The sequence below is a fragment of the Molossus molossus genome, unplaced genomic scaffold, assembly GCF_014108415.1.
Source record: "Molossus molossus isolate mMolMol1 unplaced genomic scaffold, mMolMol1.p scaffold_m16_p_4, whole genome shotgun sequence".
NCBI lineage: Eukaryota > Metazoa > Chordata > Mammalia > Chiroptera > Molossidae > Molossus > Molossus molossus.
The window spans coordinates 78,860,359-78,931,254 of record NW_023425377.1 but is presented as its reverse complement, the minus strand read 5'-3'; the positions used below and the strand labels follow the sequence as shown (position 1 = coordinate 78,931,254).

At 47.7% G+C, this 70,896-nt stretch overlaps 2 protein-coding genes and 1 pseudogene across 2 annotated transcripts; 2 read left to right on the top strand and 1 right to left on the bottom strand.

Moving 5' to 3' along the window:
• Positions 1-16,120: 16,120 nt before the first annotated feature.
• On the bottom strand, positions 16,121-20,195 carry LOC118643897 (annotated as a pseudogene).
• A 5,342-nt stretch (positions 20,196-25,537) lies between these two features.
• On the top strand, positions 25,538-62,518 carry ATCAY (ATCAY kinesin light chain interacting caytaxin). The gene is made up of 13 exons (XM_036241993.1): positions 25,538-25,842; positions 28,807-28,928; positions 43,319-43,377; positions 43,739-43,960; positions 45,271-45,456; positions 45,764-45,866; positions 46,877-47,008; positions 47,584-47,670; positions 52,977-53,075; positions 53,729-53,764; positions 55,894-55,965; positions 58,373-58,405; positions 60,137-62,518. The coding sequence occupies exons 2-13, from the start codon at positions 28,852-28,854 to the stop codon at positions 60,144-60,146; spliced, it is 1,116 nt and encodes a 371-aa protein (XP_036097886.1). The 5' UTR covers positions 25,538-25,842; positions 28,807-28,851; the 3' UTR covers positions 60,147-62,518.
• A 2,432-nt stretch (positions 62,519-64,950) lies between these two features.
• On the top strand, positions 64,951-69,818 carry NMRK2 (nicotinamide riboside kinase 2). The gene is made up of 7 exons (XM_036240712.1): positions 64,951-65,053; positions 67,269-67,359; positions 67,967-68,015; positions 68,101-68,257; positions 68,679-68,750; positions 69,121-69,227; positions 69,502-69,818. The coding sequence occupies exons 1-7, from the start codon at positions 65,028-65,030 to the stop codon at positions 69,585-69,587; spliced, it is 588 nt and encodes a 195-aa protein (XP_036096605.1). The 5' UTR covers positions 64,951-65,027; the 3' UTR covers positions 69,588-69,818.
• The last annotated feature ends 1,078 nt before the right edge of the window (positions 69,819-70,896 follow it).

Genomic DNA, 70,896 nt, shown 5'->3' with positions numbered 1-70,896 from the left:
AGCTGGCTCTCCGCAATCTGGGGCTTTGCATAGCTGTCAAGTGTGGTGAATGTTTGATGACAGTGATCAACGTGGTGGTTGTGACCTAAAAAGGGAACGCTTGGCCTGGCTGGTGTGGCTCAGTGGTTAAGCATTGACCCATGCGCTAAGAGGTTGCCAGTTTGATTCCCGGTCAGGGCACATGCCCAGGTTGTGGGCCCAATCCCCAGTGTGGGGCATGCAAGAGGCAGCCAATCGATGTTCTCTTTCATCGATGTTTCTATCTCTCTCTCCCTCTCCCTTCCTCTGTCTCTAATATATCATAAAGAAAAAAAATATGAAAGGGAATGCTTGACCCACCTTATTTATTTATTTTTTTATCCTCACCCGAGGACATTTTTCCATTTTTGTTCAGGTAGAGTGGGAGGGAGAGAGAGAGAGAGAGAGAGAGAGAAACATCGATTTGAAAGGGACACATCGTGTGGCTGCCTCCCGCATGACCCCAACTGGAGCTGGGGACAAACTGCAACCGAGGTACATGCCCTTATCGGGAACTGAACCCTGGTCTCTCTGGACCGCAGGCCGACGCTCCAACTGCTGAGCCAAACCAGCCAGGGTGACCCACCTTATTCTAATTGCTCATAACCCCATAAAGCCACCCACACACCTCACTTTTATTTAGCTAAGCAAGCTCTCCCAGAAAGTGGGATGTGAAGTGTCCCTGGAACTCGGGCAGTGCATGTACTGTGGGTCTCACGCCCATTCTCAGGACAGAGCTTGGCATGAAGGAGCCCAGATGAAAGGATAAAGGGAGAAATGGTTTTAAAACATGGTTCTGCAAACTATGGCCACTTAGTCTTCTCTAGCTGTGTCCTTGCCTGGCTGAAGGGGCAAAGGAGCTCTCTAGGGTCTCTAAGGGCACTAATCCCATAATGGGGCCCCACCCTCATGACCTAATTACCTCCCAAGTTTCCACCTCTTAATACCATTGCGTTGGGATTAGGTTTCAACATGTGCATTTGGGGGGGGGGCACAAACCTTCAGTCTATAGCAGCATCTCTTCCACTGCAGTCTATTGGCCAAGGCAAGGTACAGGGTCAGTTCAAGGGCCAGAGAAACTGATGTCATTTTTCAATGGGAAGAGCTGCACGGTCTCAGTGGAAAGGGTATGGAAATAAGGAGTGAAGGACAGAGACATCTGAAAACCAATCTACCACATCCTGGTTTTAGGAGTTGAATTAGCCAAAACGTGGCTCATGGGAAAGACTTTCCATAGGCATCGCCCATACAGTTGTCAAAACCTAGATAATCTAGAGTGGGGGTTCTCATCAGGGGTGGTTCTGCCCCCCAGGGGACACTGGGCAGTGTCTGGAAACATCTATGGTTGTCACAATGGGGGAGGGGTATTCCTAGCATTGAGTGGGTGGGGCCAGGAGTGCTGCTCAGCACCTCATGGTGCCCAGAAAGGGTGTACTCCAGATAGTGATCCAGCCCCGATGTCAGCAGTGCTGCTGCTGAGAAACTCAGGTCTACAAGGGCATGTTCGGGATCCCTGGGGCTAGAGTCTAGCGTATGGGGGGAAATAGCCAAATGGGCAGCAGAGGTTACTGCTCCCACCCAGGCTGCCTGCTCCCCCGCTCACCTGCACCTCACACCCTTTCTCAGGCTCCCTGTGGTAGGAGGTCACTGTCACCTTGCCTTCTCTCAACTTCTAATAGCCTTTTTGAGTCCTATTAAGAATCAGATGAGCCCTGGCCGGTTTGGCTCAGCGGTTAGAGCGTCCGCCTGCGGTCCGGAGAGACCCGGGTTCGGTTCCTGCTAAGGGCACGTACCTCGGTTGCAGTTTGTCCCCGGCCCTGGTTGGTCGTGCGGGTGGCAGCCACGCGATGTGTCTCTTTCACATCGATGTTTCCCTCTCTCTCTCTTCCTCTCTCTCCCTCCCATTCTGTCTGTACAAAAAATGGAAAAATGTCCTCGGATGAGGATAAAAAAAAAAAAAAGAATCAGATGAGCCCAGTTTGGCTCAGCGGTAGAGCATTGGCCTGTGGTCCAGAGAGACCCGGGTTTGGTTCCCGCTAAGGGCATGTACCTCGGTTGCAGTTTGTCCCCGGCCCTGGTTGGGTCGTGTAGGTGGCAGCCACTCGATGTGTCCCTTTCATGTCGATGTTTCTCTCTCTCTCCCTCCCTACTCTATCTGAACAAAAATGGAGGGAAGTCCTCGGATGAGAATAAAAAAAACAAAAGAATCAGATGAAATCTGTGACTCCCTGACCTTTGATTCCTACAGACAGTTTTGCCTGTAATCACCTGGGGCTTCAGAGGTCCCCGGTTAAGAATCCCTGCTGGGCCCTGGCTGGTTTGGCTCAGCGGTTAGAGCATCGGCCTGCGGTCTGGAGAGACCCGGGTTCAGTTCCTGCTAAGGGCACGTACTTCGGTTGCAGTTTGTCCCCGGCCCTGGTTGGTCGTGCGGGTGGCAGCCACTCGATGTGTTCCTTCACGTCGATGTTTCTGTCTGTCTCTCCCTTCCTCTCTCTCCCTCCCACTCTATCTGTACAAAAAATGGAAAAATATCCTCGGGTGAGAATAAAAAAAAAAAATTAAAAAAAAAAAAAGAATCCCTGCTGGGATGGAGGATCAAAAATAATCACTGAAGTTAAATGGCAATGGCCTAGCCTCGCATGGTGAGGCATATCCTCTTCTCTCAGGAAACGTAATAAATTCTTTCAATGGCATTGACTTCTCTGTGTCTTCACTTAGGCACCTCTACAGATTAAAATCTCGTGGGCACAAATGAGTCTTTCCCTTAGAGCAAGATGAAGAAAAGTTGAGGATGTGTTCTGCACCGGGGCAGACTTAGAGTTCACAGAGGTCTGAAGCTTAGGAACTGACTGGAGAGCTGCAGCCCAGTGGGATGCGCACAGGGTCCAGTCAGACCCCCTGGCTTCCAATCCTGGCTCTGCTCACTGTGGGGCCTTGGGTGAGTCACTTACTCTTTCCTAGCCTCAGTTTACTCATTAGTAAAATGGGAACACCTACCTCTTGGGATGGCGTGCTAACTAAACAAGAACTGATGTGTTACAGTGCCTTGCACATAGTAGGAGCTTATAATGCAGTCCAGGGTTGCCAGGTCTCCCGATTTTGAGCAATGCTAAAAATTAGGGTTGCCCTGGTCAGCTAGCTCAGTGGGTTAGAGCATTGTCACAATACGCCAAAGTTGTGGGTTTGATCCCTGGTCAGGGCACATACAAGCATCAACTAATGAATGCATAAGTAAGTGGAACAAATTGATGTTTCTCTCTCTCTCTCTCTCCATTCCTCTCTCTATCTCTCCCTTCTTGTCTCTCTAAAACCAATCAATAAATATATTTTTAATTAAGGTTTTGTAAAGTCTCTCAATTTTAAAAAATATGTTTTTATTGATTTTTTTAGAGAGAGAAGGAAGAGAGATATAGAAACATTGATGTAAGAGAGAAACATCCATCGGCTGCCTCCTGCACGCCCCCTACTAGGGATCGAGCCTGCAACCCAAGCATGTGCCCTGACTGGGAATTGAGCCAGGACCTCTCAGTCCATGGGATGACTCTCAACCCACTGAGCCACACCAACTGGGCAAGTCTCCCAGTTTTTAAATGCTTGCAACTAATTCAAATAAAGCAATAATAAAAATTTAAAAACAACTGCACAGGCCAAAGAAAGCCAGTGTGGGAAGTAAACATGGTCTGCAGGCTGCCCATTTCAACCTGTGACTGAGACCAAGCACTTGAGAGTAATGAGCGAGGAGGAGACATCAAGTCAGAGATTTACTTCTTTTTTTAAAAACTTATCTTTATTGTTGAATGTATTACAAATGCCCACCCTTTTCCCCCATTGATCCCCTCCTCCCCAATTCCACCCCCCTCCTGCCTTCCCCATCTTACTGTTTGTGTCCATTGGTTGTGGATATATGCAAAGAAATTCTTTGGTTTATCTTTTCCTGCTCTCCCTCCTCCCTTCCCTTTGAGGTTTATCAGTCTAACAACCAATTTGTACTTCTTAATTCCTTCATCTTCTTCACTCATTCCCCTAGACCCCACCCATCTACCAAGCAACAAAAAGTTCTCAGTATCTATAAGTCTGTTTCTGTTCTGCTTGCTCATTTTGTTTGTAGATTCAATTGTTAATAGATATGTATTTATTGCCATTTTATTGTTCATATTTTTGTTCTTCTTCTCCTTCAAGAAGACCCTTCAACATTTCATATAATACTGGTTTGGTGGTGATGAACTCCTTTAGCTTTTTCTTGTCTGGAAAACCCTTTATATGACCATCAATTCTAAATGATAGCTTTGCAGGATAGAGTAATCTTGGTTGTAGGTCATTGTTTTTCATCACTTTGAATATCTCTTGCCACTCCTTTTTGGCCTGCAAAGTGTTTTTTTTTTTTTTGAGAAATCAGCTAAGTGTTTTTTGAGAAGTCTTATGGGAGCTCCTTTGTAGGTAACTAACTGCTTTTCTCTTGCTGCTTTAAGATACCCTCTTTGTCTTTAACCTTGGCATCTTGATGATGATGTATCTTGGTATGGACCTCTTTGAGTTCATCACGTTTGGGATTCTCTGTGCTTCCAGGACTTGTATGTCTGTTTCCTTCACCAAGTTAGGAAAGTTTTCTGTCATTATTTTTTCAAATAGGTTTTCAATTTCTTGCTTTCTCTCTTCTCCTTCTGGCACCCCCATGATGCGAATGTTGGTGCGCTTGAAGTTGTCCCAGAGGCTCCTTACACTGTCCTAATTTTTTTGGATTCTTTTTTCTTTTTGCTGTTTTGATTGGGTGTTTTTTGCTTCCTTATATTCCAAATCGATGATTTGCTTCTTGGCTTCACGTACTGTACTACTGATTCCCTGTAAATTATTCATTTCAGTTAGTGCATCCTTCATTTCTGACTGGTCCTTTTTTATATTGTTGATGTTCTCACTAGGTTCCTTGGAGTTCTCCTTAAGTTCCTTGAAGGTCTCACTAAGTTCATTGAGCATCCTTATAACCAGTGTTTTGAACTCTGCATCTGATTGGTTATTTATCTCCATTTTTGTTTAGTTCTTTTCCTAGAATTTTGTTCTATTCTTTCACTTGGGACATGTTTCTTTGTCTCCTCATTTTGGCTACTTCCCTGTGTTTGTTTCTATGTATTAGGTAGAGTTGCTATGTCTCCTAGGCTTCATAGGGTGGCCTGTAATTGTAGGTGTCCTGTAGGGTCCAGTGGCACAGCCTCCCTGATCACTCCAGATGGTCCCTCGAGGTGCACCCCTTGTGTGGACTGTACACTTTTCTGTTGTAATTGAGTCTTAATTGCTGTTGGCATGTCAGTGGAAGAGATTTACTCAGGCTGATCAACTGCAAGAACCAACTGTGCCCACTGACCACTGGCCTCTGACTCGCTTGGAGAATCAGCAGTGTAGGGACCCAACACAGAGTGACTTACTTTAGCGGGGCTCTGGTACCCACTGAGTTCACTCATTGAGGAGGTGGTTGGGTGGTGGTGCTTTGATGTGGTCTGAAGCTGTCCACTGGGTGTGCTGGCTCTGGGACAAGGTCAGCTTCTGCCTGTGTTCTACCCGGGGCCACCCGTCATAAGCTACAAAGTGATCTGAAGATGGCTGCTTCTTGTGCTAGACTTGGAGGTGCTCAGGAAAAGCCAAGTTGTGAACCAAGGCTGGCTGCTTCTAGTGCCAGGCCTGGGGCCACTTAACAAGAGGTATGGGGCTCGCTGAGACCAGATACTGCTTATTTGAGAGATTTTAGGAAAATCTGAAGCAGGATCCAAGATAGGCCAATCCTATGGTAAAGCCACTGAAAACAGCTTGGGTGGGCCTGATGGTTGGGTGGGGCAGGGCCTCAGGGATCACCAGGGTGGGGCAAACAGTGTGAGCCAGGTTGCTAGAGTCCCAGATATGGCTGCCATCTGCTGCCACAGGGAAAGGCTCAGCTAAGGAACAAAGGCCTCTGATAGCAAGTTTGTCCCGGAGAAAGCCCCCTCTCCAGCCCTTGCTCCAATGCAGAACAATTCAGTTCTTCCCCATATGTCTCTGGTGCCTTTCAAGCTGCCTCCCCCAATGCTGGAGCCCAGAAGGAGTGAGTACAAGTGAGTCCGTGTGTGGGCCCTTTAAGAGGAGCTACCTGGGGCTCCAGAAACCTCAGCCTCCCTCAGCCTCAGTTCCCACTGGTTTTACAGCCAGAAGTGATGAGGACTTTTCTTCCTGGCACTGGAACCTGAGATGGGAGCCTGGTGTGGGATGGGGACCCCTCAGTCCTCAGGGAGGACCTTCCCAGCCAAGGTGCCCCTCCTGATTTTTATCTGCCACACGTGGGTGTGGGACCAACCTTTCAGCACCTCCGCCCCTCCTACCAGTCTCCATGTGGCTGCTTCTTTAATTTCGTAGTTGTAGGACTTCCATTCAGCTCGATATCAGGTGGTTCTGAATGATGGTTGTTCTGTAGTTTAGTTGTCATTTTGATGTGGTTGTGGGAGGAGGCAACACCACGTTTACCTACACCACCTACTTGACCGGAAGTCCCAGAGATTTACTTTTAATTTATTTATTTTTTATTTTATTTTATTTTTTATCCTCACCCGAGGAAATTTTTCCATTTTTTGTACAGATAGAGTGGGCGGGAGAGAGAGGAAGGGAGAGAGAGAGAGAAACATCGATGTGAAGGGACACATCGAGTGGCTGCCACCCGCATGACCAACCAGGGCCGGGGACAAACTGCAACCGAAGTACGTGCCCTTAGCGGGAACCGAACCCGGGTCTCTCCGAACCGCAGGCCGACGCTCTAACCGCTGAGCCAAACTGGCCAGGGCCAGAGATTTACTTTTAATAAAGCCTCCCCAGAAGCACTGAGCTCTTCACCTACTTGTCACTTCTCTCTCTCTCTCTCTTTTTTTAATCCTCACCCGAGGACATTTTTTCATTTTTTTTGTTCAGATAGAGTGGGAGGGAGAAAGGGAAACATCGACTTGAAAGGTACACATTGAGTGGCTGCCACCCACACGACCCAACCAGGGCCGGGGACAAACTGCCACCGAAATACGTGCCCTTAGCGGGAACTGAACCCGGGTCTCTCTGGACCGCAGGCTGACACTCTAACCGCTGAGCCAAACCGGCCAGGGCTGTCACTTCTCCTCTTAACACTCCCCCAGGTGGTATGTAAACTAAGTCAGACTGAGATCAAATCTGAGTGCCAAGCAGTTAAAAATCTCCTCCACACCAAGCATCAGCTACCCTGCCGTGCTAAGCGAAAAGCTCCGCTCCAGCATCCTGACCTGAGCTCCGTTGTCCAGGAACGTCTGTGACTACTCACAGGGTGAAGCAACGTTCCTAGCTGGGATGGTGCCTTGTGAAGTGCGACACCCACTGCTAAATATGGTCACTAAAAACATTCACCGGGGAGGATGTTTCCAAATCTATTTTATCAGCAGTAAGATCATATTTAATTACTTTATGTGTACACACACACACACACATACATACCCAGCAATTATTTCATTTTACACTGTGGTTCACAAGGGTTTTATGTTCAAACGTTTATATATTATACATTCAGACCCATAACAATTCTGATTTTTTGCAGAATTTTATTTTCAACCATGAAAGCCCGTGTGTATTCTCCATGTGAAATGCCCATTTCAGATCCAGAGAACCCAGAAAACACTCCAACATACGGGAAAGGGGTTTGCTGAACTAAATCCTTGGGCTCTTGGGAGGACGACAGGATTTCATTCCCCTCTGCACCCAAATCAGGGTCTCCTGGCTCCTCGAGACAGAGCCATTAGACTGTTTGGCATTCCCAACACAGGGATTCCAGAGACTGGTGACAGGATTTTTCTGAGCCTTGAGGGTGAGCCAGATTCTGTTTGGCAGGGAAACTCCTGGAATTCTCTCCCATCTTTCTGAACAGAAATATGGTCCCCACATGGAAGGTGGCTACACGGTTAGCCCCGCTGGTCAGGTGCTTAATAACTCCGTCTTGGTGATATTATGCTGAGTAAACTAGAGAGAAAGCCTGTACACGCCTTCCTAGAAGCAGTGAAAGAATTTCCAACCAGGAACAACATGGCCATGACTTCTTACTGCTGTGAACCTGGTAACTGATGAAAGGCCAACCTTTCAGAACAGCAAGGGGGCATCTGCTGTTCCAGCCCCTCTCCAGCTGCTTTAAGGAGCAAAAAAAAACTTCTACAGCCACGTCTACATTGGCCTAACGTGTGCCTCTCTGGTGTCAAGAGGTGGGACTAGACAACCGGTCTGAGGTTCTCATGAGCAAGTACAGCAGACATGGAACCACCAACCATGGATTCAACCAATGACATTCAAAAGTAAAGAGAAGCCACTGGCTTTTTAACAACAATCATTCCAAGGGTCTTCGATGTTCTAGCTCATTCTGCTCCCAGAGAGCAAACCTCATCAAAGAGTAAACCTCAGTCAACGGAACTGACTTCTTGAAATACAAAACACTACAGAGTCAAATTGAAGCAATTCTCAATTTTTAGTTAACACTGTCAAATGAGGAACTTGGAATATAGTAATTAATTTATCTTTGGGGGTGGGGGATGCATTAATTTAAAAAGGCAAATGGACAAGTGATGTGCCACAAATGCAAGTTACCTTTAGGGGAAAAAAACTGTCAAAGCAAAATATCTACCAAAAAAAGAAATCCAGTTCCCCAAAATATTTATAAATTAAGTTTCCAGCTAAAAGAAACATGGCAACCTTAAAATTAACATATAACACAAGTATAATAAAAAGAATAGGCAGAGCCCTGGCCAGTTTGGCTTAGCGGTTAGAGCGTTGGCCTGCGGTCCAGAGAGACCCGGGTTCAGTTCCTGCTGGGGGCATGTACCTCGGTTGCAATTTGTCCCTGGCCCTGGTTGGGTCATGCGGGTGGCAGCCACTGGATGTGTCCCTTTCACATTGATGTTTCTCTCTCTCTCTCCCTCCCTCCCACTATCTGAACAAAAAATAGAAAAATGTCCTCAGGTGAGGATAAAAAAAAAAGAATAGGCAGAGAATTTCTGGCAGATACCTTGTGATAAGAGACAGAACAAGAAAACAATTACTGCCCGGCCAGTGTTGCTCAGTGGTTGAGCATCGACCCATGTACCAAGAGGTCACCGGTTCAATTCCTGGTCAGGGCACATGCCCAGGTTGTGGGCCAGATTCCCATTGTGGGGCATGCAGGAGGCATGTTCTCTCTCATCGATGTTTCTATGTCTCTCTCCCTCTCCCTTCCTCTCTCTCAAAAAAAATCAATAAAGAAAAAAAAGAAAGAAAGAAAACAATTACGTACCAATTAGACATTGAATGGATTGGATGGTACCAAAACCTCTTCCTACCAAGATTCTAAATACACTATGAATAAACAGCACACTTCAAGTTTAAGGCATTATAGACAAAGAAAAAGACATGCAAAAAAAAGACTCCCTGTGATTTGTCAGTTTCCTGATCTTGTTCTGAATTAGGCAGCATTACTTGGCTTTGATGACAAAGTTGTTTCAGTGATGAAAACAAAAACTGGTATTAACACAATAAAAACCACCAGAACCATCTTAATTGACTAAAACCAGTTAAAATGTAGAGCTGCTCCAACTAGCTGGGATATGTACTATAGCTTTTAATTATCAAATGTATCTATAATACCTTCTGCAGTATCCTTTCATGATTAAACTTTTTTTTTTTTTATCCTCACCAGAGGACATTTTTCTATTTTTTGTACAGATAGAGTGGGAGGGAGAGAGAGGAAGAGAGAGAGAGAGAAACATCCATGTGAAAGGGACACATCGAGTGGCTGCCACCCACACGACCAACCAGGGCCGGGGACAAACTGCAACCCGAGGTACGTGCCCTTAGCGGGAACTGAACCAGGGTCTCTCCGAACCGCAGGCCAACGCTCTAACCGCTGAGCCAAACTGGCCAGGGCTCATGATTAAACTTTTAAACACATAAAGCAGAGATCATAAAGTGGAGGCAGGCATCATTTGACCCTGCCTGAATTTGGTGCTGGTATTTAAAACTTGGAGACTCTCACATAGAAAGGGGACTGTGCATTCTCTGGGGAAAGGGGAAGACTTTCAACAGGTGGGCTGTGTGTGGGGTTGAGGGGTACAAGCTCTGTCTTGGTCCTGCCACCCCCATACACTCTCTACCATTTTAGACTCGCACTTATGTACAGGTCTGGCCCTTACAGGGCCACCTGCAATCCTTGATCTGAAGTTTCACAAATTTCAATTTACTAATATAAGATAAAAGAGAATTAATACAGGTTTACAAATGCCCTTTCTATAAGTTTTTCTTATTTTTCTAGGAATACTCAATTATTTATCCAGATCAGTGGTCTTTGTCCCCTTACCACTATAACCACACAAAGGAATTCCAATTACACTCATGTAAAAAAATAATTTCAAAACACATTTGAAAATGCTTTTAAATTTGATATATTTGTTCTGATCATTCTAAATGTACACATTAGTGGACAAAATATAACAAAACTATTAAAAATGCAGAAACAGAATATGTTTAAGGGGGGAAAAAATCCCTATTAGGAATTTCTTACCCTCCAAAGTTGATGAGTTGAGTTTTGGTTCTGAAACAGAAAAAATAAAAATTTAAAATGCACACTTCAGATATGTGAACTGTACCAAATGTACTTTTGATAGGATCTAAGATACCATAGTTCTGTTATCTGAAAGGTTTTCCTTCAAATACACTTAAGACTGCCTTGGCCGGTTTGGCTCAGCGGTTAGAGCGTCGGCCTGTGGTCCAGAGAGACCCGGGTTCGGTTCCCGCTAAGGGCACGTACTTGGTTGCAGTTTGTCCCCGGCCCTGGTTGGGTCGTGCAGGTGGCAACCACTTGATGTCCCTTTCACATCGATGTTTCTCTCTCTCTCCCTCCCACTCTATCTGAACAAAAAATGGAAAAAATGTCCTCAGGGGAGGATAAAAAAAAAATACACTTAAGACATGTTTTTATTGGCAGTCCAAAACTGCCAAGAAATTCCCTCAATCAAGCCCTAACATGTTCCTTTAGCCTTTCTGAGATAGGTCTTTAAAAAAACAACTCCAGCCTTGGCCAGTGTATCTCAATGGTTAGAGCACTGGCCCGCACACTGAAGGGTTGCAAGTTTGATTCTCAGTCAAGGGCATGTATCTGGGTTGCAGGTTCCATCCCCACCCCTGTTGGGGTCCTGTAGGAGGCAACCAATCGATTGTCTCTCACATCAATGTTTCTCTCTCTCTCTCTCTCTTCCCCTCCCTCCCTCCCTCCCTCCCTTCCACTCTCTCTAAAAATCAATGGAAAAAATATCATGTGACAATGAACAACAAAAACAAAAACTACACAAAACAAAGCAAAACAAAAACCCTGCAACCACATTCTAACAGAAGACTTATGTGCCTTTCTATTCCAGTGTCAACTTCCTGTCAGCCCGACCTGGGAATAAATGGGAGGTGCTGCTTACTTATCAGGACTGCTTTAAACTCAGCTTGAGGTTCCCACAAGCCCAACTTTCCTGGATGTCTAATGTAACACTGGTTTGGGGTGAGGTGATACGAGTCCGTTTAGAGGTGTGCACCGTAGCCTCCAAGACAGGGACACTTCTTCCCAGCAGCTTGTGCTCCTTAAACCCAAGCTCAGGGGACAGATGGGCCTTGGCAGGTAAGGTTCACTGTGGAAGGGGCTGGAGACCTGGGGGGAAGAGCGGGCAATAGAGGCTGGCCCAGGTACACCAGGCCTGTTCTGAATCTGGTTGCAGCCATACCTGACAGAGCAGGAGGCTCCCAATCAGCGGTGTTACGAGGCAATCTTCAGTCTGCCAGCATTCTCCATGGTTGGCTGGTGTGAGTTTCCTTTCTCAAGTTATCCATTGCCTCTGGGAGAGGTTTTGATTTATGGATAATGATGTAAGGAACATTCCTATTCAGAGTATGGTTATCAATTTAGAAAACAAAATTTTTCTTTATTGATTTTAGAGAGACAGGAAGAGGAGAGGAAGGGACAGGGAGAGAGAGATAAAAACATCGATGAGCACTGGCCGGTTTGGTTCAGCGGTTACAGCGTCGGCCTGCAGTCTGCAGAGGCCTGGGTTCAGTTCCTGCTAAGGGCACATACCTCGGTTGCAGTTTGTCCCCGGCCCTGGTTGGGTTGTGTGGGTGGCAACCACTTGATGTGTTCCTTTCACGTTGATGTTTCTCTCTCTCTCTCTCCCCCTCCCACTCTACCTGAACAAAATATCAAAAAATGTCTTTGGATGAGGATCAAAAAAAAAAAAAAAAGAAAGAAACATCAATGAAAGAGGACATTGATTGGCTGCCTTCTGCAAGCCCCCCACTGGGGATTGGGCCCACAACCTGGGCATGTGCCCTGACCGGGAATCAAACCAGCGACCTCTTGGTGCGTGGGTCAACACTCAACCACTGAGCCACACCTGCCGGGCTGGTTATCAATTTAAAAAGCCAAGAATACTTACTCAAAAGTCCTCTAAGACAAATTTGTCTTCACTTTGGCAATTCATGAAATGAGCTTTGTAAATACTGTTGTCCAAATACTACCATAAAGTTGGTACTCAAAACTCTGTTATCTAACCAGTTTTTCCACGGCACACTATATGAGAAATGTGTACTATAAAAGCAACTGAAGGTTCCAAGCAAAAGTCATTTCCCCCAAAAGAGAATGTCTAGTTAACTTAAAATCATTCAGATAATGCACGTTTTAGTTTTAGTTGAATCTACTCTTGTCTCAAAGAATAACACGTGTTCTCCAGGACAATTCTAAAGACACAAACTAATTTGACATTCAGTGAATGGTAGTTTCACATACTTACTTAGTTCCATGTGTGTATACTATATCACCTAAATTATCAGAATAGACAATAGCTGCACTACATGTGTAAATGCAGTAAGTCAAATAAATAACAAAAACATCTACTGAAGCCCAGCAATTAAAGGCATGATTTGTGCCCTGTCCAGTTTGGCTCAGCAGTTAGAGCGTCAGTCTGTAAACTGAAAGGGTCTCGGGTTCGATTCCCAGTGAAGGGCACTTACCTGGGTTGTAAGTTTGATCCCCAGCCCCAGTCCAGGTCATGTGGGAGGCAACCAATTGAAATGTCTCTCTCACGTCAATGTATCCCTCTCTCTCTCTCTCTCTCTCTCTTTCTCTCCCCTCCTTCTCTCCCTTCCATTTTGTCTGAAAATCGATGGAAAAATATCCTCAGATGAAGATTAAAAAAAAAAATTTAAAAATTGCCTGGCCGGTGTGGCTCAGTGGATTGAGCGTCATCCATGGACTGAGAGCTCCAGTTCAATTCCCGGTCAGAGCACGTGCCCGAGTTGTGGGCTTGATCCCCAGTAGGGGGCGTACAGGAGGCAGCCAATGGATGTTTCTCTCTCACATTGATGTTTCTATCTTTCTCTCCCTTTCTCTCTCTCTCTCAAAATCAGTAAAAATGTATTTTTAAAAAATTTAAAGGCATACCTTGTTTTTATTGCTTATTTTTTGTTTGTTTGTTTTTGTTTTGTTAATCCTCAGTCAATAATATTTTTTCCATTGACTTTTAGAGAGTGGAAGGGAGGGAAAGAGGAAGAGAGAGAGAGAAACATGGATGTGAGAAAGGCACATCTATTGGTTGCCTCCTGAACGACCTCGACTGGGGCTGGGGATCAAACCTGCAACTCAGGCACATGCCCTTGACCAGGAATCAAACCCATGACCCTTTGGTGTTCACTGAGCACACCAGCCAGGGCAACATACCTGGTTTTTATTGTGCTTCCTAGATATCGCATTTTACAAACTAAAGGTTGGTGGAAATCCTGCATCAAGCAAGTCTATCAGTGCCATTTTAGCATTTTTTAGCAATAAAGTATTTTAAATTAAAACATGTACATTGTTTTTATTTTTGTTTTATTTTTTAAAACACAGTTTTATTGATTTCAGAGAGAGGAAAGGAGGGAGACAGATAGAAACACCAATGAGAGACATCCATGAGCTGCCTCCTGCACGCTCCCTACTGGGGATCGAGCCCACAACCCAGGCATGTGCTCTGACCGGGAATCAAACTGGTGACCTCTTGGTGCATGAGATGATGCTCAACCAACTGAGCTACAGCAGCCAGGCAAGATATATACATCGTTTTTAGACACAATGTTACTGCACACTTAATAGATTACAATATAGTATAAACATAACTTTTATATGCACTGGGAAAGCAAACAATTCATGTGACTCACTTTATTGCAGCAGTGTGGAACCAAACCCACAATATCTCCGAGGTATGTATGTACCTATTTTAACAGTGTAACTGCTCAATATCTCCTCTGAAAGGTAATCTTAATAGAAAGCATAACATTAAAGTGATTTCCCAGTTCTGACTGAAAAATGCACTGGAGAAAGAGAAAAGAGGAAGAAAAGCTAGCAAGCAGGCAGAAGGGGAGAGTTTCCAAAAGTGCGCAGTCTCAGAGCCTAGAAGACTGGCGAATTCATGCGCCTTTAAGCACTGGTAATCAGAATACCACTGAGGATAATAGAAATAAGGCTGGATAAAATAAAAACCTAACCCTCTGTTCCAGGAAACAGCAGGCTATACACTCTGTCCCTGATAGAAAATCCATTACTAGGCAAATGCTACACCTTAGAGACTACACTGAGTGCAGAAAACACTGGGAGCACACCTAATGTCCACAACCCTGTTTCCAAGCCCTGGTCTGTTCCCATAAGAAAGAACATGGCAGCCCTGGCTCAGTTGGTTGAAGCGTCATCCTGTGCACTGAAGGGTCTTCGATTCTGTACCTGGTCAGGGCACATACCCAGGTTGCCGGTTCGATCTCTGGTCGGGGCGTGTATGTGTGTGTGAGGCAACCAAACTATGTTTCTCTCTCTCTCTCTCTCTCTCTTTTCCTCTCCCTTCCTCACTCTAGAATCAATTGAAAACATATCCTTAGGTGAGGATTAAAAAACAAAAAGAAGAACATGGCAGTATCACCAGTGTGTTGAGGGGTTGGCACTAATTTTCCACTAGCCTCATCTATTTGTAATGTGTTGGAATAGAGTATGAACAACACATGCAGCAAAGGCCCCTAGTGCAGCAGACTCTTATCTCTCAGATGCCTAAGGGGTTGTTGGTACTCATGGTTGGCTCCTAGGGTGTCTGTGAGTAACTGAACCGAGAGGTTCTCCCAGACTACCAGCTGGAAATTGACACAAGGGTGATAAATGAAAATGATGGGGAGGGGGACTTCCTCCCAGGGATGCCAACCCTGCACCACTGCCTGAGACTTGGTCTTGACTAAAGGAGTGAGACAACAGAGATGCTCCAAGTAGAATGTGTGTGTGTGTATGTGTGTGTGTGTGTGGGGGGGGGTACATTTGAGATATAAGATACCCATCTGTCTCTCCGCATAGAACCCTCCGTCCCCTGCCTGCCTGCCACCCTCCCCCATCTCTTCTCTAGGCTCCTTTCCTTCCCTCCCCTCCCAACACGCCTGGGCCCCTGCCCTTTACTAGAGCTTAAGTATCCAAACACTTACTGCATTAAGTTTCAAAGTCCCAAGACCCTCTACTCCTCCTGTCCCAGCTGGACCTCTCCAAACTGTTCCTCCTCCCCGGGAAGGCCCAGGTGCCACTCTCCTGTTGGATCTCAGAATTTCCTCTCGGTCAAGTCGACTACCCCCTCCCAAAGTCTCTGCCTCTCCCTCCGGCAGCCTCTCAGGTCTCTGTGCTCTCTCAAGCCCTCCACCGCGACCTTCGGGGCTCAGTACACCACATACCCCTGCCTGGCCAGGTACCCTCCCAGGTAGGTCTTTCTTCCCAATCAGGGGTCAGGTCCCCACCTCCACTCCCCTATCCCCACCTCCACTCCCCTCTCCCCATGCCAAGGTGTCTGTTCCACCCCCGGCCCGACCTGGGACCCTCCCAGCACGGCCCAGTGTCCATCCCCAGGGCAGGCCCACGGACCCCTCCCACGCCAGGTGCCCCTCAGCCCTCCCCCTGATAGACACAACTCGGGGCTGCGGCCTCCTCGGCTCCACGGCCATTCTAGCCGGAGCAGGCCCCCAGCCCGCTCCCGCCTGGTTCCGACCAACACGCGGGTACTCGCGGGGCCGGGGAGCGCGGAGGTCGTTACCTGTACTGCGGGCTGGCGCCCTGAGCGAAGCGGTAGAAGCTGCCCGCTGCCATCCTGGCGTCTGCAAGCCCGAAGGGGGGCGGGGCCTCTGGGCGTGACGTCCCCCGAGCCCCAGTCTCTCGCGCCCCGCCCAGCGCCCCAGGCCCCGCCCCCGCGCGAGGCTTGCGCCTTCTCTCAGTTCTGTGTCTGGAGGGATTGACTCTGCCTCAAGCCCGCCCCCTACTCGGAGCCCTGCCTTCCCTTCCACTGCTGGGCATCCGAGGACTCTGACTGGGACACCACCCCGCGCCCAGGCCCCGCCCCATACCGAGGGACCCCCCGCTTTCTGCTCCACATCGGGAGTCTTTGCTTGAGCCCAGCTCTATGCCCCAGGCTAGGGTCCTTACTCAGACCCCCAAATGTGGGGAGTCTGGTCTCAAACCCCACCCCTTGCTTCAAACCCTGCCCCTTCTCAGAGCCCCGCCTTCCCTTTAACCACTCAGCTTTGGGGGTTCTTTGCCTTGCACCACCTTCACCAGAGTGATTTGCCCCCAGGGGACATTCGGTGGTATCTGGGGACATGTGTGGTTTTCATAACTGAGGCATGGAAGGGGTGAAGGTGCTGTTTGACACCCCACAGTGTCCAGAGTGGCCCCCACAAGGGAGAATGAGCCAGCCTCAAATGTCACTAGTACCTAGTGCTGATGTGGAGAAACCTACTCTCAGTGGAATACATTTTGAGAGATATTTCTTGACCCACCCCATTACAGGTGTGGACCCTGAGAAGGAAGATACCTACTAAGAAAGGCTCCTGGTGGCAAACTGGGTTCAAATTTAAAAAGACACAAAACAACAACAAAAAGAGCCTAGCAATCATTATCTACATAGGACCTCTCAAGCAAACTTCACTTCAAGGAGAGGTCTGCACTGAACTACCTGACTGCATGACAGACCAATCAGGGACCAGGAGTGGGGACCTCTGTCCTTATGAGCCAGCTTCCCCCTGGCTCAGAGAGCTAGCTCACTTTTCTTTTCTGTCAGAGACTTTCCCCTGGCTGAGCTGAAACACAGATTTGCTGGGGCAGGCCAGCGAGGAGCAGAGCAGAGCTGTCTAGCCAAAGAGGCTCCTGGCTCCAGGGCTGTCTCACAGCTGTGCTGTTTTCAAAGCCATGTTGTATCACAATTGAGCTGTTTTGCACTGAATAAAGTTTCCGTCTTCACTACACCCCAATTGGGGATTCCTGTTGCTATAGAATTGGCACCAATGACTATCAGTTGACATAGGCCTGGCCATCTTGGGGGATGCAGCAGTGAGCAAGACTGACATGGTATCAATCCTCAGGAACTTAGAAGCAGGGAAGCAGATCATAACCAAACTATTAATTACAAGTATGGCTTTTTTTTTTTATTAATAACAACTTTATTGAGATATAATTCACATACCATACAATTCACCCGTTTAAGATGTGCAAGTCAATGGTTTTAAGGACCTTCACAGAGTTGTGCAGCCATCACCACTAACTCCAGAACATTTTTAATCACCCCCCCAAAAAAAACCTGTACCCATTAACAGTCACTCCCCAGCCCTAGCTGTCACTAGTTTGCTTCTATCACTATGGATTTGCCTGTTTTAGACATTTCATGTCAATGGAATACTTAGTAGTAAAAAGGAATAAACTCTTTGTAAAATTTATTTATTGATTTGAGAGAGAAAGAGAGGAAGAGAAAGACGGAGAGAGAGAGAGAGAAAAATAGCCCTGGCTGGTTTGGTTCAGCAGTTAGAGTGTCGGCCCATGGTCCAGAGAAAAAATAAAACACATCGATTTGTTGTTCCACTCATTCATGGTTGATTCTTGTAAGTGCCCTGACCAAGGTTTGAACCTGAAATCTTGGCATATCAAGAGCAATGCTCTAACCAACTGAGCAATCTAGCCAGGGCAAGGAATAAACTCTTGATACATACAACCACTTGGATGAAGTTCTGAGAACTGTGCTGAGTGGAAAAAGCCAACACCAAAAGGATACATACTCTTACGGTTTTATTTACATAAAATTCTTGAAAGGCCAAAATTACAGAAAGTGGAGAACATATTTGTGATTTCCAGAGGTCAAGAACATGGGGGCAGGGGGTGGGGAGAGGAAGTGGCTATAAAATGACAACATAAGGGATCCTGGTTGATGGAAATGTTTTGAATTTTGACTGTATCAAAAAACAATAGTAGCCCAGCCGGTGTGGCTTAGTAGGTTGAGCATCGTCCCATGCACCAGGAGTTGCCAGTTCAATTCCTGGTCAGGGCACATGCCCAGGTTGTGGGCTTGATCCTCAGTATGGGGTATGTAGGAGGCAGCCAATTAATATTTTTATCTCTGCCTCTCCCTTCCTCTCTCTGAAATCAATAAATACATATTTAAGAAAAATAATAATAAAAACACATTTTTAAATGCAATAATGATGTTGTACTATAATTTTATAAGATATAACCATTGAGGGGAAAGGGTACACAGGATCTCTGTTATTTCTTACAACCACATGTGATTCTAAAATTATTTCAAAATTTTAAAAATTAATTTTTAAAAGGCCAAAAAAAAAAAAAAAAGTACATTTACTGACTGTGGTGGGGTGATGTTCTTTTGCTTCTTAATTTAAACAGGCAGGGGCTAGTTAATTCTTGGAAAGAAACCATGGCAAACATACGGTGCCAAGGAAAGCCGTATGGGTGATTTAGTGGATGGCATCCTTCCATTTGTGTCTTTGTGACCATCTGTGGCCTTGAGGGACAATCTACTGGGTCTGCCAAACACAGTTCTCCTGACATGTGCCGGCTAAAGGCTAGCATGGTAATTATCCATGGCCTCCCTCCAATTCTCTGTGGCTCTAACTAGATAATGAAGGCTGCATGCTTTATACAAGAGCAGAACTTTTTTTGTTTGTTTGTTTTGTTTTAATTGTTTTCCCTGGATTACATGATGCCCTTTTTCCTGTTAATGACTAAAAGCATTGTGCTTAATGCTTTACCTGCACAGTCTTACCTAGTCCTCACAATCGCCCTTGGAAGTAGATACAGTCAGTCTCATTATTGGCAGCAGAGTTCTACAAAGTTGATACAACACTGGATCGCGAACATTGAACCACTGCTCCTACACAGAATAGAGAGTTGCGTTCTTGTGAGCCTCTGGTCACTTTTTTTTTTTTTATAATGCAAAGACAGTCTTTTGTCAAATGAAGAAAATTAAGATTCTTTTTTTTAAACCTCACCTGAGGATATTTTTACGTTAATCTTCAGATAGAGCTGGAGGGAGAGAGGGAGGAAGAGAGAGAGAGAGAGAGAAACATTCATGTGAGAGAGACACATCGATTGGTTGCCACCCACACAACCGCAACTGCGGCCGCGGATGAACCACAACTGAGATATGTGCCCTTGGCTGGAATCAAACCCGGGACTCTTTGGTCCACAAGTGACATTCTTACCGCTGAGCCATACAGACCAGGATGAAAATTAAGAGTCTTAAGTAGCTGGTTTTGGGACCTACTACAATGGGAAGACTTGCTTTGTTGCCTTCAGATGTTATGTCTCTTTACCTGACATCTGAGCAGGCGTTTTCAATGGGTCTTCCTCCTGGGCCTGCTTTTCTCATCCCTTATGATATACAAGCTGGTGTTCCAGGTAGCTTGTGTTCCTCTTCTGTTTATCCAGGTACTTTCCCATGAAATGTAAGAGATCAGTTTCCTCAATGGCAGAAGCCATGATCTTCAGGTTTAGCAGGAGGTTGGTTAACTTGTTCTCCAACTCCAGAGCAGACTCTAGAGCTTGTACTCCAGTTCCCCAGTTATCTACATCAGTCCTCTTCATCACTGGAAGGCAGATTTTACTCTCATGTTTTCTTAGATATCTTACGAATTGCTTTGCATGTTCCCTCTTCACCTCAGCTTGGTCTTCAAAGAATGCAGCAAAAAGCAGGTGCTCCCATGTCTTCGTTGTAATAACAGGCCATAGGTAAATAAGCATCACTGATGTGCAGCTCATAAGATGCTACGGGATTCATAGCAATCCTACAATCTTCAGAGAGGAGGTTGTGGCCCTGGGATGCCATCTCAGCGTTAGAGAAAACCAGGCATAAACAGTTCTGGTCACAACATTTTTATCAACTGATCAATATATCAACTTGTTTTATGTATATGTTTTGTTTATTTTTTAATATTTTTAAATTGATGTGTTTGGAAAGAGAGGAAGGGAGAGAGAGATAGAAACATTGATGTAAGAGAAACACCAGTCGGCTGCCTCCCGCATGACTCCAACTGGGGATCAAGCCAGAAACCTGGGCATGTGCCCTGACTGGGAATTGAACCGGGGTCTCTCAGTTTATGGGAGGATGTTCAATCCACTGAGCCACACAGGCCTGATGGGTATGTTTTGTTTAAAAATACCTTATTTAACACACATTGTGATTCCTTGACATTGAACTCAAAGCCCATAGCACTATAACTCATGCCAGAACAAAGCTTATATAATACTCATATCTTGCCCTGGCCGGTTTGGTTCAGCGGTTAAGGCGTCGGCCTGCGGTCCGGAGAGACCCGGGTTCGGTTCCCGCTAAGGGCATGTACCTCGGTTGCAGTTTGTCCCCGGCCCTGGTTGGTCGTGTGGGTGGCAGCCACTCGATGTGTCCCTTTCACATCGATGTTTCTCTCTCTCTCTCTCCCTCCTGCTCTATCTGAACAAAGAATGAAAAAGTGTCCTCGGGTGAGGATAAAAAAAAAAAAAATACTCATATCTTCTCCATAAGGCACATCCCAGCCTACTTGTGCTTAGAAATACTAGACAGCTCTCCAGCGCCATGCATGGAGGCCATTATAAATAGCAAGACCACCACCAATAAACACAAAAATGCAAAAAAAAAAATACAGCACTAAATAAACCCTGAAAAGGAAATATGTTTAGAGTCTGGACTGGAATAAGAAGACAGAGCATAACCTGGTTCTATAACAGGTAGGAACATGCACTCTTTTTTTTTTTTTTTACCCCGCGGGGCTGCCTACAAATGACCCTGAAAGCACCATGAATATTGATTTCATTCAGGTTACAAATGTTATAAATAAATTTCAGCCAGTGGGAAAATCCACAAATATGAAAATGACAAATAATGAGGGTTGAATTTACTCATATCAATCCCCTTTGCAGGAATATGAGGCTTGAAGAGGTTTAACAATTTTAATGCCTTAACAAACTTTACTGAGAACTGACGATGTTTCAGGTGTTCTTCTAGGGCAGGTTTCTCAGCCCTGGCACCGTTGATACTTGAGTCCAGATAATTCTCCATTGTGGAGGACTGACCTGTGCATTGTAGGGTGTTGAGCAATATCTCTGGTCTCTACCCACTCAATGTCATTATTACTTGACTCCCCCAAATCATGCTAACCACAAATGTCCCCAGACCTCGCCAAATGTCCTGGGGGGTGAGGGGTGGAGCAGACTCGCTTCCCAGTGATAACACTGGTCTAGGAATTAGATATTCAATAATAACAAACTGCAACATCTCTGATCTCAAGAAGCTTACATTATGGGGGACTGGGGAATGGGATGGGGAGTTAGTATTTAACAGGGACAGAGTTTTAGCTTGGGAAGATGAAAAAGTTCAGGAGATGGATAGTGATGATGGTTGCACATTGTGAATGTAATTAATGCTACTTAACCTTACACTTAAATTGATCAGAATGGTAAATTTTCTGTTACGCATATTTTAACCGCAATTTAAAATACACCAGACAAGCACCAAGGTCGAGTCTGATGCTGGGCTCCTAGGCTGCTGCAGCACCACGGACAGCTCCCAGTGCCTTCTCACTGAGGAGCTGGGCTTTTCAAATAGCCTTCTGTCCAGAATGCCTTTTCCCCCTTCTCCATCCTTCCAACTCATATTAAATCCTCATGGTCTAATTCACATCATCACCACCACGGGAAATCTTCCCATGCACCTCCCCCAAGCCACTCTGCTTCAAAGACATCTCTAAACCAGCTCGGACATCTCTGCCTATCTGTTCCTCATTATGGAAGTTCTATGAAAGCAAAGTCATTCCGGACCCCAGTGCCTAGCACCGGGCTGATCCGGATTTCCCACTCGGTTAACTCAAGGGTCTTTCCCAAGAGCTCCACTTCCTCTGGCCAAAGGATGCAAAGTCCAGATCTTGTGCTGGAGGCTCTGCGCTCCCCTCCCCCTCTACTGTGGGGCAGTTGCCTTTATGCCTTTGTCTTAGAGGGGTACATACCCCGGTACTGTGAGGGAGGCAGCCACATGATCGTGTTGTGTGGTGTCCATGACAGGAACCAGCATTCACATGTTCCACCTGCATTTCCCAAACATCTTTGTGCCAGATGCAGCTGCCCTGCACAGAGAACACTGACTAGGTCTCATTTCCCTTGAAACATACAGTCTAATAAGGGAGTCAGACAATAAACAAGGAAACAAGTAAATCATTTCAAGTAGTGGGAAGTGCTGTGAAAAAAAATTATCAGGTTTCTCAATAAGTCCATATACCCCCATGTTGACAGCAGCACTATCACAATACCCAAAAAAGTAGAAACAATTCAAGTGTCCAACCACTGGTGAATGGATAAGGACAACATGGTCCATCACACACTGGAATATTATTCAGCCATGAAAATGAGTGACGCTCTGACACATGTTACATGTGGATGAAACTTGAAAACATGAAGCTCAGTGAGAGAAGCCAGACACAAAAGGCCACACAGTATGTGATTCCATTTATGTGCAATGTCTTTCTTTCACAGAGACAGAAAGTGGATCTGTGGGTCCCAGGGGCTGGGGAGGAGGATTGAGGGAGGGTTTAATGGGGATGGGATTTCCATTTAGGGTGATAAAAAAAAGTTCTGGAACTAGATAATAAGTATGGTTGCACAACAGTGTGGATGTATTTAATGAAACTGAACTGATACTTACTTGCAAAAGGTTAAAAAGGCAAATTTTATGTTATATGTATTGTACCACAATTTGAGGATATATATTTTTAAAATCAGACTGAGAGCCCTGACCGGTTTGGCTCAGTGGTTAGAGCATCGGCCTGCGGTCCAGAGATACCCGGGTTCGGTTCCCGCTAAGGGCATGTACTTCGGTTGCAGTTTGTCCCCGGCCCTGGTTGGTCATGCGGGTGGCAGCCACTCGATGTGTCCCTTTCACGTCGATGTTTCTCTCTCTCTCTCTCTCTCTCTCTCTCTCTCTTCCTCTCTCTCCCTCCCACTCTATCTGTACAAAAAATGGAAGGATGTCCTCAGGTGAGGATAAAAAAAAAAATCAGACTGAGAAATAGGACAGAGGATGATGGAGTAGGAGGCAAGGTAGCAGGTGATAAGGTAAGACCTCTCTGAGGAGATTACTTCTGAGCTGACACCTGTGGATGAAAAGTGGCCTCATACTAACCTGACAAGCTCAGGGGAGGCCTGCATGATGGCCTTACAAACTCAGAGACCAAAAGTAACCATACGCACACACACACACACACACACAGTAACCACAAAGCATGGTCTGAAACTAAAACTTTTTAACTAAAAGCAGTTATGGTGGATAGTCATGTCCTAGGCCAGCATCTTCCCTGACAAAGGTCAATCTTTACCTTAACTGAACCTGTCTGCTATCTTTTTGCATCTATGAAACATATCTTTGGAATGTCAAAGTAATTTTATTTTTCAAGACCCCTTAAAGCACAGGCAGCACTCGCAGACCACAAATCCCCTCATTGTTACTGAGTTAATTGTTAACTGTTAGCTATCCTGTACCCACCTATGTAAAAGATGTATGTGTCTATTGTTTTACTTTTTATCCAATTCCAGAGGTTTCCTCACTTTGCTTTCTCCTGCCTCCCTAATCTATCACCAATGGATTTCATGTAACCCACTTACGTCTCCTATTTTAATTGTAATGTATAAAATAAAGTGCAAAACTGCCATTCTCTGGAGCATTATCTCAATCCATTGATATCTTGCTTCCCAGCAATTGATGACAGTTTGGTTCAAATGAACTTCCAAAAATCTCTATAGGTTTGAATGTTTCTTACGTCGACACACCTAAATAATATGGTCATTTAGAGAAAGAGCATCCCTGACAGATGGAACAGTACATGCAAGGGCCCTGTGGTGGGAATAAACTTAATGTGTTCACCGAACAGGCAAAAACCCACTGTGGTGATTTAAGGGGCTGGAGAGAAGAATAAGCATAAGTTCCTACCAGTTCCTACTTGGGGTCATGTATTACTTTGCTGGGGCTGCCATAACAAAGTACTACAAACCAGGTGCCTCAAAACCACAGAAATTTATTCCTTTGCCGTTTTGGAGACCAGAAGTCCCAAATCAAGGTGCTAGCAGGATTGGCTCTTTCTGGAGGCTGAGGGAAAATCCGTTCCAGGCCTCTCCCAGCTTCTGGTTGGCAATTCTTGTGTTCCTTGGCTTATAAATGCACCACCCTGATCTCTCTCTCCACTGTCACAGGGCATTCCCCTCTCACATGTCTTCTCCCCTTCACCTCTCTTAGAGACACTTGTCATTGGATTTGGGGCTCATCTCAAATCCAGGATGATCTCATCTGGAGATCTTTAACTTAATTCCATCTGCAAAGACTCCTTTCTCAAATAAGGATTCCCCTTAGGGGTTAGGACATGGCCATATCTTTATGGGGGAGAGAGGCACTATTCAACCTGCTACAGGCCTGAGAATAGAAACAGTAAGCACGAAATATGCATAGAGCCTTTCTCCTGCTCCTGCACCAAGTTAGGCGCTCTCCGTGCATTATCCCATTAAATGCTGCAACACCAGTCCCATTTTTCCATTTCACAGATGAGGAAACTGAGGCTGATCCGGGGTTCAAACTCACTTCTGGTCTGATTTTAGAGGCTTCACTGTTAACTCCACACCATTGTACTGTCCTCCTGAAGTCCTCCAGGGCTAGGTCACCGCAGTACACAACGTGAGGAGCACCTTTCCCTCGGTGGCCCCGAGTAAATGTGCCTGACAAGATTTTGTCTCTCCAGCACACATCCCCGGCCTTGAGACACGGCCCAATCAATAGGGAGTGGCCGGCCGAGGGACATTAAATGGGATCCTGAAGGTATCTTTCCTCCCTCCTTTTCTCCTATCTAAGGAATGAGGCCATTGCAACCATTTATTTATCTATTTATTTATTTATTTATTTATTCCTTGTTTTGTTTTTAAATCTGTGATGCGCCATCAGAAAAATCATTTCCGCTTCTGCCACCGGTGAGGCTCTTGGAAATGTTCCCTCCCAGCCAATGGAGAGCCCCGGATTCTGGCAGGGGGCTGTGCTTTTTGCTCAGCCCTGCCCCCACCGGCCCACCCCGCACTCAAAAGCAGCGTAATTAACCATCTTAAGGAAGCCGAGCCTTGGGCAGCTGCGAGCTGGAAAGAAGAAAATACCTTAGAGGCATAAGCTGCGACGATGACAGGGGACGCAGCTGCCGCCGAGCGAGAGGGAGCCGACAGCTAGCTGCAAGCCGCTCCCACCCCTGGACAAAAGCGCCCCTCTGCGTAGGCCACGTTGCCCTGGGTGACCTTGCTTGGATGCAGAGTCCGCCCCTGCGCGCATCTTCCTCACACGCTCTGAAAGCCCAGGGACTGGGCTGGGAAGACCAGGGATGCCGGGCTGCAGCCGCGCAGGGCTCGCCTTTGTCTGCGCATAACCAGGAGAGGCCTCGGAGATAACAGCACTCACCGCGGAGGTGAGTCCAGCTTCCTTTCCCCCGACCCTGCCCAGGAGGGGTGCCCCAGGCATCTGCTGCTGCAGAGCCCCTTCTGGCTGATGGGCTGGTGGGAGAGGAGAAGCACGGTCCTGACTCTTTGGGTGGGAACCCATCCATTTCTCCACGTCCGCATTCACACCTACACTCCCCCTGCCGTGCCCACCGCTCACCTGGAGGGAAAGAATCGCACAATTTTCGGGACGTGTGTGGAGATTAGGCGGATAAAACCCTCAGCCCCTCTCTGAGACGCTTCCTAAGAGACTAAAATGTCCATGTCCCCCACCCCTGTGCCTTTCCTATTTATAACACCGGGAGCGATCTGGAAAAAGGATTTGAGAGATGTGTACATAAAGGCTTGCCTGTGGGGTGGGAGGAAGGGAGATGGTTGAACGCAGATTCCTCCTTCTTTCTCTGAACTTGAACGTGATGTGCTAATAATTCAGCACCACAGCGCTAAGGAACACTTCTCAGCTATCCCAGCTTTTGCCTTACCTGCCATTCTTAAATGTGAAGTCAGGATGGGAGAGTGGGAGTGGACAGGACGTGGGGGGTGGGGTACCCACACCACATTTAGAGGATCTTGGGGCGACTTGTGTGGCTTCATGGTCTGTAGGTATGTGTGGATGGATGGATCCTTCCTGGGGGCTGAGGTCACACCCAGCTCAGTATAAGGAAAACCAACGCAAAAGACCACTCCCTTCAGATAGGAAATGAATTTTCACTTGCAGTAAGGTTCTGGGTGGTGGTGGTTGTCTGTACTGTCAGGAAGAGTTTTTTTTTTTTTTTTTTTTTTTTCTGCGTACTGCGTCTCACTGTCCCTCCTCCATGAATGAATGACGACATTGAGGACAGTGAAAAGAATTGAGTGAGAAACTCTTGCAGAAGTAGGGAAGAGGTTCTAATTGTAGCCATCTCCTCCCTGCCTGCCTGGCCCTCACCTGTCTCAGGCTCCTTCTGGGTACTCCCTCTCTGAGCCACGATCCCAAATGCAGACCCACCCTTTCTAGGGACAGTGGTCCAGTTCAGGGAGGGCTTATTTTGTTTTGTTTTGTTTTTTGGTACGTGCCCCTATCGGGAACAGAACCTGGGACTCTCTGGTCCACAGGCCGATGCTCCAACCGCTGAGCAAAACCGGCCAGGGCTAAGGAGGGCTTTGGATGTCACATCTGAACTGTTAGCCATGCACCAGCTCTACAGAAGGGCAGCTGGGCATCAGGGAAGGTGAAGGGCTGGCTGGAGGTGGGGGATCTCAGATTCTAGCACGTGAGGATAACAACACAGGAGCTGTTTGGAGGATGGGAGGATGGGGTGCAATGACACAGTAGGCTCTCTATAATGACAGCCAAACCCATGCCTGAAGTTCTTTCACAAACCTGCGGATTAAAACAGGGTTTCTTAGTCTCAGATCTATAGACATTTGGGGCCAGATCATAATATCCTGGACACTGTCGAATGTTGGGAATCATCCCCAGTTCTTTTCAACCACAACTGTGACAACCCAGAATGCCTCCAAACATTGCCACAAGTCCCTTGGTGGGCGGGGGTGGGGGGATCAGAATCTCCAATGGAGAACCACTGGTATATATATAATTTTGTTGTTTTTGTTACTCCTCACCGGAGGATATTTTTCCATTGATTTTTAGAGTGGAAGGGAGATAAAGAGAGAGAGAAACATTTATGTGAGAGAGACACATGGATTGGTTGCCTCTCGCAGGATCCCAGGGATCAAACCTGAAACCCAAGTATGTGCCCTTGACTGGGAATCGAACCTGATACCCTTTGGTCCTTGGTCCAACACTAACCACTGAGAAAAACAGGCCAGGGCAAGAACCACTAGTTTAAGAGCACAGAAGCTGCCCAGCCAGTGTGGCTTAGTGGATTGAGCATTGTCCCATGGACTTAGAGGTCCCAGTTCGATTCCCAGTCAGGGCACATGCCCAGGTTGTGGGTGCTATCCCAGTGGGGGGCATGTAGGATGCAGTCGATTGATGTTTCTCTCTCACATCTATGTTTCTATCTCTCACCCTTCCTCTCTCTCTAAAAAAATCAATAAAAACATATTTAAAAATAATAGCAAAATAAAATAAGAGGACAGAACCTGTGGTCATAAGATTCTAGAATGTTATGCCTAAAAGGTATCATAGAGATTATTTGTAGCACAACTCTTTCATTTACAGATGGGGAAACTGAGGCCTGGAGAGGTTAATGACCTGAGAGTGTGCCATGCCCCGGGGTACACCCAGATTCAGTCTCACTCAGCAGCAGACTCTGCTCCCAGACAGCCCAGCACTTAAGCCATCATCTAGAATGCTGTGTCCACCCCATCCCTGCCCCCAGTCAGCTCCTAGAACAGTAAAAACAAAGCTGGCTTTTTTTGGTTGGTAATAATTATGATCCTGACTTCCAACCCCAGTCTGCCTCTATCAGCCCTCAGGTCAGCAAGTTGTCAGGATTTGTTTCTTTGGGGGAGGGGAGACAAAGGGGCAGGGTAGGTGACCTGGAGCAAATAGAAATGAACTGGGGTTGACCAGGTCCTGTTTGAAAGTGTCAATCCCAGCAAGGAAAGTTAAGTGTGTCAGTCATCAACACTTTAGTATAAATGAGTCTAATTGCTTTATGGCTTCCCAGTTGGAGTCTAAGATAATGAAGGGGTGATGAGGCCTGGGGAAGGTGGATTTCAGAGCATTAGAGGGAGGGGAACTTGTAGCTGGAGCCTCAGCCTCTCACTTGGGTTCACACTCCAAATCCACATGGGTGTTCTTAGCTCTCTTTGCTTCTGTTTTCTCACCTATGAAATGAGAAGCCTCATGGGGCTGGACAATGATTCAATAAAACAATGGATGCAAAAGCTCTTAGTAGCTGGATCTGAAATACTGAACATGGGTGATGGGTTGTTATTATGATGATTGTTCAGTAAAACCTCCATCCATGGCTCTCCTTCAGAACTCATCCCTGCTCTGCTTCCAGCAGTGCCTCGTCTCAGATCCCATGGGGACAACAGAAGCCACACTCCGGATGGAAAACGTGGATGTGAAGGATGAATGGCAGGATGAAGGTCTTCCCAGGTATAGCTCCCCAGATCTTCATGTCAGCCGCAGAGGGAGTGGGCCTGGCAATTCTCCAAGGTGGGGTGCAGGAGACACTACCAGTTGACCAGGCCAGACCCATAATGAATATTTGCTGCATTATTTAAGATTTATTTCCACTCCACCCCTTGCCACAAAAAAGCTCCCATTTCCACACTATTTTAAGAATTCTAAATATGACCTGGCCAGTTTGCCTTGGCGGTTGGTGTCAGCCCATGGACCAAAGAGTCTCGGGTTTGATTCCTGGTCAAGGGCACATACATCTATCCCTGATCCCCGCCCCAGTCAGGGTTGTGTGGGAGGCAACCAATCAATGTGTCTCTCTCAAATCGGTGTTTCTCTGTCTCTCTCCCTCCCTCCCTCCTACTCTATCTAAAAAAAAAAAAAAAAAAAATCAATGGAAAAATATTCTCAGATGAGAATTAAAAAAATAATAATAATTAACTAATTTAAAATTTTTTTAAAAAATTTAAATTCTAAACATTCTTATAAATCTATCTCATGGACTATTATAGTAGTCTTACCTAGGTTCCCATGAATCAGATTATAGTCTTTTTTTTTTTTTTTTTTGGTACGTGCCCCTAATGGGAACCAAACCCAGGACTCTCTGGTCCGCAGGCCAACGCTCCAACCGCTAGCCAAACCGGACAGGGCTATAGTCTATTTTTACCTGCAGCAGCCAGAGGGACTGTGTCATACCCTTGCTTAAACTCCTGGGGCAAATGCCTGTCCCACAGAGAATCTGGGGTTCAGTCTCCATTGCTTCTTTGAGCTTATTCCCATCACTCTCTGTCCTCTTCCTGCCCCTCCAACCCCAGCTGCCTCTGACTTTCAGACTTTGCACTGGCTATTCCCTCTGCCTGGAACACTCTTTCCCAGACACCCATGCCTCCCTCACCTCCTTCAGGTCTCTTTCCACAGGCCACTTGCTCAGAGAGGACCTCCTGGCCCCTTTATTACAACCTCCCAAGTTCCTGATTAATGGCACCCAAAGATACCCACACCCTAACCACTGGAACCTGAAAATGTTTCCTAATGGCAAAAGGCACTTTGCAAATGTGATTAAGTTAAGGATCTTTTTTGATTATTATTATTATTATTATTTTTTTTTTTTTTATCCTCACCGGAGGACATTTTTCCATTTTTTGTTCAGACAGAGTGGGAGGGAGAGAGAGGAAGAAAGGGAAAGAGAGAGAGAAACATCGACGTGAAAGGGACACATCGAGTGGCTGCCACCCACACGACCAACCAGGGCCGGGGACAAGCTGCAACCAAGGTATGCGCCCTTAGCGGGAACCGAACCCAGGTCTCTCTGGACTGCAGGCCGACGCTCTAACCGCTGAGCCAAACCGACCAGGGCAAGTTAAGGATCTTAAAATGAGGAGATGATCCTGGATTATCCAGGTGAGTCCTCAGTGTCATCACAGGGATCCTTATAAGAGGGAGGCAGAGGAGGTCTGACTACAGAAGTAGGAGCTATGATGGTGGAAGTAACAGATGGGAGTCAGGGGAGGAAGGGGCCATGGACCAACGGATGCAAGTGCCTCGGGCTGGAAAGCTGGAAACGGATTCTCCCCTGGAGCCTCCAGAAGAAGCTAGCCCTGCTCACACATTGCCATTAACCCAGGGAAACTGATTTGGTACTTACTTCTGGCCTCTAGAATCATAATAGAATACATTTGTGTTGGTTTAAGCCACACTACGTTTTTGGTAATTTGTTACAGCAGCCATAGGAGACTCATTATTGGCTACGCTAAATATTTTATATGTTTATCTTGTTTAAGGTCTATTTCCTCCCCAAAGGGAACCCCATGAAAGCAGGGGCCTCTGATTTGACCACTGCTATATGCCAGCATGAGGACAGAGCCTGGCATAGTCAGTGCTCAGTAGAGTGGGTGAATGAAAGACAGTCGCCGGAAGGAATAAAAACAAGTAGAAAGAAAGCCCTGAGCATCCATTGCTGACATGCATAAGCCACCAGGCCTCTCTCTCCCTGCCCCCCGCTCCTTCTCTTTTCTCCTCCATCAAGGCGTCGCTTTCATAAAAGAAAGTATCTTCTGCACAGGCTCCCCTAAGCATTGGTTGGATACAACCACTCATCTCCCTCCCCCTTTAATGCAAAAACTACCCCCAGGAGATGATGACCAAGAGTTTGTTACATAACCATCTGGGAAGGAATAGCCAAAGAGACTGAACATGTTCAACCTGGAAAGAGACTTTGAAGAGATCTCCAGCTCCAGAAATCTCGGTTGGTGAGGGCGTTGTGGGCAGAAACTAGGCGGATGCACAACCATGAAAAGGATGCAGGTTTGAGTCCAGTATAGAATATGTGGGCTCAAATGGTCTGATAAATGCTTTTAACAACCGGTCCTGCTCAAAAACTAACTGGGCTTGTGGAAGAGGTCCTGAGCTCCCTGTCAGCTGTGTCCAAGTAGAAGCTGTGACGTGAGGGCGTCACCTGCATTTGAATTTGAATTTGAATTTAGTCCTCTCCCGAAGCTAATCATTTTCAGTCCACATTTTGCATAGGCATGTGTGGTTCTTTATAGCGAGAGGTGCCGGTTCTCAGAAGAGCTGAGAATCTCTTGTCTGCCCAGGACTGTTGTCTGCAGGAGTTTGTCTCCAGGAATACAAGTATTTTGGGAAAGGATGGCCACTGCCCTGGGACTGACTTCCTCTCCTTTCCCCTTTGGAATGTCCTTTCCTGTCCACATTCCCTCCTATAAATCCTTCTCTTCAACTCTATGAGATACAGAGTGCTAATGCCTGGCTAAGGGGTCTCATGACACCCAGACTTGGCAGTTTGGGCAAATTAAGGATTGTTTTCTAGCAAGGAAGTTCTGATGTAGTTAAAAATGCTCTAAAGTGGACAAGAACTGGCTTTGAGAGCAGTCACTTCCTCATGGTGTAAGGGGCTCTGTTTCCTCCCATGTAAAAGATGGAATCACGTGGAGTGATTTCAGTAGGTTCCTTCTAGCACCAAATGCCTGGGGTTCCAAGGGGTCGTCAGACAGTCTTAGCATCTCTGGCCTCTGCTGAGACCAAAGCACTCCTGGGTCTGGACTTTGAGGACCTTCTGATTCAAACCCCAGCAGGCTTGCTCGGCCACCTTGGGCAACTCTCAGAGCATCTTTGTGCCTCGGTTTTCCTACCTATAAAATAGGGGCACTCATCCCTGGCTCAGGAAGTTGTGAGAATTCAATGAGGTGTGTAGAGCTAGATGGCTAAGATGGGATATCTAAATGAAGTCTGTGCCTGGTTGGTGTGGCTCAGTGGTTGGCGCTGGCCAATGCACCGAGCGGTCACCGGTTCAATTCCCAGTCAGAGCACGTGCCCATGTTGTGGGCCAAATTCCCGGTGGGGGGCATGCAGGAGGCGGCCAATCGTTATTCGCTCATCGATGTTTCCATCTGTCTCTCCCCCTCTCCCTTCCTGTCTCTCTAAACAATAAAAAAAAATTTTTTTTAAATAAATGATGAAGACTGCCCAAAGTCATTGTCACCTGCAGTATTGTTCCTATTAGCTTGTATCTTATTCATTCCAATACCTTTTCCTGCCCCCACCCCAATTTTAAAAGACAGCCCCTCTTCCAAGTGTTGTGGAGATAAAAATGGAGCAGATTGCAGCTGCAAATGTGAATTTCAAGTGAGTTTCCCCCAGCTGCTCCCTTTTCAGTAGTTCAGTGTTTGCAAAATAGTGGCCTCCCTGTGCAGCCCTGGGTCGTGAGTGTGTCTTTGCCAAGGCGTCTGTCTTCCTCATTCTGGAAGAAATGAGTGCAGCTCCTTGATGCCGCGTCCAGCTGCATTTCAACATAAGCACCTCTGTCTGGTGCCAGACAACCCACAGTTCTATTCCTTCCATCTCAGTGAGCCCTTTCCTGGGCATCTTCAAGCTTCTCAGTGGGTGTCGGAGCCCTTGCCCTGTGCCCACAGCCCCCTCCTGCTGCCATTATCTTGGCGTCTCTTTCTTCACTTCCTGCCCTTCTGCAGATTCCTATGGAGCCTGAGCTGAGGGCAGCCTGGGGATTATCTATCTCACTGCCTCGTTTTCTCCATTAATTCATTCTAATGATCTCACCGACTGAATGCTAGACCCTGGATGAAATGCTGGGGACACGTGGAGAACAAGACAGCTGCCTTCATGAGGCACTGACAGTCTGGGGCAGAGACAGGCTGTCCCCTTTAGCCTTACAACCCAGTGTGAAATTGCAGGTGGGTTCTTGGCCCTTGGAGAGTTCCTGGGTGGGGTCTGACCAGATAGAAGCTGAGCATTCCAAGCAGAGAGAGTAACACATGTAAAGGCCCCAAGGCCAGCAGAAGCAGGTTGAGGGACTGAAGAAAGATTAAGTGGGGAAACCGAGAACCTGGGTAAAGGGCTTGACCAGGGTCTCATAACTAAGGAGAGGCAGGTGCAGGATTAGACGTCTGACTGGTGCATCAGCTAAGTGGCTATGGATTTTGTTTGTTTATACATTTTTATTCTGCTGTAGTTGCAAACTTAACAGAATATCTAAAAGCAGGAAGCAGTGCTCTAGGCAGAAGGAACAGGTTGTGCAACAGCACTGGGGCAAAGAAGACCCTGGCATGGTAGGGAATGCAGTGTGAGAGCCCAGCTGGACACTGGTATGAGGCTGGAGGGTTCACAGATGCCACGTTCTGAGGGAGCCCAGGTGAGGGATTTTGCTTTCATACTGGAGGATGCATGAGTTTCCTGGAGCTACCATAGTAAAGTACCACAAAATGAGTGGCTTAAGACAACAAAAATGTATTTTTTCACAGTTCTGAGGCTAAACATCCAAAATCAAGGTGCTAGTGAGGCCATACTCCCTCTAACACGGTGGTTCTCAACCTTCCTAATGCTGCGACCCTTTAATACAGTCCCTCATGTTGTGGTGACCCCCAAACATAAAACTATTTTTGTTGCTACTTCATAACTGTAATTTTGCTACTGTTATGTCTTAGGCGACTCCTGTGAAAGGGTTGTTCGACCCCCAAAGGCTCTAAGGGGAGGATCCTTCCTGCCTCTTCCAGCTTTGGTGCCTGCTGGCGATCCCTGGCATCCCTTGGCATGTGGATACATCACTTCAACCTCTGTCTCCATCTTCACACGGCCTTCTCCTCTGAGTGTCTGTCCAAATTTCCTTCTCCTTATAAGTACACCACTCTTTGGGTTCAGGGCCCCCATAATCCAGTATGACTTCAACTTAATTACATATACAAAGACCCTGTGTCCAAATAGGTCACATTCCCAGGCACTGAGGGCTAGTAACTGGATTATCTTCCCGGGAGGACACAGTCAATCCACATGCAACCCTCACTGTATGCCTTGCATATTAAGGGGAGCCCCACTTTTTCCATGGATTGCCCACTGCTGAGAGCAGGCTCTACAGAGAGCCATCTGGATCCACCTTAGGCTCATGGCAGGGCTTTAGCTCTGTGTAATTTGAGGTTTTCCTGGGATTTGGGGAAATAACAAGGTCTTGCCTGGCCTTGAAAGCCACAGCCCTGTGGATGGGCAGGATGGGTATTTGCTCTGCCTTTGTCAGGAAGCTGTGGGCTTTCCTCCAAGGAGCCTGGAGTCCTGCTGAGTCGCCTTCTCCAGTTCTCAGCATAATCCGGAACCTTTATTGAATATCCATTGGATTCTGGGGGCTGTGCCAGGTGCCTCAGCCTCATGACCTCCTCCCACCCCACATCCTTCATCCATTCCTCCTTCCCCATTGCTCTCTCTGCTCCTGACACCCTGGTCCGCTTTCTGATCTGTTCCTAGAACTCATCAAGTTTATTCAGCCTCAGGGTCTTTGCACCTGCTGTGCCTTTCATCTGAAATGCCTTTCCCTCAGTCTTCCCACGATGCCAACCTCTTGCTTTCAGTCTCTCCTCAAAAGTCACCTGCTCAGAGAGGCCTTCCCTGACCCCCCCCCCCGCCCCGCCGTAGTTGTACCCTACCGCTCCTCCTCTATCATGCTTATTTGCCTTGTTGCAACTGTCACCATCTGCTTTGTTCATCTATTTGTTTACTTGATTATCATCTTCCTTCCCTCTCGTATCAGTCAGCATTCTTAAAAAAGAAAAAGAAAAACCACGCACACACACAAAAACAGAACTAGTTGGTTTTCATTACGTATATAATATATATTTGTATTTATTATTGTTGTATATATTATTAACATATACTATTATTGTGTTTATTTGTATTGTGCATATACAATTATACATATAAGTATGTATATTTTATTCATGATATAGATATATTATGTTTGTTTGTTTTTTATCCTCACCAGAGGACATTTTTCCATTTTTTGTTCAGATAGAGTGGGAAGGAGAGAGAGTGAGAGAGAGAGAAATATCGATGTGAAAGCAACACTTCGAGTGGCTGCCTCCCACAGGGCCCAACCAGGGCCAGGGACAAACTGCAACTGAAGTACGTGCCCTTAACGGGAACCGAACCCAGGTCTCTCTGGACCTCAGGCCAACACTCTAACCCCTGAGCCAAACCGGCCAGGGCTAGATATATTATGTTTTAATATTTTTTTTGTATATATGATTATGTATGTATATATATGTGTGTGTGTATATATGTATATGTGTGTGTATATATGTATATGTGTGTGTGCGTACGTGTGTGTGTGTGTGTGTGTGTGTAATTTATTCCAAGGATTGTCTTACTCAGTTGTAGGTCTGTCAAGTCTAAAAGCCATAGGACAGGCTGGGAACTCAGGTTGGATTCCATGCTGGTCTTGAGGCAGAATTCCTTCTTCCTCAGGAAAACCTTCGGGCCTTTCAGTTGCACAAGGTCCACCACATTGTCAAGGAGAGTCTCTCACTCAACATCCTCGGATTACAGATTTGAACTACATCTACCCCATACCTTCCAGCAACACCTAGACTAGCATTTGATCAGATAACTGGGTACTAGAGCCTGGCCAAGTTGGCAGAAAGCTGCTCACAACCCCCTCCAAACTGTGTTACTACCCTTCTCAATCAGCCCTGTACATTTCCCAGAGCCTAGGCACCTAATATATTTGTGAAATGAATGAAAAGTAGGTACTAGCTCTATTCCCATTTTACTGACGAGGAAAACGGAGGCTCAGACCTAGACGCGGAGCGCTGGAGAGCCGCAAAGCGGATGTTCGCTTCCAGACTCTCAGACACGCGGTTTTACTCAGTTCCTTGGTTTCCCAGTTTGCGTCACTGAGCAGTTGGATGCTTTCCCCACCTTGACAGGCAGTACCTAGCAACAGTCAGCTAGATTTGGCAGCCAAGTAGGATCTTCATGGACTGTCCAGGACTGGGAGGCTGAATCACATCCTGATGAGAACTGAAGCCAGTGCCGGCTGCACAACAGTGCAGTTTTCCTCGGGCAGGAGGAGTTGGTGACCAGCTGGGCCAGTGAGAGATGCTCCCCAGGCCAGAGGGCTACTTCCCTGTTGAAGCCTTTGGGGTTGGTGCACATGTGCTGACTGGGCACAAGGGGGCAGTAAAGAGCAATGACTGGCATTAGCTCTGCCAACTTATTTCTTTCGATCTCGAGTGGTCCTCTAGCCCAGCCTGTTTCCTCCCCTGTGAAATTGGCTTCTGCCTGCTTCATTGGGCTGCTGTGAGGAGCTAATGAGAATATGTTGTGGACATTCCAGCCTGGCAGACAGCGAGTGCCCTGTCCGTGGGGTAAGTTATGATTCTAGCTGATTCTAGAACAGGAATTGCAGCCTCAGGCATCGAAGGGCACAGGGCAGGCAGCATAAATGAGAGAGGAGCTGGAAGAAAATTCCGACACCCAGCTGAACAGGAGTGGTGGACTGTCATTTTCTGGTGGTGCTTACCACACGTGAAGGGCAGATCTGCTTCAAGAAAAGACAGAAAGCTAGAATTTGTGTGTCAGATCTCTGGTTTAACAACAAATTTAAAGTTTTTAAATGCTGTGTGGGCTGGATGGAACTAGGAGTGGTGCATCCACCATCAGTCTGCAATTTGGGGTAACCGTGCACATAGGCTGTGTGCTTCCTGTACCCCAAGACCCTGGATGTATTCATGAGTCACCAGCACCACCCTTCTCCCTTGTTGACAGCGTAGGGGGTTACAGAGAAGAGGGACAGAGCAGTGTGTACATGAAATGCCTCTTTAAAACCTTCTGACTTTATTAGAAGCTTGCCTTTTTTTAGAAAATTGAGGTAAAATTCACATAACATAAAATTAACCATTTTATTTTATTTTTAATGTTTTTATTAATTTTTTTTTTTTAAAGAAAGGAAGAGAGAGATAGAAACATCGATGTGAGAGAGAGACATTGATCGGCTGCCTCCCGCACACCCCCTACTGGGGATTGAGCCCGAAACTTGGGCATGTGCCCGGACTGGGAATCAAACTAGGACCTCTCAGTCCGTGGGATGACACTCAATCCACTGAGCCACACCAGCCAGGCTAAAATTAACTATTTTAAATGCATGATTCAGTGGCATTTGGTGCACTCACATGCTGTGCAATCATCACTTCCGTCTAGTTCCAAAACATTTCTATCACCCCAAAAGGGAGCCCTGTACCCCTTAGCAGTCACCCACACACACACCCTCCCCCAGCTCCTGGCAACCACTAACCCACTTTCTGTCTCTGGATGTGCCTGTTCTGGACATTTCCCATAAATGAATCACCTACTAGGTGGCCTTTTGTGTCTGTCTTCTTTAACTTAGCATACTGTTTTCAAGGTTCATCCATATTGTACCGTATGTCAGTGCTTCATTCCTTTTCATGGCTCATAATAGTCCATTGCACAGCTGGACTACACTTTGTTTATCCATTTATCAACTGACGGATATCTGGGTTGTTCCCACTTTTGGGCTATTGTGAACCATGCTACTGTGGCCATGCAAGTATGAGTTTTTGTGTGGACGTATACTTAATTTCCTTGGGGCCTCTGCTCTGTTTTGACCTCCACGAGAGCAGGGCAACATCTCATTCGTCCTTTACCTCCAAGACCCATCCAAACACCTGGAAGCGAGTGGTTACTCAAAGAACATTCATGTGTGGTGAATGGAGAAAAGGTGGGAGGAAGGAAAAGGAAGAAGCATGGATAGGTTCCACCCTACAAAGGGTACCAGCTCATCCCCTACAAGGAACAGAGACAAAGGAATAAAGAGTTTTTGAAAAGGAAAGGAAAAAGCATTCTACCGTCCTCCGTGTCAAAACAGCCCCCCTTTCAACTGAACTGCACTGATGAGTGGCAGAAGTGAATTAACGCTGTAGTGCTACTCCGAGTCTACATGCCCCACAGCTGGAGCTTCGGACAGCCCTATGCAGGCTGCAAAACCTTCCACCTGGAAATGAATATTTCCCCAGGGAGCAAAGGACCTGGAGTGTGTGGGTCAATCTCAGGCAGCGGGAGCTGTTGCTTCAAAAAATGTGTAGAGAGACAGGTCTTATTCTGCACAACTGTGCTCAACCAAGCATTAAAGGGGCACAAATACATAGTTGGCAGCATCTTTTAAAAATTGCTTTTTCTGTATGTTGAGAAACCCTAAAGATTCCACCAAGAAACTACTAGGACTGGTACATAAGTTTTGTAAAGTAACAGGATACAAAGTAAATATCCTGAAATTTGTTGCATTTTTATACACCAATAATGAACTATCAGAAAGGGAAACTAAGAAAACAATTCCATTGCCCGGCTGGTGTGGCTCAGTGGTTGAGCGTCATCCCATGGACTTGAGAGGTCCCGGTTCAGTTCCCGGTCAGGGCACATGACCAGGTTGTGGAACAAATCCCCAGAGAGGGCATGTAGGAGGCAGCCAGTTTCTCTCATCGATGTTTCTATCTCTCTCTCCCTTTCCCTTCTTCTCTCTCTAAAACCAATAAAGAGCCCTGGCCCTGGCCGGTTTGGCTCAGCGGTTAGAGCACTGGCCTGCAGTCCAGAGAGGCCCGGGTTCAGTTCCTGCCAAGGGCACGTACCTCAGTTGCAGTTTGTCCCCGGCCCTGGTGGAGTCGTGCAGGAGGCAGCCACTCGATGTGTCCCTTTCACATCGATGTTTCTCTCTCTCTCTCTCTCTCTCTCTCCCTCCCTCCCTCCCTCCCTCCCTCCCTCCCACTCTGTCTGAACAAAAAATGGAAAAATGTCCTCGGGTAAAGATAAATAAAATAAAACCAATAAAGAAAAAATAATAATAAAACAATCCCATTTACAATGGCATAAAAAATACCTAGGAATAAATTTAACCAAAAAGGTAAAAGACCTGTTTTCAGAAAATTATGAGACAGTGAATAAAGAAATTAAAGGAGATATAAAAAAATGGAGTCATATAACATGTTCATTGATAGGAAGAATTAACATTGTTAAAATGTCCATACTACACAAAGCAATCTATAGATTCAACTCAAATCCTATCAAAATATCAATAACATATTTCACAGAACTAGAACAAATAATCTAGATATGTATAGGGAACCACAAAAGACCCCAAATAGCCACAGCAATCTTGGGACGAAAAAAAAAAAAAAAAAACACAACATTTGTGGAATCACAATATGATATCAAACTATACTACAAGGCCATAGTAATCAAAACAGCATGGTGCTAGCATGAAAACAGACATATAGGAACATAAATAGAGAGCCCAGAAGTAAATCCATACTTATATGCTCAATTAGTATTTGACAAAGGAGGCAAAAACACACAATGAGGTAAAGACAATCTATTCAATAAGTGATGCTGAGAAAACTGGACATATTCATGCAAAGAAATGAAACTAGACCACCTTACACTGCACACAAGAATAAACTTAACATGGATAAAAGATTTACATGTAAGACTCAAACCCATAAAAATCCTAGAAGTAAACAGTAAAATCTCAGACATTTCTCTCTTTAAAAAATTTTTTTTTCTTTTCAGACATTTTGCTTAGTAATATTTTTTCTGCTATATCTCCTCAAGCAAGGGAAACAAAAGAAAAAATAAACAAATTGGACTACTTTAAACTAAAAAGTTTTTTGTGTGTTTTTGGGGTTTTTTTTTTTTTTTGCATTTATCTTCAGATAGAGTGGGAGGGAGAGAGGGAGGAAGAGAGAGAGAGAAACATCGATGTGAGAGAGACACATCGACTGGTTGCTACCCGCACAACACCAACTGGGGCCAGGGACAAACTGCAACCAAGGTATGCGCCCTTAGTGGGAACCGAACCTGGGACTCTGATTCGCGGGCTGATGCTCTAACCACTGAGCAAAACTGGCCAGGGATAAACTATAAAGTTTTTACACAGCAAAAGAAACCATTAACGAAACGAAAAGACAGTCCACCGAATAGGAAAACATATTCACCAATGATACATCTGATAAGAAGTTAATATCCAAATTTTATTTAAAAACTCATACAAATGGGGGGGAATGAGTAACATCTGTAACAAAAACAAATTAATAAATAATTTTTAAAAAAATACTCATACAACATCAAAAGCCCCCAAACAATTTAATTAAAAACGGGCACTGGCTGGTTTGGCTCAGCGGTTAGAGCGTCGGCCTGCGGTCCAGAGAGACCTGGGTTCGGTTCCCGCTAGGGGCGCGTGCCTCGGTTGTAGTTTGTCCCTGGCCCTGGTTGGTCGTGCGGGTGGCAGCCACTCGATGTGTCCCTTTCACATCCATGTTTCTCTCTCTCTCTAGAGACTCTCTCCCTCCCACTCTATCTGAACAAAGTATTGAAAAATGTCCTCGGTGAGGATTAAAAAAAAATGGGCAAAGGACCTGAATCGACACTTCTCCAAAATAGACATACAGATGGCCACTAAACATGTGAAAAGATGCTCAATGTCACTAATCATCAGAGAAATGAAAATTAAAACCACAGTGAACTATCATCTCACACCTATCAGAATGGCTATCATCAATAAATCAATGAAGAACAAGTATTGGCAAGGACATAGAGAAAAGGGAACCCTCACTGTTGGTGGGAATACAGATTGGTGCAGCCACTATGGAAATGTGTATGGAGGTTCCTCAAAAAATTTAAAATGGGCCCTGGCGGGTTTCGCTCAGTGGTTAGAGCGTCAGCCTGCAAACCAGAGAGTCCCGGGTTTGGTTCCCGCTAAGGGCACATACCTCGGTTGCAGTTTGTCCCTGGTCCCAGTAGGGGTTGTGCGGGTGGCAACCAGTCGATGTGTCTCTCTTGTATCAATGTTTCTCTCTCTTCCTCCTTCTCTCCCTCCCACTCTATCTGAAGATAAATGCAAAAAAATGTCCTCGGGTGAGGATAATAAAACAAAACACCAACAGAAAAATAGAAAATAAAATAAATAAAAATAAAAATGGGACTGCCTTTTGACCCAGCAATTCCACTTCTGAGTATATATCCAAAGGAACCCAAAACACTAATTCGAAAGAATATATGCACCCCCTATGTTCATTGCAGCATTATTATTCACAATAGCCAAGTTATGGAAGCAATCCAAGTGTCCATCAATAGATGAGTGGATAAAAAAGTAGTGGTACATATATACAATGGAATATTACTTGGCCATAAAAAATAGTGAAATCTTACCATTTGCGACAGCATGGATGGACCTAGAGGGTATTATGCTAAGTGAAATAAGTCAGTCAGAGAAAGACAAATACTATATGATTTCACTTATATGTGGAATATAAAGAGCAATATAAATGAACAAGCAAAACAGAAACAGACTCATAGAAAACAAACTGATGGTTGCCAGAGGGGAAAGGGGTTGGAGGACAGAGTGGAAAAGGTGAAGGGTTTGAGAAATACAGATTGGTAATTACAAAATAGTCATGAGGATGTAAAGTAGAGCATAAGGAATATAGTCAATAATATTGCAATAACTATATATGGTGCCAGGTGGGTACTGGAAATATCAAGGGAAACATTTTGTAAAGTATATGATTGTCTAACCACAATGCTGTACATCTAAAAGAATACAAAATAATATTGAATGTAAATTATACTTGCAAAATAAACCAATACTTTTTAGGAGTTTTATATTTACAGAAAAGTTGCACAAATAGTACAGAAAGTTTCCCTATACCCCCCACACAGTTTCTCCTATAATTAACATTTTAAATTAGGCTGGTACTTTTGTTACAATTCATGGACAAATATTGATACATTATTCATGACTTAAGTCCACAGTTTATTCAGATTTCTATTTTAAAAATATGTTTTATTGATTTTTTTTGAGAGAGAGGGAGAGAGAGAGAAACATCGATGTGAGAGAGAAACATCGATGGGCTGCCTCCTGCACGCCCCCTACTGGGGATTGAGCCGGAAACCTGGGCATGTGCCCTGACCAGGAATCAAACCAGGACCTCTCAGTCTATGGGATGATGCTCAATCCTCTGAGCCTCAATGGCTGGGCCATTCAGATTTCCAAAATCCTTTTCTCCTGGCCCATCCAGTATCTCCATCAGGATCCCATGTAACATTTAGCCCTCCCGTCTCCATGGGCTCATCTGGGCTATGACCGTTTTTCAGACTTTCCTTGTTTTTGGTGACTTTGGCAGCTCTGAGGAGGACTGGTAAAGGATTGTGTAGAATATCTCTTAATTGCGGGTTGTCTGGTGTTCTTCTGATGGTTAGGCCAGGGTGATGAGGAAAAAACCCATAGTGAGGGGTCCTTCTCATCCCATCATAACCCAGGTCGTGTGTCACCACAACTTACCACAGTTGACAGTGACCTTTACCCCCTGGCTGAGTGTTGGTCAGTTTCCCCTCTGTAAAGTCACTCTCTCCCCTATCTTTGCTGTTCTCTTTGGAAGGAAGTCTCTGTCCAGAGTAGGGGTTATTCATTTCCTGGCGGCAGAGTGTCTACATACATTATTTGGAGTTCTTCTGTGCAGAAAAGTTGTCTCTCCTTCCCCATATTTATTCAATCATTTATTTATACCCATATGGTCTAATGGACATTTTCTTTTACGCTGGGGCTTACAATCCAATACTCCATAATTTTGTTGTTGCTCAGACCATCCCAGCGTTGGCTGTGGAGAGCTCTTTTGGTTGACTGCTATGACTGTTAGATAACTTCTTGCCTCATTTAAACCCTGCAGCCACCCCATGAAGATTGCTGCTTATATCCCAGAGCATGTAAAACTGTGTGACACTGGCCAAGCCCCTCCCTCCCTCTCAGCTTTGCTTTCCCAGTCAAAACAAAAAAAAGATAATATACATTAGGTTCTCTGCAGGGAGCCCTTCGGCATTGGGGCTCTATGATTTTTTGTGCTAATGAACAGATATATTTTGTCCCAGTAATTCCCAGAACTAAACAGGTGTTGTTGTTGTTGTTGTTGTTGTTGTTGTTGTTGTTGTCGTCATCTGAACTCCGTGCTCTGATGGCTGGATTTTCGGTGCCTGGTGATTGATGCCCCTCCTGGCTGGATGTGCAGGCCACTCCGGGAAGAGACAGGAATGGACGCACTTGTCAGTCCAGCGGAAGACACGTCCTGTGAGTTTCCACGCGTGCAGAAACGGGTGCGCTGTTTCCAGGTCTCAATTCTGCCCAGGACTGTAGAAATGTCAGAAGGAATGTCAGGGAAGGGGTTGCTCTGCTCTGAGGCCTGCAAGGAAAGCAGCTGTGGTGGGCGAGAGACATGTAGGCACCGTCATGAAGTTGGCACAGCGGTGTTGCTGTGTCCTTGAGCTGGTTACTCAGCCTCTCTGAGTCTCCAATTTCTCATCTACTAAATATAGGTAGTGAGCCTGTCACACAGTGAGGTGCAGCTCCCACCAGGTCAGGAAGTGGAGAGGAGGACAAAGTGAAAAAAGCACCTGTTTTGTTTTGTTTCTGTTTTCCTGTTTCCCCGCAGCCCCTCCCAACACATTGAACTTCAATGGAGCCCATCGTAAGCGAAAGACACTGGTCGCCCCAGAGATCAACATTTCCCTGGATCAGAGTGAGGGCTCCCTGCTGTCAGACGACTTCTTGGACACCCCTGATGACCTGGACATCAATGTGGATGACATCGAGACCCCCGATGAGACTGACTCACTGGAGTTCCTGGGGAATGGCAATGAGCTGGAGTGGGAAGGTGAGCTCAGGGTTTGCTCAGGGCACCTGCCTGGCCCCAGACCGCACTCAGCCCCTACTGGGTTCCGGGCCAGCTTACTAGAGCAATCCCTCCACCCCACAGGCTCAGGTAGGGCAGGTGTCCTAACTCAGGGCTCATGAAACACCCCCAGGAGGGTCCATTTGCCCCTGCAACTCCACGCATATTTTTCTTGTGAACTTGTGGATTTCTCAGGGGGAACACGGCTTTCATCAGGTTCTTGAAGGTGACTGAGACCAGTGGGAAGTGCCTCCAGCTGACTCCACAAGTGTTTGTGGAGCATTTACTTGGGAGAAGGTCTCAGCTGAGATGTGGGGATACGGAGGGAGTATGGCAGGAATAGATGGTGCCCACCTGCACGCATGATGGTCAGAGGCAGACACTAGATAATGAAATAAATGTGCAAGAGGTCATTGCAGCTGGTCATCAGTGATATGAGAAGCTTAGGTGAGGTGACGACATAGGGCAGGGGGCAGGAGGTGATTCTGTCCCCCAAAGAACAGTTGGTGATATCTGGTGACATCTATGTTTGTCACAACTGGGTGGAGACCAGGGATGCTGCTCAAAACCCCACAGTGCCCAGGACAGCGCCCCACAGAGAATGATTCAGACCTAACTATCATAAATGCTCAGGGTGAGACACCTTGAGCTGGGGTAACTGGGTGTGGGGAACTCCTTTTAAGAGTGGTCAGGACAGGTGTCACTGGGTAGGTGTTAGTTGATCTGATATCTCAAGACTAAAGCACGGGTCAGGTTAGAAAGACTGCGGGTGGTCGTGGCCACGAGGATAGAATCAGAGCCACAGTAGCTGCTGGATGGACGTGGAATATAAGGGGAAGAGGAGTCAATGATGCCTGGGTTTGGGGGCCTGAGCAGCTGGGAATATGGCTGAGCGATTTCCTGAGGCAGGGAGTCTGCAGGATGAAAGGTGGGAAAGAGGTGGATATTATGAGTGGCTGAGAACCCTGAGAAGGAAAGATGCCCAGAGAGGGAAAGAATGTGTGCAAAGTCACACAGCAAGTCATTCACGGAAATTAGCTCTACCCAGATTGACTGCCTGACGTCCACCCTGAGCACTTTTCCTGTGTTCCATGGCTTGAAAAAAGGTTCCTCATTTTCCCCATCAGCCTCGAGCTGACACTGCAAGTGAGTGAAGTATAGGATCAGTGTTTGCCTGTGGGCTGGGAGAGGGGTGTGGGCTCCTCAGCCGTGGGCAGCAAAGGGAGCCAGAGAGGCTAGGGTGGGACATCGGATTCAGGCGTCCCTTCCGCTCAGCCTCCGCCTGCTTCCAGATGACACCCCCGTGGCTGCTGCCAAGAATATGCCCGGGGACAGCGCGGATCTGTTTGGGGATGGCACGGCCGAGGATGGCAGTGCCGCCAATGGGCGCCTGTGGCGGACGGTGATCATCGGTGAACAAGAACATCGAATTGACCTGCACATGATCCGGCCCTACATGAGAGTGGTGACCCACGGAGGTGAGGTCACATCTCTGCGGCCCCCTCCCTGCTCCAGCTGGGAAACTGGAGCTCCAGCTATGGGCCTCTCTGAACCTCGGTCTCTTCATGAGCCAGGTTAAGCTCTTGTCTCTGGGTGGCTGGAGGTGAAACTTGCATGGGGACAAGGCACGGATGCCAGGTGCACACGGAGGGTGCTTACAAGGATGACTGGTATTCCCCACCAAAGGCAGAGACAGGTCAGGAGCATGGGGTGCTCAGAGCTTACAGCTCAGAGAGGGCTCTGCCCATCACTGCCTGGGGCCACTCACTGGCTGCATCTCCCCAGGGTACTACGGCGAAGGTCTCAATGCCATCATCGTCTTTGCTGCCTGCTTTCTCCCGGACAGCAGCTCTCCTGACTACCACTACATCATGGAACACCTCTTCCTGTAAGTGGCCGCCTGATCTGTCCCCGCCACAACATTTCTGAGAGTTCCAGCAGGGGTCTGGACCAGGCTGTAAGAACCACGTTGGGAGGGGGCTCTACCTGGCACCAGGGAGGGGCTGAGCCACCACCAGACCTGGATCTGAGTTCCCTGCTCACCCACTGGGCCTCATTGGTGCAATCACCATTGTCATCATCACTGTCATTTATTGAGTATTTACTATGTGACAGCCATAAGACTAAGTGCTGCTTATGTGATAACGCATTTCACCCTCACCACAACCCTGTGGGACAGGCACCTCCCGTTCAACAGGTGCAGTCTGAGGCACAGATAGTACGTCACTTACCCAAGGACACACAGGTACCGTTGTATTATGACAGAGGCAGATAATACATATAAAGCATTGGGCAGATAACAGTAAGAGCTCATGATTACTCATTGTCACTATTATGAAAATTTCCTTCTTACCCAGCAGGGTTTGGGTGCCGGGTGGACCAGAGGACGAGGAGGAAGGTCAGAATGGGAAGTGGTCTGAGAGACCAGGGAACCCAGTCTCCCCAATTAGAGATGGGAAAATAGAGGCTGAGAGAGAGGAAAGGATTTTTCTGAAATCCCTCAGAGAGAGATGGAGTCAGGAGGGACCCCAGGTCCCTAACATCCAGTGCAGAGGACGATCTACTGTGGGTACCTGTTCCCCAGCTATATTTGGGGCTATTGAGACCCACTCCCAGAATTAGTGGAGATATTAAGTAAAGTCATGCATGTATAAAGTACGGCCCATAGTAACTCTCAATTAAATAGTAACTACTATGATCATTATACCCACTGCCACAAATCTGGGATGACCACGTGTGCTGGGTCAGCCAACAATTCCTGAACAGGTACGGCTGGCACAGCAGGGGCAGGGGTGAGCAAAGAGAGCAGGTGCCACAGGTGTTCATTCCCAAGACCTGAGGGTTGCTAACTCTGGGCTGCTCTCACCGAGTCCCCTGTCCTCGGTGCCCTGTGACCAGGTACGTCATCAGTAGTTTGGAACTCCTGGTGGCGGAGGATTACATGATCGTGTACCTGAATGGTGCCACCCCCCGGCGGAGGATGCCTGGCATCAGCTGGCTGAAGAAGTGTTACCAGATGATCGATAGAAGGTGAGCAGGAGGGGCTGGGAGCCTGCTCAGGGCTTGGGAACCCGAGCACTGAGGTGTCGGCAGGGCTGGTTCCTCTGGGGCCCTGCGGGAGGATCTGCTCCGCACTCTCCCAGCTTCTCGTGGTCACTGGCCATCCTTGGTATCCCTTGGCTTGTAAATGCATCACCCCAATCTCTGCCTTCATCTCCACATAACATGTCCCTGCATGTGTCTGTGTCTTAATTTTCTCTTCTTATAAGGACACCACTTATCATGAATTAGAGACCCACCTCGCTCTGGTAAGACCTCACCTGCAATCATTACATCTGCGATGACCCTGTATTCCCAATAGGGTCTCATTCCGAGGTCCTAGGGGTTATGAATCAGGGGTGACGCAATTCTACATGACTTAAACTAAATTAGCTCAGACTCTGATATGAGAGAGAGCCAGCTCTGCCACCTGCACATGCTGCCAAGGGGTTAGCTTTGCAGGGACTCTGCCTGCTCCTTGTAAAGTCACAGCACCCCTGGGAGCTCCTCCCTCCCCAGGGCTTGCCCCCAGGAGCCCTACTTGCTTCGTCTGCCTTCCCTCGCAGGTTACGGAAAAACCTGAAGTCCTTAATCATCGTCCACCCGTCCTGGTTCATTCGCACCGTGCTGGCCATCTCCCGCCCTTTCATCAGGTGAGACTGTAGCCTGTGTCCAGACACCCACGTGGGTTGCTGTGAGTCTTTTTTTTTTTTTAATCTGCATTTCCCATCTTCTCTATGCTAAATACATATTACTGCTTTAAACCGTTCTCAATCACAGGTATTGTTATTAAGCGACAAACGGGAAAAATAATAATAACCAGCTCTCCCACAGTGAGTGTTGGCCACCTTTTAACATTTACAGCCACAACCCTGAGAGGCTGGTGTAATCATGCACATTTCATGGATGAGGAAACCGAGGCTCAGAAAGGTCAAGGAACTCACCCAGTCACACAGCAGGTCACTAGCCCACCACACTCCCACAGAAGGGAATGCGGCTCCATTCATTCCAGAATTTGTGTGGGGGCCAAGAGGATGCCAAGAGTGTCTGACCTCCTCCTGGCCAGTAATTCAACGAACCAACACATGAACCCACCCTTGGGATCAGTGATTCACCAGAAGGACTCACAGAGCCAGAAAAGCTGTTATACTCATTGTTATGGTTTATTACTGCAAAAGGATGAAAATTAAAATTGGCAAAGGAAAAGGGCGCATGTGGGAGTCTAAGAGAAACCAGAAATGAGCTTCCAGTTGTCCCCTCCCAGTGGAGTTGTGCCATCAAGGACGTGTGACAACCAGGATGCTCACCTTGGTGTCCAGGGTTCTTACTGGAACTCAGCCACACAAGAACAAAGTACCAGGTGGCTGACCTTAGTTACTTGGTCTCCAGCCACACCAGAGGTTAAATTGACATTACATGGCCCAAGGCCACCACCATTGGCATAGACTGTGTGGCAGGGTTCAAGGCTCTAGGTAGCCCAAGACACTCTTACCAGGCAAGACTTACAGGTGAATTTTCATGAGCACCAAGAGTCAGTTCTATCTTTGCCATGTGCAGGGTTTGGGCACTCCAAACCTGCTGGGTTCACCCTTTACTGCACGATATGGAAGCACCTGGAAAAACAGATCAAGGAAAACAAAATTTGGCATGTTAAATGCCCTCATGAATCACATAAAAACTGAATTTACATTTAATTTAATATCATTCCAAACATTGAACTGAATCATGATCCTTCATTTCCACATTCCCAATTAAGAATCTGTGATGAGCCCTGGCCGGTTTGGTTCAGCAGTTAGAGCGTCGGTCCGCAGTCCAGAGAGACCTGGGTTCAGTTCCCACGAAGGGCATGTACTTCAGTTGCAGTTTGTCCCCGGCCCTGGTTGGGGTTGTGCCGGAGGCGGCCACTCAGTGTGTTGCTTTCGCGTTGATGTTTCTCTCCGTCTCTCTTCCTATCTCTCCCTCCCACTCTATCTAAAACAAAAATGGAAAAATGTCCTCGGGTGAGGATAAAAATAAAAATAAAAAAATAAAAAAGAATCTGTGATGAGCCCTGGCCCGTGTGACTCACTGGTTAGAGCATCAGCCCACGGACCATCAAGTTTGATTCCCGGTCAAGGGCATGTACCTGGGTTGCAGGTTCAATCCCCAGCCCTGGTCGGGGCACGTGCAGGAGGCAGTCAATATGTCTCTCTCACATTGATGTTCTCTCTTTCTTCCTTCCTCCCTTCCACTCTTTCTAAAAATCAGTGGAAAAAAATATCCTCAGATGAGGATTAACCCCCCAAAAATAATCTGTGATGAGTTTAAGAGTCAGGGCCACACTTTGTCTTGAAAGACACTCACAGCATGAGTGATTTACGAGGAGGCAACTTCAGGCGCTCTGTGCTCAAGGACTCCTAATGGTGAAAGCACGTAAATAATGCACTAACTATGGATCATCTGTGCTAACGATGAACCAGTGGGCAAAACAGCCTAACAGAACTGCATTCCGTCCTCAGTATCCCATCATTCAAGACAGATCATTCACTCACTCGAGGTTGCTATTCCCATGGCAAATTTTGAGGATCTTATTTTGAGCTTTCAAACCAAAAAAAGGGGAGAGGGGAGAAAAGTGAACTTCTGCTTTTAAAAGCTGAGGAAGGTCGCCCTGGCTGATGTGGCTCCGTTGGTTAGGCGTCATCCCATGCACCGAAAGGTTACTGGTTCAATTCCTGGTCAGGGCACCTGCCCAGGTTGTTTGATCCCTGGTGGGGGCGTGCAGGAGACGGCCAGTTGATACTCTCACATCGATGTTTCTCTCTCCCTCTTCCTTCCTGTCTCTGTAAAAATCAGTTTTTTAAAAGCACTGGCAGGGCCCTGGCTGTTTGCCTCAGCGGTTGGAGTGTTGGCCCACGGACCAAAGAGGCCCGGGTTCGGTTCCCGCTAAGGGCATGTACCTTGGTTGCAGTTCGTCCCCGGCCCCGGTTGGGGTTGTGTGGGTGGCAGCCACTCCATGTGTCTCTCTTGTGTCGATGTTTCTCTCTCTCCCTCCCTCTCTCCCTCCTGCTCTATCTCAAGATAAATACAAAAATGTCCTCAGGTGAGGATAAAATTAAATAAATAAATAAAAATAAAAAATAAAAGCACTGGCAGGTTTGGCTCTTTGGTTAGAGCCTCGGCCAGAGGACCAAAGGGTTGAGGTTCGATTCCCAGTCAAAGGCACATACCTGGGTTGCAGGTTCGATTCCCAGCCCCAGTTGGGGTTGTTCAGGGGGCAAGCAATCAATGTGTCTCTCTCATCGATGTTTCTTTCTGTGTGTCTGTCTCTCCTTCTCTTCCACTCTATCTAAAAATCAATGAGGAAATATCCTCGAGTGAGGAACAACAAAAGAAAAAAATCTAAAAAAAAAAGGCTGAGGAAAGTGGAGACCATTTCTGAACTGCGATCCAGCCCCTGAGGTTCTGGCAAAAACCTCTGTGTTTTCCATGCTGATCAAAGGCTGGGAGTGTTCTTCACACTGAATTGGAATTCTCCTTCTCAAGGGCCTCAACATGAGCCCAACATGAAACAGAAATTCAGCTCACAGGCAGAAAGAGCATGATCGCAGCAGAGATTTGGGTATCTGTTTCCAATGATGGGCGTGGTGGGTGTGGCCACATCATGATGATGTGAACTTTGCCTGTATTTATAGACCAGTGCTCAGAGCAGCAGGTGTTGGCTCTGAGCACCACAAAAAACCTTCCTAACAAATCCGATCGATTCACCCTCAGAGCCTGCTGGACCCAGACATATTCAGGTAGAGTGGACAATCTGATGAGACAGGTGGAGACACAATTCCTGCCTGTCTTTCTGAGATTCACTCCCCGTCTATTCACCCTTTACCCTACTGTCATGCCATCGGGAGGGAGGCCTCGTGCTCTGAGAATAAATTTTTTGTTTTTTTGTTAATCTCCACCGGAGGATATTTTTCCATTGATTTTCATATAGGGTGGAAGAGAGAGATGGAGAGAGAGAGAGAGAGAGAGAGAGAAACATCAACGTGAGAGAGACACATCGATTGGTTGCCTCCTGCATCACCCCAACTGGGACTGGGGATAGAACCTGCAACCCAGATATGTGCCCTTGACCAGGAATGGATCCCTTTTGGTCCTTGGGCCAACACTCTAACCACTGAGCCAAACCGGCCAAAGTAAGAATAAATTTTTTTTTTAATTAATTTGAACTGCGTGAAAGCAGTTGGAGTTGTTCATTCCAGTACGTAAGGCCACTTCGTGACTCCCGTGGGAAAACTTCTCTGTCATTCCCTAATCAGTTACCACTGGCCTCTTATAGACACTTTGAGCTGCATAACTCATCACTGGGTGCTGGAAGCTTGAGCTGAATTTTCATCTACTCTCTAAAAACAGATATAAAACTTCTTGACACACTCTTTTTTTTTAATTAATTAATTTTTGTTACAGATGTTTCTCTCCTCTTTCCCCCCAGACACCCTCCTCCCGATCCTGTCCCCACTTCTTGACACACTCTTGTAGATGTTTCACTCTATCTTACCTTTTTTACTGTTACTTATTTTCTTACTTATTGTACTGTTATATTCTTTTGGCCATACATTTCTTTCTTTCTTTTTTTTTTTTTTAATCCTCACCCGAGGACATTTTTCGATATTTTGTTCAGATAGAGTGGGAGGGAGAGAGAGAGAGTAACATCGACGTGAAAGGGACACATTGAGTGGTCGCCACCGACACGACCCAACCAGGGCCGGGGACAAACTGTAGCCGAGGTACATACCCTTATTGGGAACCAAACCCGGGTCTCTCCAGACCGCAGGCCAACACTCTAACCGCTGAGCCAAACCGGCCAGGGCAGCCATACATTTCTCATTGTTAACATTTTTATTTTCCCTTGAAAAATGTGAATTTTGGCCCTGGCTGGGTCAGCGCGGTGGTTGGAGTGTGGGCCCACGGACCGATGGGTTCGATTCCGGTCAAGGGCACATACCTCGGTTGCCTGGTTGGGTCATGCAGGAAGCACCCAGTTGATGTGTTCCTCTCATGTCAGTGTTTCTCTCTCTCTCTCTTCCCCCTTCCCACTCTATCTGAAGATAAATAGAAAAATATCCTCGGGTGAGGATTTTTTTTAAAGTGTATTTTTTAAAAAGTGTATTTACATATCACCAAAGCTAGATTTAAGTTTTGTTTTTTGTTTTTTTTGTTCAGGTAGAGTGGGAGGGAGAGAGAGGAAGAGAGAGAGAGAGAAACATCGATGTGAAAGGAACATATCGAGTGGCTGCCACCCGCACAACCGACCAGGGCCGGGGACAAACTGCAACCGAGGTACGTGCCCTTAGCGGGAACCGAACCCGGGTCTCTCAGGACCGCAGGCCGACGCTCTAACCGCTGAACCAAACCGGCCAGGGCTAGATTTAAGTTTTAAAAAATGTTTTTAATACCTGTGAGTTCAAAGCAGCGTGCTGCTGACAAAGCACAGCACAGTACCAGACAGCCTGAATCGGGTTTGGACATGAAGAAGCAGTTCATCCCAAGCGAATGGAGAGTGAATCGACCGTCTCACGTGTACCTTTCTGTGCCCAAATGACAACTGGTGTTGTCCCCAGCAGTGATGAGGGTGCCAGGAAAGCATTCTTGGGAAAAGAACTCAGAGGAGCAATGCTTAGGGTGGATGAAGAGAAAGCCTAGAGTCTAGTAGAATCTCTTGCCTCTCTGCTTCCTTTAAACAAGTGCCTCAGCTTAGCAGGAATCGGGGTCAGACCCATGGCCCAGGACTCTTTTCTTCCTGCAAAGGGAGACCCCAGGCTCTGCTCTGTCCACCCCTCTAGGTGCAGGGTTGGAGATTGGCATTGGGTGGAGAGGGAGATTTGAGGGAAGGTGCTCGGGGCATCCTCAAATTGGGTTATGTGTGCCTCCCTGTCTGCTATCGCTCCTTCTGGCTCTGGGCAACCACACCTTCTCCTCCTGGCAGTGTCAAATTCATCAACAAGATCCAGTATGTACACAGCTTGGAAGATCTGGAGCAGCTCATCCCCATGGAACACGTGCAGATCCCAGACTGCGTGCTACAGTAAGTGTCCCCATGCCCTGTGAGTGCCCTCACCCAAATCCTCAACGCCCCCAAGCTCCTCAGGTCCCCACTCAGCTAAACACGGCTACCCAGGAACCAGACATAAGTGAGAGAGCAGCAGAAGAGGGAATAAGTAAAACAAGCACATGTGAAATTAGAGAATACAGTGGGCCTGGGGATCTAGCATAGGGCAGAGCCAGCAAGCCATGGCCCACCACTCGTTTTTATAAATAAAGTTTTATTAGCACACCCATTTATTAACAGATCATCTATGGCTGTTATCAAGCTACAATTGCATTGAGTTGGTGCAACCAAGACTGGCCCGACAAGCTGAAAATATTTACACTCCAGCCTTTTACAGAAATAGTTTGCCCTGCTGGAGGGGTGTGTAGAACAACCCACGTCAATGAGTGTTAATGGCACTGTTCAATGGCTGGATCAGACAGAAAATGTCTGCTGAGTCGCATCTATACCAGATGCTGGAATACACCAACACAACAGATATTCCCTGCCCTGGGGAGCTTGCAAAGTAGCTGCAGGAAACATGAAGAGGCCCGCAGGTTGTCAGCTCTGGCTGTACTTTCTGCTCTAAAGCCTGGTTTATATTCAGGACTCCCTGGGCCGTGTCTGATGCTGCTCCCTCTCTCTTCCAGGTATGAAGAGGAAAGGCTCAAGGCCAGGAGAGAAAGGTCTGTGCAGAGTGGCCCTGCCAGGGCTGGGTGGGGGCTGGTGCTGAGTTGGGCCTGCATGTGGGGGGCGGCCAGTGACTTTGGCTCAGCAGGGACCAGTGTCACACTTGAGGCCCTGCTCTTCTCTTTGAGGACTTGGAGTCAGATCTGAGTTCAAATCCAAGTTTTCCTACTTCGTCACAGAATGACATTAGGCAAATAAAAAGTTCCCAATGACCTTGGGAGTTATTGTGAAAAGTCAGGAACCGTGTAGCCCACTTGCAAAAGTGGTGGGCTCATGGTAATCATGATGGGAACACAAGCTTCACCCCCACCCCCCACAGACTCAGACACACCCCTTTAATACCTTATTGGCTCATTTTTCATTAGTGTCACAGACACTTTCAGGACTGTTCTGGTCCCAACCAATTATGGAGCCCTTCCCAATCGCCTGGATACTTTCACATCCCCCCAGCTCCCAAGAGCCAGTCAGGCTCAGGATGGTAACAGCATCTTTCAGCCCAGGTATCTGAGGCTCAGAGAGGGCAAGGCACCTGCTCACAACCACACAGCAAGTCTATGAGAGAGCTGGTGCTTTCAGTGGGTGGGAAGCATGTATCAATGCCTGACTCTGCTAGAACCCAGGACCTAGAGGCAACTAAGAGAGATTCCTGGTCCAGAAGTTTCTTTAAAAGTCAAAGAAGAGGGGCACATCACCCAGTGAGGGAAGTGGGTCCTGGGGACAGGGCAGATGACTTCGGCAGATGAGATACATAATGAGCAAAAGTATGCTGGCTTCACACAGCATCACTTAATGACAAAGGGCAGCATGGAGGAGGTGAGGCTGCAGGGCGGACAGGGCTCACCACCCCTTGCCATTTGGGAATTTTTCCTTACTCCTCCCCTAGCTTTTCTTTCCTTCCTTCCTCTTTCCTTCCTTCCTCTCTCCCTCCCTTTCCTCTTTCCTTTCATCATGTCATTTAAACACTTTTTTACTTCCTGGCCAGTGTGGCTCAGTGGCTGAGCATTGTCTCATGGACTGAGAGGTCCCGGTTCAATTCCTGGTCAGGGCACATGCCCAGGTTGTGGGCTTGATCCCCAGTGGGGGGCATGCAGGAGGCAGCCGCTCGATGTGTCTCTCATCAATGTTTCTAGTTCTCTCTCCCTCTCTCTCTAATAATCAATAAAAACATTTAATAATAAATAAATATATCTTTACTTGTGGTGAAATTCACATAATGTAAAATTTACTATCTTACCCATTGTTAAGTGCACAGCTCAGCGGTGTTAAGCACATTCACATTGTTGTGCAGCCGTCCCCACCTTCCAGCTCCAGAACCTTCACCTTCCCAGACTGAAACCCTATTGCCATTAAACACTGACCTCCTCCCCCGGGCTCTGGCTGCCACTAATCTACTTCCTGTCTCTATGGCTCTGGCCCTTCTGGGGACCTCACACAGGCACACTGTTCTCCACAGTGGCTGCGCCATTTTACACTCCCACCTGCAATGCACAGAGTTCCAATTCCTCCAATCCTGTCGTTACTTGTTACTTTGCTTTTATGATACGACCCATCTTAATGGGTATGAAGTAATAATGTCTTTCCTTTTTCTTTTTCTTTTCTCCTTCTTCCCTCCTTCCCTCCCTCTGTCTCTCTCCCTCTGTATCTCTCCTCTGTCTTTGTCTCTCTGTGTCTCTCCTCGGTGTCTCTGTGTCTCTGTGTCTCTCTCTCTTTCTCTCTCTCTCTGAGTTGTACTCCTCTGCCTCCCAGATTTAGTGAACAGAAATAGAGACATAACATGAGCAGGGCACCTACCTTCTGGACTCGTAGCACAGGGGTGACAACCTCCATGGAACACATTCATAGATGCCTCTTGGGTGATAAGCTGAGACAAATGCTCTGAAGGAATGGTTCAGGGTCTTCCTCCTTTGACCTTGCTCACGCCCCCTTCCTCACAGATGCCTCATCTTTATTCACCCCTGGGTGATCACTTCTCACTACCCTCCAGGGCCCACACTTCCTGGGGACAGCAAAACCCTGTCCAAACTGCTCTCCGGTGACAGTGGGCCCAGGCCAGAGAGGCCAATAGGAGCTGAGAGCCCCTTTATCTACACCACCATGTCATCCCTAGTCACCTCTCTGTCCCCAGTGCCAGGCCACAGCCGGAGTTCGTCCTGCCCAGGTCAGAGGAGAAGCCAGAGGCGGCACCGGCGGAGCACAGGTAAATACCCACGTGACCACAGATGAGCGCTGATCCGCCGGGACTGCCGAGCCCACCAGAATGTCCAATGAAAGTAATCACGATGTTATCGTGTTTTCATGATCCCAATGTTATTAGGATGATGAAATACAAACACAGGTATGAACCAGTCAGCATGATACCTACTCTACCATAGATGCTCAATATTGGGGAGATTTTTCCCTCCACCCTTAGCTGTCCCACATGGGGCCATTTGCAGAGGCCACGTTAATTTAAATGAATTAACGGTGAATAAAATGTAGACGTTTGTTCCTCAGTGGCACTTGCCACGTTTCAGGGCTCAGCGCTCCTGTACTGGACAATGTGAAAACCGAACATGTTCATTGTCGGTGAAAGGTCTGTGGACAGCCTGCCTCCAGGCCGTCCTTCTCCTGGGTTTTCTTCACTCATTTACTTTTATTTATTTATTTTTTTATCTTTACCCGAGGACATTTTTGCATTTATCTTGAGATAGAGCGGGAGGGAGAGAGGGAGGAAGAGAGGGAAACATCGATGTAAGAGAGACACATCGAGTGGCTGCCACCCACACGACCCCAACCGGGGCGGGGGACAAACCACAACTGAGGTATGTGCCCTTACTGGGAACCGAACCTGGACCTCTCTGGTCCGCAGGCCGACGTTCCAACCGCTGAGCCAAACCATCCAGGGCTATTCATTTACTTTTAATTGAGTTGAAATTCACATAACATCCAACGAACCATTTTAAGTACACTATTTAGTGCATTCATAATGTCAATACCTCTTTTCTAGTTCCAGAACATCCCACTAGCCCAGAAGGAGACTCCCCCCCTTAAACAGTTGCTTCCATTCCCTCCCTCCCCCTTTTCCTTCTTTTTTTTAATTCCTCACTTGAGGATATTCTTCCATTTATTATCAGATAGAGCAGGAGGGAAGGAGAGGGTGAGACAGAGAGAAACATCGATGTGATAGAGCCACATTGACTGGTTGCCTCCTGCACGACCTGACCAGGGCCAGGGACAAACTGCAACCAAAGTATGTGCCCTTCACCGGAATCAAACCTGAGACTCATTGGTCTGCGGGCCACGCTCTAACTGCTGAGCCAAACTGGCCAGGGCTCTTTTCTTTTTAATTCTCACCTGAGGATATTTTTCCATTGATTTTTAGACAGAATGGAAGGGACGGAGGGAGAAAGAGAGAGAAATATCAATGTAAGAGAAACAACCAAGGCCAGGGATCCAAACTGCAACCCAGGTATGTGCCCTTGACCAGGAATCAAACCCATGACCCTTCTGTCTGCAGGCCAATGTTCTAACCACTGAGAAAAACTGGCAAGGGCCAGGCCAGAGCTCTTTTTTAAAAATCCACCAGCCCGGCCAGTGTGGCTCAGTGGTTGAGCATCGACCTATGCACCAAGAGGTCGCCGGTTCAATTCCCGGTCAGGGCCCATGCCCAGGTTGTGGGCCCAGTCTCCAGTGGGGGGCATGCAGGAGGCAGCCAATTGATGTTCTTTCTCATCGCTGTTTCTCTCTCTCCCTATGTCTTCCTTTTTCTCTCTCTAAAATCAATAAAGAAAAAAAATCCATCAGCCCTGGCCAGCAGTTAGAACATCAGCCTGAGGACCAAAGAGTCACGGGTTCAATTCCGGTCAAGGACACGTACCTCAGTTGCAGTTCTATCCCCGGCCCTGGTCGGGGTTGTACGGGAGGCAACCAATCGTTATATCTCTCTCTCATTGATGTTTTTCTCTCTCAATCTGTCTGTCTCTCTCTCTCTCCCTCTACCTCCCTTCCACACTATCTGAAGATAAAACGGAAAAAAATCCTTGGGTGAGGATAAAAAAATTAAAAATCCACCAAGTATCTATTGAAAGCCCTCTAGAGCCTCGCCCTGGAATGTGTAGACAAACAACACAAGCTCTGGCCCCTCCCTTGCCTCTGGAAGTCCCTCCCAACTTTCCTGTCTCTGTCAGGTCTGCCTCCTGCATTTGATACTTGTCAGATGTTCCTTCTGCTCTTGAGCTCCCCAAGGGCAGTGGCTCTATCTTGGGACCACCCCTCCTCCTCCCTGTATTCAGCACAAGCCAAGCACAAGGACCACAGGCAGCTGACGCCACCAAGATTTACTCTCAGAAGGTCCTAGTAGGTGACCTTTGTGGGTGTGTTTGGCCTCTCCAGACCTGGTGGGTTCCCAGCAACATTAGAGGCTTTGTTTTGCATTTGTGAAGGGCCTCAGACCATCTCCTTATAACTGCCTATCCCGGTTCATTTGTCATGCAGCCAACACACGCTGGCACTGGCTTTGTACCAGATGAAGGTGAAGCTGTGTCAACCCTCATGGGGCTCACAGACAAATGCCAAGCCTTCCAAAAATAGTCAAATAATGCTAAGACTCCTTCCTTCTTCCATAGGTCTGCTCTGGTCACAGAAGATCAGGAAACAAGGTGGGTCAGAAGCAGAGGATCTTGGAGCTTTTTTTTTTTTTAATCCTCACCTGAGGATATTTTTCCATTTATCTTCAAATTGAGCGGGAGGGAGAGAGGGGGGAAGAGAGTGAGAGAAACATCGATGTGAGAGAGACACATAGACTGGTTGCCACCCACACGACCCCAACCAGGGCCGGGGACAAACTGCAACCGAGGTACATGCCCTTAGCGGGAACAGAACCTGTTTGGCTCTAACCACTGAGCCAAACCGGCCAGGGCTTGGAGATTTTTTTGAAATGTTCTAAGTGAAGCCCTCCCCAGCCAAAGGGTGCACCATCTGCCCACAGCCTGTCGCAGTGTCTCTGCCTGGTTCTGGATGACAGGAAAAGCCTTCTTGTGTGTTGGGGGTCCTGAAGACCACCCTCGGGTTTAGTGTTTTGCTAGAATGACTCAGAACTCAGCAAAGCTGCTGTGCTCAGGTGATGGTTTACTACAGTGGAAGGATGGACACAGGTGAAAACCAGCAATAGGACAGCCCTTAATTCTCCTAGCTGAAATGTGGGCAACACACAGGAAGTGTTAACAACCAGGGACACTCGGAGCCTTGGTGCCTGGGGTATTTACTGGGGCTGGTCACATATGCTCAGCTGACTGCCCTTCATCTCCAGCCCCTGCAGAGGTCAAGCTGATACCGCCCCCCAAATCACGATATTCGCATAGACTATCTGACATGAGCCAAGGTCCTAGGCAAACAAAGTAACTCTTATCAGGCAGGACATTCCCAGGGCTCAGAGGTAGCTCCCCAGGAGCTGAGCAAGAGCCAAACCTTTATTTGGAATGTGCAGGGTTAATCCTTGACCACACTTTCTCCTACAAATCTGTAACATGGCCTGGACACATACCCTAATACTACTCATGTGACGCAGGAAGCCACAAGCTAAGAAATAAACATCAAAAGTGGTCTTAGATCAGTACTGCCATGAGGATACTAAATGGACACAAGTTCTCAATTAATTTTTTAAAAGACCATCTCACTTTATGCCTTCTAGAGATGAGTTCACATTCATAGACATAAAACACAAGGAAATCATCCACCATGAGGAAAAGTCAGCAGATACAATAATCAACAGAATTAGACCCTCTCCTGGGTATCCTCAGGTAGAAATGATTAAAATGAGTAAAGACACTAAAGAAGGAATTATACGGAATGATAGATAATGAATGGACAGATACATGAGTGGTTGGATAGATGGATATGTGGATGAATGGATGAGTGGGTAGATAGAAGGATGGATGAGTGGGTTGGGTGGGTGCATGGATGAGATTGATAAATGAATGGATGGATAGATGGATGGATGGATGCATGGGGGTGTGGGTGGGTTGAAGTTACCCTCCGGTGTGATTGGAGGCACCAACCCCGAGGTCTGTTCTGCTGGGACACCAAGAGAGAGGTCTCCTTCAGAACCACACCTGGAAGGTGAGTGGCAGGTGGTAGACCTTGAAGGGCAGGTGCCATTCTTGCTGCTGAGGTACACCTACCTTGCTGCCAAGAATTCCTCTAAAAGGAATTCTTTTAGATTCCATATACAGGGGACAGTATTTTCCACTCTCTTTAAAAACAATACTAGGGAGCATTTGAGAGTGTGTTTCCCGACATGTGCCAACAGTTTGGCTCAAATTAACTCATAAAAATTCAAATAAAATAAAAATTAAAAAATAATAACTTGGCCTGTGTTTTCCCCTCTCCAGCATGTCCTGAGGTGATGAGAGGACAGAGAAGAATATGAAAGAAAATACCAGATGCCAAGAAACCTCTTTCAGATGCCCTCTGGCCCTGGATCTCATCCCCACCTCATCCTGAATCCCAGTCGTCTGAGGGTGCCTCTCTCCTCCACCCATCTCTGAAACCCAGCATCCTTTTTAGCTGCTTGAAAACATTTTTAAATGATGCAGTAGAAGTGTATTCTGGACAAGAATCCGGTTCTCAGCCCCTCACCCTTCCAGACTCATGAGCTCACAGCCCAGAAGAGAGACAAGCACAGGGCATGGCGCATGTGTCCTCAGTGGCCTCAGAGTCCCCTCCCACTGCACAAAGCCTTGGTTTAAGACCCTTCTCTTGCTTGACACGTGGCCCAGGTTGCAGCCATAGATGCCCACTGGCTCCTTGGCTTGATCTGGAATTTGTTCCTGTGCCTTTCCTCCCAGAATGACCCCCGTGATCCTGGGCATCTGGCCAGGAAGCTCAGCCCCAAACAGGGCTGTGCCCTGGGCACCTTCAACTTCACAGCTTTTCATTTGACTGGCCTCCTTTGTCTCTTATGACACCCACATCTGATTTGGGGGCGTTGGAGCCCACAGCACAAGTGAGAGCTTCCACGAATCATCCATGTCCTGCAGTCACAAAAACACACATGCCCTCTCAATCTAGAACATTCTCAAGCCCCTTTAACACGGATGCCATGCCACAGGGCAATCCGATCAATACCTCTTAACCTAAGGGAATGAGCTGTCCCCACTTCTCCAATCCCCCCTAACACAGAGTTGGGATGTGCCCCTTGGGCTCCCACCAAGAGCAGAGGCTGAGAAGCCAGCTCTGAAATAGGCTCATCCTGGAAACATAGACAAAGAAAAAGGAAGATACGGGGTATTGGATGTGTGTTTGTTTCGAAGGTCACCTGGGAATATAAATTTCAGTGGACTGGATACTAAAGCCACCTGCATTCTAAGAAGATAGACTCTTCTAATAAGGTCCAAATATGAGTCAAGTTGTTTCTATAGGTAGTGAGTTCCCTGTCTCTGGGAGTATTTAAGAAAAGGCTGGGCGGTGCTTGCAGAAACTGGTCTTCTGTACCCCCTCCAATCCTAAGAGTCTCTATTTCTACGAATCTGAGCAAAAGTTGAGCAGGCACACACTCCGGGCCCCTCTTGCTTGCTCTGTAGCTGGCTTCTTGGCTGGGTGTCTTCTCAGTTCATTTGAACCAACCCAATTTCCAAGTATGAGTTTCTTGGCCTCAGCGGATATGTCGAATGCTTCTCAAATTGGGATGGCAAGGAACCGTGTCTGGAACTATCCCAACAACAGGAGGGAGCTAGTGGCATGTAGTACTAAGGAAAGGAATGCCCGGTGCTTTGCCGCATCAAGGAACTGCCCCAAACGCCGGCAGCTCCTGCCTTGAAAAATGCCAGGTTTCTGAGCCGCTTTGGGCTGCGTATTCTGGGACCCAGCATTGTCCTCATGAGGCCAGGACATTGGGGACCTAGTGGGGCTTTTTAATTTGTAGTTCCGCTCTTCCCTAAATGTCAAATAAAGAACAGGGACCCTGTTCTGGGCCAAGGGGAATCACCTGAAACCTGAGGCAGCAGAGGTTGGTGGATGGGCCTCTCTAGGCTGCCCTCCGAAAAGCCCGGCCCTAAACTCCAGGTTCAAGTGACCAGCCTTGTGCATCTGAGACCGACATGGTCCTGAAAGACCCAAACGCCCATCCCAGTTATGCAGTACCTCCTGGAAGGCAGGTGCCTTGAGGCAAGGACAAAAAGAAAAAGGAGCCAGGGATAGGAACCAATTCATCCTACCCAATCCCATGATTACTAAATGCCTGCAGAGGCCACAGACAGACAAAGGTGCTGACCCCATTCAGGCCTCGAGGGCCCTGCAGGCTAAAGATTCTGGCTGCACAAGAAATTCTAACAGGTTCAACACCCCTCTGGACCCCCAACACCACAACCAACCAACCAGCAAGCAGAACCAAGCCACAGCAGTCCTTCCAGAACAAAGAGAGACCCCTGAGTGAACTGTCTCTAGGTCAGCCACCTGTCTGCAGCATTGCTCCAAGCCAAACAGGTCCACCATGCCTGGCCAGGCCGCTACCTGCACCCTCCAAAATTGACTTTGCGAAAGATTTGTGTCTGTGGGGGCAGTTTTGGCCAAAACGCAATGGACCCGGATCCCTTGTCGTAAAGGAACATTGGATTTTCCTCCGTGACACATGGGGAGTAAGTCCTGCCCCAAAGGCCAAGTGCACACTCCCATCCTTCCCATGGCCAGTTTCACAGTTTTTAAAGACAAAAAAACAAAAACAAAAAACCCAATTCATTATTACTGTTGTGATGTGAGAACATCATTTCCATAAACTTTGGGGGATTTTTATGTGAAATAAACTATAACTGAAAACAGAGGTTTGTTACTTTTTTCCATTTCCAAGCGCTGGTCTTGGGTGAGGTTCAGAGGAGAGAGCCCCATGCCTTGGGTGACCTTGGATGACCTTGGGCCATCACCTGTCTTGTGTGGCTTCCATCTCTCATCTGCAGAGTAGGGGCCTGATGGGTTATTCCCAGACCCTCTGACTCCGCCTCTCTGTGACTGAAGTTCATTTCCTGCCCTCAATCCCTTCTAGAATCAAACCCAGTCAGCAGTTAATAGTAATAATAATGTATTATTATTTTATGTATAATTACATATTCTATTAATTATAAGTGTATCATTATTATTACTATTGAAAGGGAAAACTCTGTTTCCTCTCTACACTCACACCAACCCTTCTAACACCAGATGTGGGGCTTTTTCCCACACCCAGTAATTCTCCAGTTCTTGGCAGAGACCTTTAACTTAACTCAGTTCTGACACTACCCGGAGTTAGCGCAGACCCCACAATTGTTAAGGACTTAGCCCAACAATTGTTCCATCAGACGCCGGTCAAAAGTAGTGGATGCCCAGGTTACCCACGCTTCTGTCCCACTTGGCTACAAATTGGGGTTCCCATACATCCTCCCATTTCAGGTTCGACAATTTGCTACAGCAGCTCACAGAATTCAAGGAAACACTTCACTTACTAGATTAGCAGTTTTTTTGTTTCTGTTGTTTTTCCTTTATTTATTTTACAGAGAGAGGGAGAGAGAGACAGAAACATAAATGAGAGAGAACATCGATTGGCTGCCTCCTGCATGCCCCCCACTGGAAATCAGGCCCACAACCTGGGCATATGCCCTGACCAGGAATCGAACCAGTGACCTCCTGGTGCATGGGTTGATGCTCAACCACTGAGCCACACCGGTTGGACAGATTAGCAGTGTTTTAAATAAGGGATGGAACTCAGGAACAGCCATATGAAAGATACGTAGAGCAAGGTTTGAGAAGGGGCCCAGAGCTCCCATGCCCTCTCCAGGCACTACCTCCCAGCATGTGAATTTGCTTGCCCACCCGGAAGTTCTCCGAACCCCTTCCTTTAGGGATTGTTGTGGCGGCTTCATCACACAGGTGTGATTGATTAAATTGTTGGCCTTTGGTGATTGACTCAATCCCCAGCCCCTCTTCCCAGAAAACTTCATCCTCTAACGGTTAGAGTCTAACCCAATGCAGGTTCCCCTGGCCATCAGCTCTCATCCTGTGGTTTCAGGCCCTTTCCATAGACACACCATTAGCATAAACTCAGGTGAGGCTGAAAGGACTTGTTACAAATAGCAAAAGATGCCTTTCATCTTTATCACTCTAGAGCTATTTCAGGAACCAAGGACAAAAGTCCAAATATTATAACAAAAGACACTCCCTTTTATCTCTTAGGAAATTACAAGAGTCTTAGGAACTGTGTGCTGGGAACTGGGACTAAGACCAAATATATATTTATTATAAATCACAATAATAACAATAACAATAATAGTAGCCCAGGCCCAACTAGTATACTCCCCCCTGAGGGGAGACTGAGACACAGAGAAATGACATGGCTCACCCAAGTTCACACAGGACAGTTGGGAGGCTGTGCCTCTCATAGGATGGGTAGAACCTTCAGTCCAGATGTGCATTGCAGCTCCTTCAGTAAGCAGCTGTTCGAACATGGACAAGTGTGTCCCCCAGCTTCCAGGGATACAGAGCAGGGACCAGCAAGGTCGTGTCCCACTCCACCTCATCCCCAGGCTGCTGAAAGGCATGAGGCCAAATCCAGTGACTCCTCCAGGCCTCACATGATCACTCGAGGAATGGCCCCTGGTGTCACGCTGAGATTTTCTGACAGGCCCAGGTCACCAGAGCACAGCTATCTTGGCACTCACCGTTCTGGACCTTCAGCGCATCTTGGCGCAGCCCCCTGGGAAAGGAAGTCCCCACAGGGCGGGGAGGGTGAGGGCAGGGATGCTGGCGCTGCTGCTGCAGCTGGCGACGGGGTGGGGTGGGCGGTGAGTTCCCTTTCCTCAGCGCCACCAGAACCAGTCTTAATGTCAGGGTCAAGCCAGAGGACACTCTGAGCGGGATATTTTTAGGAAGGGAAGATGTGTGGCGCGTTATCTGCCGGGTGGCAGTCTGGCTAGGGGTGGGGAAGAGGAGAGTAGGAGGAGGGAAGAGGCAGCCGGTGACATCTACCCGCACCCCTCCCGCCCCGCTGGCCCATGACTAATTTAGGCAAAAGGCAACGTGGAGCTATTTTCATCCAGTGGAAACAGGTGCCGTGGGGGGGCTTGCCCCCACCCCGCATGCCACGCTGCCAGCAGGCCGCGTGTCCCCTCCCTCGTGGTAGCCTCCAAGCCGCCGGGGCCTATAAAGGCGCCAGGTTTTCTCAATGAAGCCGGGACGCAGCGCAGTGCGGCGGCGAACCCAGAGGGTGCCCTGGAGTCGGCGAGCCGAGCGCGATCCCCACCGCCCCTCCGCGTGGAAATGAAGTGCATTGTGGGCATCGGAGGGTGAGCGGCCTGGGCGCCCGGCGGGTGGCCTCGCGGGGCAAAGGCGCCCGGGAGCCAGGGGAGGCGGTGGAATGGAGACCTGCTGTTGCCTGGGGTCCCAGGGCCGCCGCCCGAGGTCTGGGTGTGGGGAGGGGTCTGTGCGCTCGGAGGCTGGGTGCCCCCAGTGGGCGGGGCGCGAAGCCAAATTTTAAATTGCCAAATGAAAAGCACTTTTCCCCCGCTGTATTCAGTGTAAAACCAGAAGTCGGTGGGGAGAAAAGACTTTACGAAGCTCAAGCAGACTCTCCTAACAGTCTGTGGCCATCCTGAGGGGAAGGTGGTGGGGATACCCTACCAGGGGATAGACACGTGGGCAGGTGGGGCGGTCCCCAGAGTGGCATTCCGTAGTGACTGTGTAGCACCCGCCAGTCAGGGGCCTCCCTTCCCAGGAGGATTTAAACTCTCCATTTTGTTACCAATAACCAGGCCTTTTAAGGTGATGCTAGGAAAGCACTTTTCCTAAGCAGGGTGGGCTAGAGGACAGACACGTCCTACCAGGGGATTGCCCTGGGTCCCTTTACCCCACTTGGTTCCAAAAATGTTTTTATTTATTTTTAGAGAGGGAAATGAGAGAAAGAACCATCTATTTATTTTTCCACTTATTTATGCATTCATTGGTTGATTCTTGTGTGTGCCCTGACCGGTGTAACCTTGGTGTATCCAGACGATGTTCTACCCAACTGAGCGACCTGGCCGGGTTACTCCTCCATTGCTCTGCTATTGCCCACTTGAAATTCCTAATATATTTGAAGGCCCCTACATTTCATTTGGTGCCAGGCCTTGCAAATTCTGTAGCCACCTTGAGTGCAAGGTGTGCCTTTAGTAATGACCCAAATTAATGCCAGGGCTGTTCTAAACTGCTCCCCCTTAGCCTGGCCAGTTTGGCTCAGCAGTTAGAGCGTCGGCCTGCAGACCAGAGAGACCTGGGTTCAGTTCCCGCTAAGGGCACGTACCTCGGTTGCAGTTTGTCCCCCACCCTGGTTGGGGTTGTGTGGGTGGCAACCAGTCGATGTGTCTCTCTCACATCAATGTTTCTCTCTCTCTCTCTCTCTTCCTCCCTCTCTCCCTCCTGCTCTATCTGAAGATAAATGCAAAAATGTCCTTGGGTGAGGATAAAAAATAATGATAATAAAATAAGCTTCTTCTTCTTAATATATGGGGGTCCCCTTTCCTGTCAGCCCTTTTCACTGGCTGCAGCTTTCCCCTGTCACACCTGGCTTTCTGCCTCTGATTCCTAGAACAGGGACAACAAGGTCAAAAGGATACTCTTTTGCAGAAACGCCTTTCAGTTACCCTTCTGTGCCCTTTGTCAGCTCCAGGAGTCCAGAGTCTTGTTCCCTTTACCACAGGCTGACCCCCTAGTCCTGGTTTTCCTGGCACTGAAGGGTCCCCAGGATTTGGGGCTTCCAGTGCTAAAAGCAGAGACATCCTCGGCAAACCAGGACAAGTTGGTCACCCTACTTTGACAATTGCTTTTTTTTTTTTTCCTTTTTCTTTCTTATCTTTTCTTGGTTACAACCAGTTCATAAAGTTGAATGCCTCTTTTAGTTTTGCAGTGAACTACTGGTTTTTCTATTGCAAATACATGTTCTCCCCCAGTATGCACTTGTTTTAACATTTTGACCTTTAGAAGAAAGAAAAAAAAGGCCCGGCCAGTGTGGCTCAGTGGTTGAGCATCGACCTATGCACCAAGAAGTCGCCGGTTCAGTTCCCGGTCAGGGCACATGCCCAGGTTGTGGGCCCGATCCCCAGTGGGGGGCATGCAGGAGGCGGCCAGTTGATGTTCCCTCTCATCGATGTTTCTATCTCTCTCCCTCTCCCTTCCTCTCTCTCTAAAAATCAATAAAGAAAAAAAAAGGCCTCCTAGGGCTAAATCATGCTTGGAGCTCAGTTTCCTCATCTGTAAAAATGAGTTCCTGGGCCCACCTCCTAAGTTTGCAATGACAAGGAAATGAGTCGCAGTGCTCAGGATGGCCCAGCACCAGCCAGGACTGTGTTAGCTATTTGTTTGTTTTCATACTTTCTGTCCTTTGTCTCTACTTAAAAAGTCTCCTCTGACCCTAGGCAAATAACAATATCCTCTTAGCTCTAAGGTTTTACAGTTCTGTGTTTATGTTTGCGTCTGATTCTGGGGACCCCTCAGACCAGGCCAGGCAATTGTACGCTGTCTCCACAGCATGACCAACGGCGGCAAGACCACTCTGACCAACAGCCTGCTCAAGGTGCTGCCCAACTGCTGTGTGATCCACCAGGATGACTTTTACAAGGTGGCCGCCCTCACATGGGGGTCGGGGTGGGGGCCAGCCCAGGCTACTCTAATGCCCATTGCCCATGGGGGCCCAGCACAGACCCCTCAGGTCGCCCTGGGCCAGGAAAGCAAGAAATGGGCATTCTCATTTACTGAGCAGCACTATTACCTGGTACATTCTCACTGGACACCTATTCCCCACTGGACTGATGGGGACACTGCAGTTCCCACGGGGGTGTCCCACCAGACCAGTGCCACTGTGGCCTTCCAGGCCTTTTCTCCCTCTGCACCTGCACTTTCCCATCTGCAAAATGGTCTCTGAGCCCACCCTCCATGCTTTGTGGAGGGTGAGGGGTAATGAGATGATGGATGCCAAGCCCCTTCCTCCTGGTCCTGAGTCAGGGGCGGGGGAGAGGGAGTATCCTGCCAGCCTGAACCGCACCCAGCACCTCAGAGCCTGTACGCATCAACTGGAGAGGGTCAGGGCAGGCAGCCCCGCCAGACCCTGGGCCCCCCACTATGGGCTCTCCAGGAGCTGAGGGGCCCCCCGAGATTCTGTCAGCCCAGGGTGCTGGTGAGGTGGGAAGGCAGGCACTGAGCCCGGGGTTCGGGCTCCTCTATTTCAGCCCCAAGACCAAATCGCAGTTGGGGAGGACGGCTTCAAGCAGTGGGATGGTAAGAATGGCCGGCGGCCCCGCGCCCCCTGCCTGCACTGTGCCCCCTTTCCCCGACTCTGCCAACGCTGCTCTCCTGCCCCCAGTGCTGGAGTCCCTGGACATGGAGGCCATGCTGAGCACCGTGCAGGCCTGGGCGAGCAACCCCCGGAAGTTCGCCCGTGCCCACGGCGTCAGTGTCCAACCGGACACCCTGGACACACACATCCTCATCCTGGAAGGGTTCCTCCTGTACAGCTACAAGTGAGTGGTGGCAGATGCACGCCCCAGAAAATCGGGCCCTCCCAGCGGTTGGGCAGCACTGGGCTCAGCTTAGAGGTCTGGGGCAAAACCCCCACTTCTTGGGAAAACTGAGTCCTCCGTTTAGAACTCAGCCTTCTCAGGCAGAGCAGGAGGCTGAGTGGGACCCCTGGCCTCACCGTGTGACACAGCCCCTCTCTTGGCCCATCTAAATTGGGGGCTGCTGTGGGGATGTTCCTGGGCATAGCAGGAGACTGGCCGATGCTAGTCCCCTCCCTGACCTCTACACTAACCAGCCCAGACCCCACCCCCATCCAGCCCTCAACACCCAGGAAAGTCCCGGGAGGCCAAGGCTGTGGAGCTGTGTACCTTGACCCCCTGAAGGAAGACCCATGGCACTGATCATGTCCTCCACCCTTGCCAGGCCCCTGGTGGACTTATACAGTAAACGGTACTTCCTGACCGTCCCCTACGAGGAGTGCAAGTGGAGGAGGAGGTAAGCCTGGAGGCCGTCTGGATTCCCAGGTGGGACCAGGAAACCACTGATGCCCACTGGACACAGGCCACCCTGAAACACAGGTTGTCAGCCAGCAAGCACTTAGCTGGCCCGCGCACTGTTCTAGAAGCCCCAGCTGGGGACCTGGAGGCATGGCCCACCCTGCACTGCCCTAGGCATCTACCAGGTTCAGGGGATGAAAATGCCAGAAACTGGGGCACCCTGATTGCAGCCAATGGCCCCAGGCTCAGTTGGGCCCCCTTTCTCCATGGCGTTATCCCTGACCTAGTTCACATCCCCCAGGCTCTGCTCATAGTACCACCCCTGGGCAACGTGGGCATCACTCATTCTTACCAATCTCTTTCCCCAGTACTCGAAGCTACCAGGTCCCCGATCCCCCTGGCCTCTTTGATGGCCACGTGTGGCCCATGTACCAGAAGTATAAGCAAGAGATGGAGGCCAATGGTGTGGACGTAGGTAAGGCCCCGAGTAGCATGAGGCCTGACCCTGAGCCCAGCCCCTCCCCATGGGGACCATTTGGGAAACCTAGAAATCCCTCCTCAAGTCTCACTGCCAGTCCTTCTTGCTTTGGACCTCAGAGGCCATTTTATTCCAGCAACCTGAGTCTGCAGGTCAGCTTCCTCCTGATTCAGCAGTCCACCCGACTCCCTGTGAGCTGTCCACCTGCCTCATGGCAGGAGCTCTGGCGGCCCAGCACTTTCGACCCTGACCATGGCCTTTCTGATTTCAGTGTACCTGGATGGCACGAAGTCCCGTGAGGAGCTCTTCCACCAGGTCCTGGAAGACATTCAGAACTCACTCCTGAACAACTCCTAGTGTGGCCGGGGCGGAGGGGCCCGACCCCGGACTGGAGAGACCCACACACAATTCCGGCCACAGTACGGCCAGTCTGGCGGCGTCCCAGCAAGACACCGACGACCATTTCCCTTTGTGGATGTCTGTACATATGAGAGTGGAGGCCCCACTCACAGCTCAGCATCTTGGGGCCCCAGGATCCAGCCCCAAGATGCCTCTGTAACCTCACAGCAGCTTAAGAATTAAACACTATCCTGGTTTTTTTTTTTAACTGTTAGGATTCAGCCTGTTGGATCTGAGGTGCCGAAAAGGAACATCCTGTCCCCTCTCCTTGGTTCATTGATGGCTTCTGGGGGTGGCACTGAGCGCCCTGGGTACTTAGTCTCCACCTGTTGGACCTATACCAACATGACCCCAGGGGCTGCTTGGGGGGTCCTTGGGGCCTCAGTTATCCCAGAAAGTAAATTTCCTCCCAGCTCTCAACAGATGGCACAGCATAGCCCAGAACATGGTCAAAGAAGTCAGCCCAGCTCTTGGCTTAGCCCCGCCACTACTGCACCGCCCACACCTTCTCTGGTTGGAGTTGATACCTACTGTGTAGGATTACTGGGAAGCTTTCACGACCCAGGATGCTCATTAAGGACATACTTTCTATCCCCGGAATGATGTCTCCCTGTGCCCTCCCCAGAAGCTCAGAGAGATAGTTTATTATTTATACCCATTTTAAGGACTGGGAGACAGGTTCAGAGATGGTTGGTGGCTTGGCGGAGCTGGGATTTGAACTCTCCTCTCCCTAGACCCTGTTCTCTTTGCTCAAAGGAATCTGAAGGTCCAATGGAGACCAGAGCTCTGGGGCGGGGGGGACAGGGTACCCCTTGACCTGAGGGTGATGTACAATGGCCAACTGTGGACCCGTAGCTTCCCACCTCACTCAATCCAGAATGGCACAAAAAACCCTCAGTACAGCTGGGTTGGGACAAAACTAGTGAACATTTGAAAATTATGGAGGAAAAAAAAAAGAAAAAAACCAATGACCTTATAACGCAGCAATTACACTCACAGGAATATACCCATAAGAATTGAAAACAGGTATTCAAACAAAAACTTGTATATGAAGGTTCACAGGAGTATTATTCACAGTAGCCAAAAGGTGGAAGCAGCCCAAGTGTCTGCGGATGGGTGATGGATAAACACAGCATGCTTTATTATACAAAGGAATCTCAGCCATGAATGAAAAGGAGGGACGCTCTACCACTCACACCACAACATGGATAAACCTTGAAAACACGATGCTCAGTGAAAGAAGTCAGACATGAAAGGCCACACAGTG

What these genes read in the sequence shown, in the direction of transcription:
- ATCAY (XM_036241993.1), top strand. Translation starts at nt 28,852, where the DNA reads ATGGGGACAACAGAAGCCACACTCCGGATGGAAAACGTGGATGTGAAG. An exon ending in CAGGATGAAGGTCTTCCCAG is followed by an intron (nt 28,929 to 43,318) that starts GTATAGCTCCCC and finishes CTGGATGTGCAG; the next exon opens with GCCACTCCGGGAAGAGACAG. An exon ending in CTCAAGGCCAGGAGAGAAAG is followed by an intron (nt 53,765 to 55,893) that starts GTCTGTGCAGAG and finishes CTCTGTCCCCAG; the next exon opens with TGCCAGGCCACAGCCGGAGT.
- NMRK2 (XM_036240712.1), top strand. Translation starts at nt 65,028, where the DNA reads ATGAAGTGCATTGTGGGCATCGGAGG. An exon ending in ACCAGGATGACTTTTACAAG is followed by an intron (nt 67,360 to 67,966) that starts GTGGCCGCCCTC and finishes CCTCTATTTCAG; the next exon opens with CCCCAAGACCAAATCGCAGT. An exon ending in CGGCTTCAAGCAGTGGGATG is followed by an intron (nt 68,016 to 68,100) that starts GTAAGAATGGCC and finishes TCCTGCCCCCAG; the next exon opens with TGCTGGAGTCCCTGGACATG.